This window comes from Amblyomma maculatum, chromosome 6, assembly GCF_055883805.1.
Source record: "Amblyomma maculatum isolate TAMU_Amacu chromosome 6, ASM5588380v1, whole genome shotgun sequence".
Taxonomy (NCBI): Eukaryota; Metazoa; Arthropoda; class Arachnida; order Ixodida; family Ixodidae; genus Amblyomma; species Amblyomma maculatum.
Genome location: NC_139349.1, coordinates 152,620,227 through 152,692,315, shown reverse-complemented (window position 1 = coordinate 152,692,315; position 72,089 = coordinate 152,620,227). Strand labels below are relative to the sequence as shown.

Sequence of the window (72,089 nt, the reverse complement as noted above, 5' to 3'; positions counted from 1 at the left end):
GCGTAGGTATTGATTCTATAATGCTGATGTTGATCCACTATGAAAGCTCTGAGGCATGGATATAATACCTGACTTTTTGACACTGAGGTCGCATTTAACTTAATCTGAATTCATTCCTTTTCTGCTTGGATTGAATTTGCTGTTTAGATTCACATATTCACTACACTGCTCTGCACCTATACAGAGTGTTACCTTACCTTTGCAGGATAAGGTTATAACAGAACGGTTGGAATCTAAGCGGGCAGCTTAATTCATTTTGTTCAATGTTTAGTTAATGAGCTGCCAAGCCTTGCGGTGCTAACTTACTGCTAACTATTTTAACATAAGAAAAAGTGATTTGGGAAGCAGAGCGTGTGAGCTGAAGGACTCAATGTGCCTCCCAATTAATGAATTCACAAAAATATTGTACACAGTGCAATGAACGGTTTTATGAGTTTCACAGAGTAACAGCTATGTAATGCAGTCTGTTTTACTTTCCTACACAAGTACAAAGAGCCTTAAAAGCCCTCACACACTATAATATAAACCTCGGTACCACAGTGGCAGTTTTGTTTGCAAGCATTGCTGTGCTAATTAAAAATACATAGGTCACAGGCCCTCAATAGGCTGTTTATTGCCCAAAAACCAAACTTCCATGTTAATGAAGTGTAAAGGGATTGCAAGTTTCATCTGCAGAGAATCTTTTCGTCATATGAGTTGTACATATCCATGTCAACAGGGTCTATTTTAACGAGGTGTAGCTGCATATGTAAACTTAATTCTTTTTAGTTAAGGTAATCAGACAAACAGCCAGGCTGTGTGTTTTCTAACTGTGGGGCCTCGAGGACATTTCTCTTTGAAAATGTGTGCAAGATAATTACAACACTGTGTTTCATGGAAGAAACATTTGTTGAGTGGAAAATATGTCGGCTTAATTGCTCCTAAAACTTTCGCACAACACATTAAAATGGGCCTTGTGGAGCTGGTAAAACACTGCTAAAGGACAAGGACAGTAGAAAGATTAAATGCAATTGTACTATGTAGCAATTCTTGTTCTCCTTGTTTCTTCACGCCGTGTTCTCTCTTCTTTTTCCACAAGTAATCCCTACAGTGCACTGGTATCAACCCCTTTAGAATTTACTCAAAGTCACGGCAGGAGAAAGTACAGGAAGCAGTGTGTATGTGTACTTGTAATGCATATTTTAGTTACCCAAGTCACGACAGGAGAAAGTACAGGAAGCAGTGTGTATGTATACTTGTAATGCATATTTTAGTTACCTATCTCATATACATTGGCCTTAAAGTCCCCGCTGGAGTGGCGCAGTGGTTACGGCGCTCGACTGCTGTTCCCAAGGATGCGGGATCGAATCCTGGCCTTGGCGCCCACTTTTGGATGGAGGCGAAAAGCAAGGCACCCGTGTGCTGTGCGTTGTCAGCGCACGTTAAAGAACCCCATGTGGTCTAAATTTCCGGCGTCCCCCTCTACGGTGTTTCTCATAGCCCGAGTTTCTTTGGAACGTAGATAGATAGATGGATTTATTGAAAGGAAAAGGCGGAGAGGTTGGCCCGAATAATTCAAATCTGGCCTGCTACTCTGCACTGGGGAAGGGGAAGGAGAGAAGAAAGAAGGTCATGATGGGTGACGATGCGGGAGAAGGCATATGAAATATACAGACACAGCAGCTTGCTCTACAAACGTGAATCCAGTCCGCTGGCGCTCAAATAACGGCAAAGAGCGCGCACTGCCTGGACGCCCTTCCCCTTGTACTGCCAAGCGCCCAGCAGCAGTTCCTCCGACAGAGGCCTCTTGTCTAAACGCTTCAAGGAAGTAGCTAGCACATTTCTTTCGTTCGCATACTCTGGGCACACCAATAATACATGGTCCACAGTCTCTGGGATTCCACAAATTGAACATTCCGGTGAGTCCACCTGTCCAATTAAATGTAAGTACTTGCGCGTGAAAGCCACGACAAAACGAAGTCGATGTATCAAGCATGTCTGATGACGCGGAATATCACGCGGAACATTAAATTTGATGATGATGATGGATTTTATTGGCGCAAGGGCGACTCAGGCCAAAGAGCGCCAAACTCAAGGTTAACGGTGTATTCAAGTTTATATAATGGAATAGTCGTGATTTTTCATGAAGGGATAAAAAACAGTGGTGTATAGGGCCAAAAAATGCATTCGCTCTGTAATATCGCTAAAAACAATGGTGTATAGGGCCTAAAATTCATTTGCGATATATAATGAATGCGCAAGGTATAAGTAGATGTATTAAAAGATCTCATCCGTCCTCTCAAGGAGGAGCGGGCTGAGACCCACGTCGATAAGAAATTTCATGTAAAAAGCCTACTTGTGATAAAAATTTAAGCACCTGTTTTAAAGGAAACATTGGGTTGTCGCCAATAAAAATGGATGGGTCTGCAGGTATTTGATGAGTGAACAAGGAGGGAAAATGACGTCTTCTTTCTGGTTCCAGTTGTGAACATATGATTAAAACATGAATGACAGTGAGTCGATCACCACATCTCGAGCAGTGTGGTGCAGGAGAGTTGGTTAAAAGATATGTATGGGTTATGTATAAGTGGCCAATTCTCAGTCTGCACAGGGCTACTTCTTTAAATCTGTCTTGTTTTTCTGTGGTGTACCTGCCTATTTTTGCTTTTATTGTGTGTAGTTTATTTTCTGATGCTGCGTCCCATTCCTCTTGCCATTGTTGTCGAATCATGTTTTTTATGTGTGGTTTGAGGTCATGATAAGTTATCTTATCAATGTCTGTGTCATTTCGAAGGGCAGCTGAAGCAGCTAGCCTATCAGCTGCCTCATTACCAGGTATACAGCGGTGGCCTGGCACCCAACACAGTGTAATTTTAATTTCTTGTTCATGGGCAAACATAAGGGTGTTATAGAGAGAATTCAGGACTGGGTTCTTATTATGCCACTTCCAAAAGGATGCCACTGCCAGAAGATCAAATCAGTCGATATTGTCGACCATAAACCCTGACTGCTCATTGGAGGGTCAAATTCTAAAGTTAAAGCTCAGCTACTTTGGTCATCTGATGAGAAGAGAGGAGTCGCTGGAGAAAGATTTGATGTTGGGAAAGGTTGAGGGTCGCCGGAGAAGGGGTAGGCAGCGAACGCGATGGTTAGATGGCATTCTCGAGGCATTGCAGATGAAGCTATGTGATGTTAAGAAGATAGTGAGAGACCGGAAAGCGTGGCGTGACATGGTCCATAGGGTCACGAAGAGTCGGACACGACTGAACGCCTGAACTGAACTGAACTGAAAAGGATAGGGACGTTAAAACACTGAGGGAGTCTGTGTAGATGATCGACGTCTGTATTTTATTTTCTATAATGTGTCTCACAGCTAAAAGGATACCATGGCATTCAGCGGTAAATATACTAGTATGTCTGTTCAGGGTTTTTGACTGTGAAAACTGTGGTCCATGTGCTGCACAGGAGACTTGAGCAGACTTCGAAGCATCAGTGTAATATTCATCACAAGTGTACTTCTCCTGGAGTGACATAAAGTGCTGCTGTATGGCAATAGGGGATGCATGTTTGCCCACTTCAAGAAACGACAGGTCGCAATTAACACCGTGCATTTCCCAAGGAGCAATTAGGTCTTTTGTAGAAGTTGTATGAAGACTGGTAAGCGAAACATTCAGATATTCAATGTGCGTGGCAACTCTGATTGGATATGGTGGTGTTAGAGATGGTTTTTTTGAGAAAAGTGCTGTGCCAGTTTTGTCAAGCAGGAGCCGACGACATGGATGGTCCAGTTGGCATAGTACCTTCATAGCATAAGTTAGAGAAGTAAATTGCCTCCTTCGTTGCAGTGACCATCGGTTCGCCTCGACATAGAGGCTAGCAATTGGGCTAGTTCGGAAAGCGCCCGTAGCGAGGCGAAGGCCGAGGTGGTGCACGGGATCGAGCAATTTTAGCGCAGAGGATGATGCTGACCCATAAACCATCGAGCAATAGTCAATGCGTGATAGAACTACACTATCCAGAAGGTTCAGAAGGCAGTCGCGGTCTGTGCCCCATGACCGGTGAGAGAGAATTTTTAGCAAATTCATCGCTTTGAGACACTTCAGTCGCAACTGTTTTATGTGAGGAATGAAGGAAAGTTTTTCGTCAACAACTACGCCAAGAAATTTAAGTTCTTTTTTAAAGGCAAGGCTCTGGCCATTCAGTGTAATGTTGGGGTCAGGCCTGATGCCACGCTGCTTAGAGAAAAGTACACAAACACTCTTTCCAGAGTTAAATTTAAACCCATTGTCATCAACCCACCTGGACAATTTGTTTACACCTAGCTGAATTTGTCGTTCACAGATGGCCAAGTTGCAAGATTTGAAGCTTATCTGGACGTCATCAACATATACAGAACAAGAAATAGTTTTTGGCAGCACGTTTTTTAAAGAGTTCATTTTGACTACAAAAAGTGTGCAACTGAGAACACCACCTTGAGGGGCACCATTTTCTTGAATGTACTGCTTTGAATATGCATTGCCAACACGAACTTTGAAGGTCCGTTCAGACAAGTAACTTCGAATTGTGCTCAACATGTTTCCTGTGATGCCAAGAGAGAAGAGGTCGCGGATGATACCATAGCGCCAAGTGGTATAATATGCTTTTTCAAGATCGAAAAAGACAGATAAACAATGTTGTTTATGTACAAAAGCATCCCTTGCATAAGACTCAAAGGCAATGAGCTGATCAAATGTTGATCGCCCAGCTCTAAAACCAGCTTGGTTTTGATAAAGAAGGCCGTTGTATTCAAGGAAATGGAGAAGGCGACGATTTACCATTTTCTCAAAAAGCTTGCATAGACAGCTGGTTAGTGCGATAGGCCGATAACTAGTAGCAAGTGTGGGTTCTTTTCTGGGTTTTAATATTGGGATGATGATCGCTTCCTTCCATGCTTAGGGAAAGCGTCCTGTGGCCCATACTTTATTATACAGGTAGAGTAGGGTTTCAACAGTGTTCACATGCAGATGCCTGAGCATTCCATATGTGATCCTGTCAGGACCTGGTGCTGTGTTACCACATGTGTCTAGTGCAATCTTCAGCTCCTGCATGGTGAATGGGCTATTGTATCCTCCTGAGGATGGCCTTTTATCATGTATGTGCTTCCTCTCCTCTCTTGCCTTGTGCCGCAAAAAGGAATCTGTATAGTGTGCTGAGCTGAATATGTATTCAAAGTGTTGCCCTAGTGTGTCTGCTTGATGTTCAAGAGAGTCACCACTGGTGCTGACAAGGGGCGTTGGGATTGTGCTATATCCTTTAAGTGCTCTTATCCTGTTGTGAACTTTGTGTGCGTCAGAATAGGAGTTCACTGAAGAAAGGAATGATGACCAGCTTTCTCGCTTGGAGATGCGTCGAATACGCCTGCCATTTACCTTTGCACGCTTAAAGGCTATTAGGTTTTCGGCTGTGGGGTATCGGCGTAGTTTCGACCATGCCCTGTTTTGAGTTTCACGAGCAGTCTTACATTCTGCATTCCACCAGGGTCTTCGTTTATTTCGTGGCTTACTTGACGTCTGTGGAATGTATTTTTCTGCTGCCTCTATGATGTGCAGCGTGATTAAGCGTTGAGTTTCATCAACGCCTAAGTCAGTAACTGATGAACTGGCCAATGATGAGTGTTCCCTGAACATCTTCCAGTTGGCTGCATTTTCTTTGAATTTTCTGGGATTCGACACATTTTCATTTCCGTTCCCCGTATATTTTATTAAGATCGAAAAATGGTCACTTCCGTATAGATTGTTAATGACAGTCCACTCTGTAGCTGCCAGGAACATCGAGGAGCCAATGGCTAGATCTATGGATGTGTAAGAGTTATAAGCTATATTGTAGTAAGTTGGCTGTTCCGTGTTTAGTAAGCATGATCCCGAGGACAATAAGAATTTTTCGATTAGAACACCTCGGGAGTCCGTTCTTGTACATCCCCATAATGGGTGGTGAGCATTAAAGTCTCCGACCAGCAACCAAGGTTCCGGAAGTTGATCAATCAATTTTTCAAAACTTTCGCTGCTTAGCTTATAAGTTGGAGCAATATACAGGGAACATACGGTTGTTATTTTGCCATAAACTAAGCTTCTGATTGCCACTGCCTCTAAGTCTGTGTTGAGTGAGATGTTTCGAGAGGGGATTGATTTTTGTGTTACAATGGCAACGCCACCAGAGAAGTGGGAGCTGCCTTGCCTGTCGTTCCTGAATACATTATATTGCTTAAGGAAATTTGAGTCTGCTGGTTTTAAATGGGTTTCTTGCAGACAAAGTATGTTTGGTTGATAGTCCGCAAGAATTTCATATATATCATCTAAATTTTTAAAGAGTCCTCGGCAGTTCCAATAAATGAGGAGCGCCATAATTAAAAGTTATTTAAGGGACAAGTTTAAATTTAGGTTTGTAGGTCCTTGGGACCTGTTATTGGGACTTTTCCCTTTCTTTTTCGCTCCAGTGAGCTTTGCCGCCTAGGCAGCTGGGGTGAAGAAGTTGTGTCCATCGCATCTTCAGATGCGGTGGACGACTGTGCAGAAAGCACAGGATTGTCAGTTTTAGGCCTCGACTCATGGGTCGAGGCCTTTGGGCCCGCTGACCTGGGGGTCCGCGCAGCCAGCTTTGCGGGTGGTGGTGGAGTAGCGCTAGCTGACTCCACCGAGGGCGCAGGTGGCGCTGCCCTGGAAGAACTGTGTGCTTCCTGGGCAGGTGCCGACGACCGCTGTGATGCCGCGCCCTGCTGCGTCACAACGGAGTAGTGTGGCTTTTGAGGAAGAGAAAGCCGCTTTCGTGCCTCTCCGTAAGATATGTTTTCGGTGACTTTCTGTGTAATTATTTCTTTTTCTTTTTTCCAGTATGGGCATGAGCGTGAATAAGCTGGGTGGTTACCTTCACAGTTTGAACAGAGAAGCAGCTGTTCTTCGCAGTTGTCTGTAGGGCGTTCGTGCGAGGCACACTTTGCACATGTGAGTTGGCCACGGCAACTCTGAGAGCCATGGCCATATTTCTGACATTTGAAGCAACGGCGTGGGTTAGGGATGTAGGGCCTCAGTTCTATCTTTTTGTAGCCTACTTCGACAGATTCTGGGAGAGTGCTTGCAGCAAAGGTGAGTACAATGTGCTTTGTTTCTATCTCTTTGTTATCTCGTCTGATCTTTATCCGGTAAACATCTGTGACATTTTGTTCCTTCAGGCCTTCAAGAAGTTCTTGTTCACTCACGTACCTAAGGTCATCATCAGAGATGACTCCTCGGGCAGTGTTTAGTCGTCGGTGCGGGCTAATCTGTACCGGTATTTCTCCAAATGATTCGACTGCACTTAGCTTCTGATACTGATGATTGTACATTAATTCTAGTAACAGGTCACCGTTTCAAGTTTCTTTATCTTATAGCCCTGGCCAATGGCCTCAGTCAACGTTCGGGAAACAACAAATGGGGACACAAGTCGTGCAGTGATTTCCTCGTGGTCACTGTGGACCACGTGGAAACGAGGAAAGTTGTTTATGTTCTTTGAGAAGAACATGGTGGTCTCGGTGCGCCCCCTTTTAGAAGGAGGACGAGCGGGGTTAAGGAGTTTAGATGCCATAAAAAAGTGTATTGTTCGGCTGCAGTGCCAGCCACCCACCATGGAGCCCAACGAGGGGACGGGACAGAAATTGTCAATTCCTGCCCACGCCAGCTGTACACCGTAGCTATAACCCAATATGGCGTAACTCAGGGTAGCTAGCCACACAAGGTTAACCCTCGCCGCCTGGAAGTAGGAAGAAATGAAGAAGGTAAGAGAGGACAGGATAGTTCTAAGAAAATAGGAAAGTGAAAGATGGAGGTGAGAACAGGAAAAGGCGACTGCCGATTTCCCCCGGGTGGGTCAGCCCGGAGGTGCCGTCTATGGGAAGCGTGGGCCAAAGTGGTGTGTTGCCTCCGCCGAGGGGCCTTAAAGGTCCAAACACTCGGCATCGGCTCAACCACCAGGATCCCCTTTTCCCCAGACACGACGATGCCACGCACGGCTAAGCGTGGGTGCTCGGGGTCCGTGGTGTCGCACAAAACACACGAACACTTGCTTTAACAGGTGCCCCCTGCGGGGGGAACATTAAATTTAAATGTTCGATCGAGCCTTCTTAGACGGATGTGTCGGGCGTCTGGTTGAGCCCAGTAAGCTGCTGTAGCAATATTCATATAACTCTTTAGAAGACACGTCGTATCCGCTCTTGAAAAAGGCACAGCTGTTTGGAAGCCATTGATGAGTGCGCTTTTCGCTTCAACATCGGCCTGCTCCTTCCCATGGAGGCCGCAGTGGGCAGGGATCCATTGAAACATTATCATGTGGCCTTGCAGCAGGGCAGATGTGATGAGCTCCATAATGTGTTGTGCCAGGGACTGATAGGCAGTGTGGCGTAAGAAGTTTTCCAAAATTTGTAATGCAGTCTTCGAGTCCGTGAATATACACTATTTTTGAGGTGGTTCCCCACATATGTAGCGAATAGATTACCGAATGGCTACAAGTTCGGCAGCGGTTGATGTAGAGGTATGTCCCAAAAGGAAATGCTGAGTCGTTTTCTGAGCTGGTATGACCACAGCTGCAGCGGATGCCTGTGCTGACACAGATCCATCGGTGTATACGTGAATATAACTGGGATATTCTGACCAGATGTGTGCCAGAGTAAGTTGTTTGAGTCCACTAATTGGTACCATTGATTTCTTTAGTATTCCGGGAACACGAAGGTGCACCAAAGGTTTATCCATCGTCCATGGTGGTTGGGTGGGACGATATGGGAGGGCATATCCTGTCGGTACTTGCGACTGATGGCAGCGGAGTGCACTTGTAAAACTGCAGTCCGGCCTCTCATCCAGAATCTTGCTGAGTGGGTGAAAATGGTGTTTTGTAAGTGCTCGTAAATATACACGAAGTGGTTCGTGTGACAAGTATATGGACATTGGGCGAGCGTGTGCCTCTTCAATTGTGCATTTGTTAGAGGTGCATCTGGGCAGTCCAAGGCATATTTTCAGTGCCTGCGATTGCACGCTCCCTAAAGTCCGCAAGCAGGAAATGCTCATACTAGAGAGTACTGGGAGACTGTACCGGATGTAGCCAACAAACAGCGCCTCGTAAAGCCGTATTAAGGAGCACTCAGTTGGACCCCATTTGATGCCAGCTATGTAAAAAGACAAAGATCATGGCGTCTTGCCCTATCAAGTCCTGGAGCATCAAGGGACAAGAAGCGGAAGCTGTGACAGATTTTCTCTTCTTGGGCTCCAAGATTACCTCGGAAGGAGACTGCAGCCATGAAATTAGGAGACGCCTGCTTCTGGGAAAGAGAGCAATGGTTAGCCTTGACCGCCTAGTAAAGAGCAGAGACATTAGTCTGCCAACCAAGATCCGTATAATTCGTGCTATGGTCTTTCCAGTTGTGATGTATGGATGCGAGAGTTGGACTGTGAAAAAGGCTGACCGCCGAAGAATTGACGCGTTTGAGTTGTGGTGCTGGCGAAGACTCTTGAGAGTTCCTTGGACTGCCAGAAGATCAAATCAGTCAATATTGTCGACCATAAACCCTGACTGCTCATTGGAGGGTCAAATTCTAAAGTTAAAGCTCAGGTTCTTTGGTCATCTGATGAGAAGAGAGGAGTCGCTGGAGAAAGATTTGATGTTGGGAAAGGTTGAGGGTTGCCGGAGAAGGGGTAGGCAGCGAACGCGATGGTTAGATGGCATCCTCGAGGCACTGCAGATGAAGTTATGTGATGTTAGGAAGATAGTGAGAGACCGGAAAGCGTGGCGTGACATGGTCAATAGGGTCACGAAGAGTCGGACACGACTGAACGACTGAACTGAACTGATGTAACGAAGTACATGGCAAAGATTAATTAGCCTCTTCTTCACCATAGCAATATGTTTCGACCAAGATAGTCGGTGGTCAATAATTACTCCCAAGAATCGGTGCCTGGAGACGTATGGTATTACGACTCCATGAAGGGTAATCGGGTAGCGGCTGACACATTTTCCCGTAAACGCGATCACTGCACGCTTTTCTGCCGCTAAAAATAAACCTTGACGCCGTAAGTACATCGATGTTGATGACACAGCTCGTTGCAGTCTCGCACGTAGTTGTGGGCGCGTCGAACCAGAGGCCCAGATGCAGATGTCGTCAGCATATGCACTTATGTGGATGTTAGTTGGCAGTTCACTCCCCAGGCCAATTAGCGCAACGTTAAATAAAGTTGGGCTGAGAACTCCTCCCTGTGAAACTCCACGACCGACCTGAAAGTGGGTAGTATCTCCTTCATGCGTAGTCATGTAAACAGAGCGGCCGCTGAGATAGCTTACAATCCACAAGTACAGCCGGCCACCAACTCCCACGTCGTCAAGTCCATCAAGAATAGCTTCATGGAGGACGTTGTCGTAAGCTCCCTTTATATCTAAAACTCTCTTTATATCTCCCTTTATATCTTTATATCTATATCTTTGGAACGTAAAACCCCACAAACCAAACCATTGGCCTCAAAGTGCTGCTTATTCTCGTCATGATCCCAGAAGCATGCACCTTCTTCCAATACAAATCATCTGATAAGAGACGACAGGACACTTCCACCATATCAGCTAAGACCACAGCTGCGTCACGACCGTTTCACTTGAAGCTAACCCCAAGAGATGCCAGAAAACCATGCATACCAAGTATCAGGGATAAATTTAATCAAGCCTTAAATTAAGTAGAGTGGTCTAGGCTAGTGAAACCAACCGAGAACTATTTAGAGTTGATTGCCCTAGTCTCCAGTGGCTTTCCATTTGCCATGGTTTTTCTGCAGGTAGTAAAAACTAATTAGTGATTTATTTATTGTTCCAAAGAGCAAAGCATCAGTTCTAAAGTTGTAGATAGTGCTAAAAAACAGCTACCCGCAATGTTTTCTTCATGGTATGATTTCCGCAGCTGGCTCTCAAATGTAGCTACCGTATGACTAGCCGCCCACACATATCTCTCACCCTCATTATGCAAAGCCAAACCATGGAGAGCCCTTCTGACAAAAGCCGATTTTGTTGTCTGAGCCACGTTTCGGGACATTGAAGGGAAATTGCTGTCATGCAGACACTTTATTTATCGAGTTTGTTGCCGATCAAGAAAAGGAAAAAAATTTATGCAATATAGAAAGCACCTTGGCGCAAACATTTCTGTCAGCTGTTTTGGAAGACAGTTTACTACTTCCTTATTGATACTAATTGTTCTTGAAGCAAATAATTTAAATGTTAACTATATAGGCTTAATTATTATAAAGTTAAATAATGAAACACCAGCCTAGGCCAGGCAACTCTCAACAGCCCGCAGCTAGATTAATTCATTGAGCTAGGGCACATCGATTTTCTGAAAGCTAGGACACCTGGTATATAACACACTGCATGGTCTTTTTTTCTTTTAGTTGTTTTAATGTCATAGCCACCTTCTGTTTTGAGTACATCACACAATATGCTAAGTATTGATTTCAGGAACTCTAAAATTAAAATAATGTGTTTTATTCCACAAACATTTCTCGAATAAAAGTAAATTGGATTCACCCGACATCAATGCTTTCATAAAGCAGCAGCACAAAGAGAGCCCTGTAGAACAAACATGCAGTAACAACATGGCAAACTGCAGCTAATGTAAATACTTTATTTGCCGTCCTGGGCACTAATTACCCTGGCTCTATTTCCACATACCAATTGCCAATAACTATACATATTTCATGCCGAAATCCTCATGCTTTAGCTTTCATGTTACAGCACTGAACTGCATCCAAGAAATCAATCAGTTGTGAGCTGTTTTTCTCTTCAGGTAATGCCTTGAGTCTCCATTTGCTTTTCACACATCTGTCCCACATTTCATTTTAATTTTCCTTTAGGAGAATGTGGTGGAAGGCAAAAGAGAGCTTGCATTTGGTCATACTTGAGGCTAATCATTGGTAGATCCTCTTCCATAATTGTTATCTTTCCCGGGTTGCGCTGGCTCAGGCTCCACCAGATTTTTTTGTAGCCCTTTTCTGTATTGTATACATGCCCGAACCATCATATCATTCCTTTTTGAATGCTTCGGCATTTATGATGTTAATGCCTAGTTAATGTTGCCATTGAAGATTCTCGTCTTTTATCCTCACTGCACACGTATACCTCGGCATCAATGGGACCGGTGCGTGCTACTTTTGCAACTAATAGTTCTTTATTGGGATGACTTGCGCACCCAAAACAATAAAGGAAAACGTCTTCGTCAATAGCAGCAATCATGCTCATCGGCTGTCAAACTATGAATGAACGTTGATTCGATGGTGCTCAATTTAAATTCGGCATAAAAACATTTAGATAAATCAGCGAAGGCTTACTGGAAAAGTCAGAAAAGTGGACAGACGATTGTGGTGGCAGCTCCAAACCGTGCGAGCAAAGGCCAATTCAAATTTAGGGCGGTGGCCATGTAAGCACTCTAGAACTTTACTGAAGCGCTACTCATTTTGTAGCTGACGAGACCCCATGAGCACAACAAGAACCACGCCATGGTGATCCCGAGGCAAGCCAACTGTGCCTAGGTGAGAAATGATTCGGGAGCCAGACAGTGTGATCGGAAGGTTTCAATGTGACTGGATATTGGGTTCACAAAAATATTGTCCACAGTGGAACGGTATCATTACAGTTTCACAGAATAACAGCCGATGTAATTCGTTCTGTTTTACTTTCCTGCTGCTCAAACGAAAGAACCTTGAGACCTTAGACTCTACAATATAAGCTTCGCTACCACAGTGGCGATTTTGTTTGCAAGCATTGCCGTGCTTATTAATGGAGTACATGGGTCACATGGCTCCAATAGGCTCTTGTTTATTGTCCAAGTACCAAACTTCCATGTCAATGAAGCGTAAATGCAATGAATGTTTCATCTGCAGTAAAACTGCTCGTGTTAAGAGTCATTCATGTCCATAATAACAGGGTCTATGTTAACCAGGCATAGCTGTATATGCAAACATTTCCTTGGGTTATGGAAATGAGGCAAACAGTCAAGCTGTGTGTTCTTAAACTGTGGGACTCAAGGAGGGCAATTCTCTCTGGAAAGTCTGCAAGACGATTACAACACTGTTGCATGGAACAGAAATTGTTGATTGAAAAATAAGTCGACTTAACCTGTCGTGAATACTTTTACACAACACATTAAAATATGTAATGTGGTGCTGGCAAAAATTACTGCTAAATGACAAGGTCAGTAGGAAAGAATCAATGCCACTGTACAGGGAAGCCGTTCTTGTTATTTTGCTTTCTCCTCACACAGTTTCCTCTTTTGTTTAGCCACCAGATATCCGTAAAGTGCACTTGCATCAAGATCTTTGAAATTTACCCTAGGTGACGACAGGACAATGTGCAGGAAACAGTTTGTATGTGTACTTGTAATGCACACTGTTTAATCACCCACATCATCATACATTGGCCTCAAAGTGTGTTTTGCTAATAGTGCCCCAGTTACCTGGAAAATTGAACGCAGACAACAATGCATAAAGAGTTAAATGAAATGAAAAGAGGCCGACCAACACACAGCAAAGGATAGTGAAATATGCAAGTCACAGCTGCCCTTTCTTTTTCCTTGGCGTTCTTTCCCCTAACTTCAACATGGCCTTTTGCAAGTTTGTGATCCTTGTTGATACATTGCATTTTGTTCTTCGAAAAGCAAACTAACAACAAAACAAGCTATATTAGGCTGAAAATGTTACTAGTCGGCCACCAAAATCCCTTCTGAAAGTTTTAGTTATAAAAGGTAATGACATCAGTTAGTAATCAGCAATGTTATCTATCGCCTCGCGGTTTTGAAAAGAGAATCACCATTAAATTCACCCTTACTATTTTTACTTGTCAGGAAAAGGCCAGAAATATCACTATAAAGCTATGTGCGAACATACGCAAGCATGCTGCGCACACACTTAAACGGCTTAACATTTCATCTTATTCTGTGGCATCGTAGGTTTCATCCTGGAAATATGCTTTTGGAAATTCTCCCTAAAGTTACAGGTTTGCTTGCAGTAACCACAAAGCATGGCTACTGTATATTCTAAAGGCTTGTCACCTAACCTACTAGCTAACGTGAGAAGCATTGTTAACAAGCGTGACACGTTTCATTCTGTAGTTGGCACTTGTAACCCAGATGTTATTGCGCTCACCGAAACCTGGCTTCCTTCTAATGTACGTAACACAGAAATTTTTAACGACTCATTCCGCTACACATTCCATCGCTGCGACCCCACATCAGGTCGGGTGGTGGCGTATTACTAGCTGTTTCTAAAATAATCCGGTCATGCGCACTGAACATCATTGCAAGCCTCGAGATTGTCTGGACATGCATCGAACTTGTACACTTAAAGCTCATTTTCTGTGTATGCTATATCACCCTCCCGGTCATTCTGTTAACTTCATAGATGACTTACACGATGCAATAAATGCAGTTTCTACTCGTCAACCAAAGGCGCCCATTTTCTTACTGGTTGACTTCAACTTTCCCAACATATCTTGATCTTCCCAAGCCCCTGTTCAGAGTCCAATTTCTAGTCTAAGCACCAACTTTATAAACCTTTGTTCCACTTTTTAATTTTCCCAACTAGCATCTCAACCGACAAGAATTACGAACACTACCGCTAACACCATTGATTTAATAACTGACCACATATCCCGATATTGCCTCAAAACTCACGTACCTGCCTGGACTTAGTGACCACTTATCGCTCTCATTTCACATTTGCGTACATATTTCATCAGCTTGCAAGATAACCAAACAGATCCGTCGCTATAAAAAAGCTAACTTTCCGGCTATTAACGCGAAACTCGCTGAATTTCTTGACTTTTTTTTCCGTGGGCTTTGATAACCGCACTGTTGAAACTAACTGGAATCTATTTCTTACTAAAATCAATCACTTAACAAATACTTATATTTCGCTACGGTCTATATCTTCCCACTCAAAAGCTCCGTAATATAACTCATACTTAAAACGGCGGTCAAATAGGAAAAAGCGCTTCTACCGAATTGCCAAAAGGACCGGCAGTCAACAAAAATGGGAGGCGTATTACGGGGCTAACAATGCTTACGTATCTGCACTTAAAAATGTACAGCATAATTTTCTTCATAATACGCTTCCAAACATTCTTTCCATGGACTCAAAAAGGTTTTTGTGGGTGGTTAATCTAACCGATAATAACATGATTTCCTTATTAAACGCTAACGGCATTCCAGTCACTGATAAAGAATGCGCAACTCTTTTGAACTCCGCCTTCTGCAGTAATTTTGTTCAGTGTAACTAGACTTAAAATTAAAAACTATAATTACCTAACTATGGATTCAATAATAATCGAGCCCCGAGGTATTGAGAAGATCATCGACTCTCTTAAAACATGTTCTAGCCCAGGCAGTGATTTAATTCGAAATTTCAAATGGGTGCTAAAACGTACGTACGTAAGATATTTCAGCAGTCCCTCCACACTGCTGCCCTACCTGCTGACAGGACGGTCGGGAAGGTGATCCCCATATATATTACAGACAACAAGAATTCACCCCTGAATTACCGCCCCATCTTATTAACAAGCATTCCATGTAAAGTTTTAGAACACATAATATATTCAGGTATTGCAAACTTCCTGGATTCCAATTTAATTTTTACTAATACACAGCACGGTTTCCGTAAGCGGTTATCTTGCGAAACTCCGTATCATTCACACACAAAATTTATGCCATCCTCGATCTCCACTCATTAGTCGACTGCATCTTTCTCGACTTCGCAAATGCGTTTGAAAACGTACCCCATAAACTACTACTCCTCAAGCTAAGTAAACCTAACCTCGGTCCAAATCTTTTTTCCTGGCTTGGATATTTTCTTTGTAACTACTCTCAGTTCGTAGCTACTAACAATGCATCTTCCCCATTAAGTCCCGCCGAACGTGGTGTACCCCAGGGTTCGGTTTTAGGTCCTCTCCTCTTGCTGATTTATATTAACGACTTACCTAAATATGTATCTTCTAACATGCACCTTTTTGTTGATGACTGCTTTATTTTTCGCGAACTTAACGACATTACCGACTTCTGTGCTCTAGAAGATCAACGTTAATAGAACTAAGATCAGTTGCCAAACTATCCGAGTTCTGCATGCTGCTGAATCTGCGTCTCAGTTTCAACGCGAAGTGGCGCAGCCGTCGAATTCGGCTACAGGTCGCCGTCGAAACGCAAGCAGACGCCTCGGGACCAGCAGCCCGGCGGAGCATGTAGCCTTCGGGAACGTTAAATTAACAAAACTCTGCTGAAGCACCTTGAGCTGCACAGGTGATCACTGCTGAGCCAACGCTGACGGACATGGGCAACGGTTATCTTTTGAATGGAACGTGGTTGTACGAGCTTCGTCCCCGAAGTGGCATGTATGAGACATCTACACTAAAGGCGCAGGTCAGATTATCGCAAGGCTCATCGTAAGGTCACTAATAAGCTTAGGTCAGTGCAAAGGTCTGACAAGTGTTACTGCTGTTTCTGCGCCACCGCATATGTGCTTAACGACCAATTAACAATACCCTTGCAGCACAAAGGGCTGCATTTTGCGGCAATCTAAAGTAGACCACGAGTAACTACGATATCTATGGTGTGGTTTTCTGGAATAAGCGGATTATGCACACAGCACTAATTTCGTTATTGAGCATGTAGTTACTTTTATTCGCGCGCCACGCGCAACCTAAGCCGCGAAGGCGGAGAACTCCTTCAGCTTCGTTAGTTGTCTGTTCTCTTCCTGCAAGACAAGAGGGAGCGTAGAGAGGAGCTCCGGCGCAAACAACTCGAAACAATGAAGTTTAGTCTGTTTTGGGATTCACTACTATCGATTTATCATCCCTGGCCAGCGTCAGCGTGGCAAGTATTTATTTGGGATCATTTGCGCAGTGTGCTGCTGCAGACACAAATACAGAAATACTTGATTCATAGCTGCCTATATACAGTATGGTACAAATTATTCCCAATACTTTTTGCACTTTATAATGAATGCATGCATTATATAGCAGCCGAGACTTAATTATTACTTTTCACTCACATTACTCCTCTCGGACAGGAATCTCGTGCAAAAATGCATTCCCATTACCAAATAAAACATCCTTACTTGCACTGTAAGCTGTACAAAGTGCAGATAGCATATGCTATTCATGGTAGCTTCCTGCTCTAAAGTTAATCCACAATTGAACGAATTACATCTCTGGGCACGTTTTCGGTCGTTTGTTGCTCGACCACAATTACTAAACGAGAGTAGAAAACTGGGCAAGTTTGAGAGAGGAGAAAACTGACCACTTGGTCTGTGTTTCTCCGTATCTGTCCTCGTCCCTGTGGTGCCACAACAAGATGAACACAATTACTAAGTGTCAATCAGTAGTTAAGCAGCTTGTAGGGTCCGTGAGTACTCCAGGAACACATTAGCGCTCTTCAGTTAGAAAATAATTACACACTTATTTATATATTTAGTACTTTCAGTTCCTGAGCATCAAAATGCCACAAAGCTGCCTCCGTCATCACCTCCCGCTATCTTTCGCCAGAGTGGGGTCGATGGCTTAAGGATGCTTCTTCAGAGTGACAGTCCAGATTCACTTTGTTTTTCTTCCATGACTGTACCTTCCTGTCTGGCAGTTTTCGCTTGTTTGTAGGCGGCTTCGATAGGTATATGAAGGCAAGTTAGGGAAAACTTCGCGCATCCTTCAACAAAGCTTCATTTACCCCTCTAAATTCTTTACCATTGATAACATGAGTGTACGTCTACAGTATATTTTCGTGAAAATGAAAGGTCGAAAACTTGTGATTTGACAGAAAGCTTTCTGTCAACACGCGGAATCGCGCGATCACATACCGCACGGAGGCCCGCGTAATTTAAGGAGCCGAGAACAAATGCCTCACAGTTGTTTTGCTCCTGTAACCGCTCGCGCAGCACAGCACGCAGCTCGCTGGCTTCACCATTATATACTGTATGCAAGCATAGGCAGCACAAACAACGATCACTACAGCAACCGCGTCGTGAGAAAACTGCACTCCATGCTGCGCGCACTGTGCGAGTCCAGCCACCGATCGGACCGGCTGGATCCTGGTTCGACTGCAGCGCCACTCAAATCAACCAGTGAGGACGGCGCCGCGAAGCAGCTCCCAGTTTGGCATCTGACCCTAATTCTATTAACGTTGTACACGACGATCTCACTTCCATATCCGCGTTGTGTAAATTATGGCTAATGCAACTTAATTCTTCAAAACTAAAAGTTTTACGTGTTTCCCGCACATCACCTAGTACTAATATATATCATCTCAATAGCACTGTACTCGAGGCTGTCACTTCATATTGATATCTTGGCGTCCATATAACTTCTTTCACTTGGTCACTCCACATTAACACCGTAATTAACAACGCTAACAGCATGTTAGGCTACCTGCGCCGCAACTTCTCCACCGCTCCTACTTCAATAAAACTAACGCTATATAAAACGCTTGTCCGCACTAAACTCGAATACGCATCAGCAATTTGGGATCCAAGCTCTACTAACTTAAGTAATTCACTCAAGCTAGTGCAAAACAACTCTGCCCGGTTCATTCTTCTTAACTACAATCGTACAGTAAGTGTCACCTCCATGAAAAACACGCTAAATCTTCCTACTTTAACCTCCCGTCGAAAATTTTCACGGTTATGCCGATTTGATGAAAATTTCTACAATTGCCCCATTCTACATGGTGAACTCATTTCTGTACCGTATTTCATCTCATCACGGCTTGATCATGCACATAAAGTCGACATCATCATCATCATCATCATCATCATCATCATCAGCAGCCTGATTATACCCACTGCAGGGCGAAGGCCTCTCCCATATCTCTCCACTTAACCCGGTTCTGTGCTAGCTGCATCCACTTGACCCCTGCGAACTTCTTAATCTCATCCGCCCACCTAACTTTCTGCCGCCTCCTGCTACGCTTTCCTTCCCTTGGAATCCAGTTTGTTACCCTCAGCGACCATCGGTTATCCTCTCTTCGCACTACATGCCCTGCCCATGCCCATTTCTTCTTCTTAATTTCCACTAGAATGTCGGTAACTTGAGTTATTTCTCTGACCCACTCTGCACGCTTTCTATCTCTTAATGTTACCCCTACCATTTTTCGTTCCATAGCCCTCTGGGTTGTCCTCAACTTAAGTAGAACTCTCTTGGTTAGCCTCCACGTTTCAGCCCCATAGGTGAGTCGACATCACATCATACAAAACCAAAGCTTGTTCGCGGTGGTTTATTCCCCGCACATCGGCAGATTGGAATGACCTTCGCGGATCGACAGCCAGCCTTCAAGACAGCCTGCTATTCCGTGACTACTTAGCTAAAATTGTATACTCAGGCTCCTAACAGTCGCAGTCATTGCTGGTACAATTACCAATGTTATTTTGCCTTGCACTTACAACTATATGCTTACTATGGCAGCTAAATATTTATAACCAGGAACATGACGCTTGTAGTTTTCAATTTTGTTCTTTAAGCGCTGTTCTATTATTTTTGTAACCACTCCCTTCTGCAATGCCACTGGCTTTGAGATAATCATAAATAAATAAATAATGACTATGCCGTTTTTCTTAGTGCTAAAATGAACTTGTGCTGGTTGTGTTTCGTTCCTATGGCTGCAGTAATTGTTGCCAATGTTAGCACAGAACACTATGTGTAGGCAAAGGTTGCTGACCTCCCAAACTTTCTTTTAATTATACATTACTCACTTCCTCCTGTGCAGTGGAAAAAATTAGATAACAAATATTGCCACATAATCTATGCTTTTATACCTATCATGGGCCATTTATAATGCCAGCGGGGCTTTTAGTTACAATCGCAGCTATGAAGTGTACAGTTTTGTTTTATACTATACTGTCTACATGCAGTTCCTTAAGGATACTTCTGTATTTTGCCTCTTTTCTTGGCAGTTTGCATACATTGCTTACTATTCTGTAGAGTTAGTCTTTCTTTAGGCCAGCTTTTTATTTTGTGGTTTATTAGAAGGACTTAAAAAATTAACTGTAAATTCGGTGCACAGTCCTATTCAAGTAGTAGTTTTCACCCGCGTTGCCATTTCAAGATTTTGCGCACACCTAGAAGAAATAAACTGAATTCAATTGACCGCAATAAAATAACTTGTACCTATAGTACCTGGAAAATAAATATTATTGGCCGCCTTTTTTGTGCTTAAAGGCACCAATGGAAAGAACTTATTTAGGCCATTGAGCACAGAGTGAAAGGGAGGTTTTTTGCATTTGTTAAAGGGGCACCGCGACGTTATACAAACGGCTAATTTTTGCCTCCAGGAGGTTCCTTGTGCAGTCCCAATATCAACCAAAGAAAGGTAATCGAAATCGGTTCATGAAAACGAGAGTGATTGATTTTAGAAAATTAAAAATACAAGCAAACGGAAACACCACCCTTGAAAGGGATACCCTCGCTCATTTCACTCTCCCAATGGCTGACTAGGGCGCTTCCAATTGAAACACGGCCTGATGCTGAGGTAGCGCAAGCTTGCGCGCAATAGTGGTTTGTTCAAGTGGACAAGTATCCGCGCTTTTTGACGGCGTCACTTCCATGGCAACAACTGCCACGTGGGTTTAGAGCAGATGCTTTTGCTCTCTTCACTCTCTGTCGCATCCGCGGATATCCCGAGAAAATGAGCTTTCCCGAGATGACAGATACGGCGCGCGAGCTCCTGCGACGCAGCCAGGAGTTGAGCAAATTGTGCCATACGCGGACACCCCAACGAAAGCGAGGTCGCCCCGTCCAGCGAGCTGCGCTGGTGAAGTCGATGAGGTGGCAGGCCCAACACCGCCGCCTGAAGACCCGCGTACGGCGATGACACCCCCCCAGATTGGTAAATATATTAAATAGCAGCTCATAAATATTATAACGACTTTATATCGAAGGGCGTGAGTTTGTATATAACAGGCAGCCAACAATTATTGCTATAATCTACACGAATGCAGTATTCCTTTACGAAAAAGAAAATTGAAAACACGTGTTGCATCTTGGTCCCCTCGTATTTATCTCATAACGAGCCCCTCATTTTCCCTATATTTGATTGCTCTTCAATGACTGTAAACACCCATGCGATTTTCCTGCAGGTGTCGATGTGGCCGGTGCCGCGCGATGCCGACGGCGACAGAACGAGTGTGCTGCCGGCACTTGTCGCAGTGCACAGCGCGCAGCGCACAGTGCATATGGGAGGACGATTATTTTTTACGCTGTGCCTGGACAAAGAAGAATTGCGCGCCGCATATTGCGAACTCATCGAGAGGGGTGAAGAGCCAGAAGTGGACATTCACAAGTAAGTGAACCTTTTCGTTGTGGTGCGCAAACACGTACATGACATGCCATTCGCGAACAGTTAAAATGCATTGAGCGCAAGTCGATGTTCTGTTCAACGATGACCTACTGCATGTATGTGTCGCTCCCTAGCTGCAACGTACGCTTACTCACGGTCGCCCAGCGCCGAGGAATGCGGGAACAGCCAATTCTTCATCAGCGAGTCGAAACAACTTTAATCAAACTGACTTGCGCCCGCCGGAGCTCCAGCCAGGCCGGCAATTTCACACGTGCATATTACAGGCTAAAAATGAACTATCGTGCCTACGCGCAGCTGTATATCTTTTAAACCATTTACAAACAATTATTTTAGAAGTACCAGTGATACGCGTCTCTGCAGTTTCGGCAGGCGAGCTGTACAGCAAGGCCTGCAGATGTGATATAACATGATTACTGGGAGGCTTAGCGCGGAACAGACAAGGACAAGAGAGGCACAAAAAGGCACACATAAGTCCTGTGTGCCTCTCTTGTCCTTTTCTGTTCCGCGCTAAGCCTCCCAATAATCATGTCCCAGAACCATCTAGCGCAGAACTCTACTTTGCTCGATGTGATATAAGTTGTACAGCTTTGTTAGTAATTAAAATGAACTATATGAACTTTTAATTGAAAAAGCAATATTGTATTAAATGCACGGATATACAAAAGGTTGTACAGTTGGCTTTCACCACTTCAGATCCACAATATATTACAATCGCTACTTAACGAATACATGTACTTCTAGCATCACAAATGATGCAGGGAAGCTAACTCAGTGGGCCATCAAATGCATACCTTCTACACTTGTGATTTCTAACCACACCGCAGATGTAAACTAAAAAATGGGGCTTACCATTGTTGCTGTCGACGTTTATTTTGCAATATTGCCCCTCAAAATTAAAAATAAGTTGCTTAGTTCACTTCAGTTAATTGTCTAATCCCAAGGTCTGGAACGAATAAATGTTGTTTGCTTTGCTAAAAAACTCACCTGCACAAGCCGCACAGATTTGTATCTTGGTTTGAAAATGGTTCAAAAAACCACCCGGTACAGTGTGTCATTCAGCCTATCCTGTGGATCTAATTCAAGGCTCTCACTTGGCAAGGCAATTTTAAGAAAACAATGGACATCATCCCAGAAAGAACATTTCTTTCTTTAATGTACACAAGTAATAGTTCATTTACAGAGCAGGGATATTTGTACTTTTGTTCACGATAGAAGTGTGTGTGCTGACAATGCTGAAAAATCACATATGCCACATAAGCTCTCGAGCTGTACCTATAAAATAGTGCAGTTGCATGACGGTCATTTTCGAACTGTAAAATTAAGTGATAGTGCTGCACAATGAGGACTGTTGCGTTCCTAATGTCTATAGGCTTCCATGTTGCAGAAAAGCAGAAAAAAAGCATACATATGTAACTTTATTCATTACAGGAAATATCGATATTCAGCATATCGACAGTTCACAAGGTGGATGTGGGGACGGCTTGGCCAAGGCAACCGGAAGGTTATACCGGCATGTGCCGTATGGATGATCAGAAAGACATTTCCGTCTCCGACCTGCCATGGATTTAAGTGTCCCGAACTCTAAAGAAATCAATAAAAAGTGCTCTTCTCAATTTGTGTTAGGTGCAGAATTTCTTCCAGGTGCAGAATTTCTTCCACATAACATCTTTTCCAACAGCATCAACATCTCAAGAAATGCTGTAGTAAATACCTATAGCAGCAATTAAACCATTATGCCCTTAACGAAGGGTTATTTGTACTAATAAGTATGCCCACCTTATAATGCAACAGACAGCAAATTGCTTCATGATCCTAGGGCACAAAATACAGTCTGAACATCGAAATTTTGCCACTGATGTAGGTGTTGACACGTATGCATACCTGCCAGGTTCACAGAAAAGGCATTAGGGAGATCTAATAGGATAGGGGAGGGGGAGGGGAGCATTTCAGTTCAGTTCGGTCGTTCAGTCATGTCCGACTCTTCGTGACCCTATGGACCATGTCACGCCATGCTTTCCTGTCTCTCACTATCTTCATAACATCACATAACTTCATCTGCAGTGCCTCGAGGATGCCATCTAACCATCGCGTTCGCTGCCTACCCCTTCATTTGCCAGTCATTTATAATGACCGAGTTGCTTTTCATTTTAGCTCAAATGAGCGGGAATCATGTTGCTTTTGTGTGCAAACCACACCCGACGTGCCACATCCCTGTGGGGGATCTTCGCAGTAGCAGATGCTGGCCTTTTTGCGAAATTCGTTCGAATGTTCGCCCCTGCGACATTTTGCCAAAGAATGTGACCGACGGTTGTGTCGGACACATATGATCGAAACTGGGTTATTTTTTTTTACAATGCTGAAGTGCCTCTCAAATTCAGCATTGCTGTGTGGTATAGAGCCGATTCCGAGCATTAATGCTGAGATACGGCTAAATTTATTTTGCCCATCTACGCTTTTCAGCTGGGACATGGCGCTCCACTGCTTGTCAGCACGTTCCTCTTGTATCACATTTTGAGGAATGTGAAATGCCTGAAGTTTGACAAATTCCGTCCCTAGAGAATTCAAAGCTCTGTCTTTCGAATCGTGCTGCTTTAGTGGCAGAAAAGCCGGAAATCGTTCCACAAAAAAAGAACACTCTGAATGACATAGTGTCAATGAAATTCAGATCTGCAACTCTAAAACTAATTACTGCATTGTCAGCCAAAGGGAACTTGAGGCGAATATAACCTCAGGCAGTGACCATGTATTTCCGAACCGCCTCATAAGATTGTTCTTGCTCACTTGGCTCGAGTTTCTGAACAATTCATTTGGCTTCCAGTCTAACCACATGTCTTCATCGTTATTCTGTGGTGGTAATCAACTGTAAGGGGGCTCTTTTGCACCTTTAGAAGGCGTGGCCTCCCAAAGCTTGAAAAGAGATCTTCAAAAAGCCCAAAAAGTAAAGACAAATGTAAAGAAAAATAAAAGGCAGACGACCACGGTGGTAAAAATACCTAAAAAAAAGTAAGTCGGGATGGCTAGAAATCGTGTGCAAATTCTGCAGAGGGTACCATAAGCCTAAAGAATGCCACCTTATGGCAAGCAGTATCATGAATGTCTAAACAAGGGGAACTTTGCCACAGTGCACCATGAACAGATATAATGCTCAGTATCAAGTGCACTTTGTCGAGGGTCAAGAAGATGCAGAACTGTACGTGTCAGAATTGAAGATGGAAACAATGGGGCAATGTTACAAAAAGAAATTCTCTTCAGCGACGGTAACTCAGTGTGACACCCCCCTTATGGTGAAGTCAGGTGCAGGATCCCCGTTACGGTTAGATAGGTAGATGGATTTATTGAAAGGAAAAGGCAGAGAGGTTGGCCCGAATAATTCAAATCTGGCCTGCTACTCTGCACTGGGGAAGGGCAAGGAGAGAAGAAAAAAGGTCATGATGGGTGACGATGTGGGAGAAGGCATATGAAATACATATACAGACACAGCAGCTTGCTTTACAAGCGCGAATCAAGTCCACTGGCGCTCAAATAACGGCAAAGAGCACGCACTGCCTGGACGCCCTTCCCCTTGTCCTGCCAAGCGCCCAGCAGCAGTTCCTCCGACAGAGGCCTCTTGTCTAAACGCTTCAAGGAAGCAGCTAGCACATTTCTTTTGTTCGCATATTCTGGGCACACCAATATTACATGGTCCACAGTCTCTGGGATGCCACAAGTTGAATATTCCGGTGAGTCCATCTGTCCAATTAAATGTAAGTACTTGCGCGTGGAAGCCACGTTTAGACGAAGTCTATGTATCAAGCATGCCTGATGAAGCGGAATATCGCGCGGAACATTAAATTTAAATTTTCGATCGAGCCTTCTTAGACGGATGTGTCGGGCGTCTGGTTGAGCCCAGTAAGCTGCTGTAGCAATATTCATACAACTCTTTAGAAGACACGTCGTATCCGCTCTTGAAAAAGGCACAGCTGTTTGGAAGCCATTGATAAGTGCGCTTTTCGCTTCAACATCGACCTGCTCATTCCCATGGAGGCCGCAGTGGGCAGGGATCCATTGAAACAATATCATGTGGCCTTGCAGCTGGGCAGATGTGATGAGCTCCATAATGTTTTGTGCCAGGGACTGATAGGCAGTGTGGCGTAAGAAGTTTTCCAAAATTTGTAATGCAGTCTTCGAGTCCGTGAATATACACCATTTTTGAGGTGGTTCCCCACATATATAGCGAATAGATTCCCGAATATGGCTACAAGTTCGGCAGCGGTTGATGCAGAGGTATGTCCCAAAAGGAAATGCAGAGTCGTTTTCTGAGCTGGTATGACCACAGCTGCAGCGGATGCCTGTGCTGACACAGATCCATCGGTGTATACATGAATATAATTGGGATATTCTGACCAGATGTGTGCCAGAGTAAGTTGTTTGAGTCCACTAATTGGTACCATTGATTTCTTTAGTATTCCGGGAACACGAAGGTGCACCAAAGGTTTATCCATCGTCCATGGTGGTTGGATGGGACGATATAGGAGGGCATATCCTGTCGGTACTTCCGACTGATAGCAGCGGAGTGCACTTTTAAAACTGCAGTCCGGCCTCTCATCCAGAATCTTGCTGAGTGGGTGAAAACGGTGTCTTGTAAGTGCTCGTAAATATACACGAAGTGGTTCGTGTAACAAGTATATGGACATTGGGCGAGCGAGCGCCTCTTCAATTGTGCCTTTGTTAGATGTGCATCTCAGCAGTCCAAGGCATATTTGCAGTGCCTGCGCTTGCACGCTCTCTAAAGTCCGCAAGCAGGAAATGCTCATACTAGAGAGTACTGGGAGACTGTACCGGATGTAGCCAACAAACAGAGCCTCGTAAAGCCGTATTAAGGAGCGCTCAGTTGGACCCCATTTGATGCCAGCTATGTAACGAAGGACATGGCAAAAATTAATTAGCATTTTCTTCACCATAGCAATATGTTTCGACCAAGATAGTCGGTGGTCAATAATTACTCCTAAGAATCTCTGCCTGGAGACGTATGGTATTACGACTCCATGAAGGGTAATCGGGTAGCGGCTGACACATTTTCCCCTAAACGCGATCACTGCACACTTTTCTGCCGCTAAAAATAAACCTTGACGCCGTAAGTACATCGATGTTGATGACACAGCTCGTTGCAGTCTCGCACGTAGTTGTGGGCGCGTCGAACCAGAGGCCCAGATGCAGATGTCGTCAGCATATGCACTTATGTGGATGTTAGTTGGCAGTTCACTCACCAGGCCAATTAGCGCAACGTTAAATAAAGTTGGGCTGAGAACTCCTCCCTGCTGAACTCCACGACCGACCTGAAAGCGGGTAGTATCTCCTTCAGGCGTAGTCATGTAAACAGAGCGGAAGCTGAGATAGCTTATAATCCTCAAGTACAGCTGGCCACCAACTCCCACGTCGTCAAGTCCATCAAGAATAGCTTCATGGAGGACGTTGTCGTAAGCTCCCTTTATATCCGAAAATGCAGCAGCTACTAGTCGACGGTGACGCTTTTCGTGTTCTACTGTCGCCACAAGGTCGATGACGCTGTCAATGGAAGAGCGTCCGCGGCGAAATCCAGTCATCATATTCGGATAATGATCATTACTCTCTAGATACCACTCAAGTCTTTCCAGCACCATGCGCTTTATAACTTTTCCAACACAGCTTGCTAGGGCAACTGGCCGGTATGAGGTAAGTTCGAGAGGAGGCTTTCCAGGCTTCAAAAGAGCAACCAGGCGGCTAATTTTCCAGTGTTCAGGAACAGTACTAGAAGCCGATATATCATTGAAATAATTAAGTAGTGCAGTTCGACCATCCTTGCCTAGGTTTGATAAGGTTGAATAAGTAATCCCGTCAGGACCAGGTGCAGATGAATGCCGACAAGAAGCAAGAGCAGCGTCTAATTCAGCTATTGTAAAGGGCACGTCGTATTGATCGTACGGCGAAGGTGGTGCGTAAACCTCTGAAATTGGTAACTGTGCCTGGTTTGTGCCCACAACCATTTTACAAAAATCTTCAGCTACGTCAACTTCATTGCGGCGTTGGTAAAGGGCAGGGCACGAAAAGGGTGCCTTTCTCGCGGAGGTGTGCGCAAACTTCTAGCAACATGCCAGATACGCGACAGGGGCTTACGGGGATCCAGTGATGACCAGAACTGTCTCCAACGTTGTCGTCCTAACCTCTCCAGGTGGCGCAAAACTTCTCGTTTAGCTCGGCGAGAAAGTGCGAGGTCTTGCGCGGATTTCGTTTTTCTGTACTTTCTTTCAGCCCGCCGACGGATCGCGCGAAGCCGCTCGAATTCCACGTCGATGTTGGACACTGACGCCGGCACACTAACATAGCGAGTGTTCTCACTGAGAGAGGAAGTAATGAGTCCCTCTATTTGAGATGGTTACAGGAGGTCCACGCTGGAAGTCTCCACCGCTGACCTAAAGGCGGGCCAGTCTGTGTATTGCACACGAGGTGAAGTGGCAGGTGCAAACCACTTGGTGCATATGTACGTTGGTATGTGATCACTCCCATGTGTTTCCACATCACTACACCAAGAAACGGAGGGATGGAGGCTTCTGGAAACAAACGCCCCATCCAAGCAGCTGCTGTATGTTGTTCCGCGTAGAAACGTCGGTGAGCTGTCGTTTATATTGACGAGATCGTGCGAATGCATAAAGTCTGCCAGGACTCTTCCTCTATTGCTCATTATGGCACTACCCCACTGAGGGTGGTGAGCATTAAAGTCCCCCACAATAATACGAGGAGCTGCACAACACTGGATTGTTGAAAATAGATATGATTTGTCCAAACCATCCCTCGGTGGAATATAAGCGCCAATTACAGAACATACTCGTCCTTTCAGGGTTAACGTCAAACAAATGTAGTGGTTCGTGTTGTGGGGCTGCAGAGCATGGCGGACCAGCACTTTGCTTGTTTCGTCTGCTTCTCTTGACCATAGCAGAACATATCCAGAAAGGCGGAAAGCAGCCGGCATGTTGGGCTCACAGATCACAATCACAGGAAAGCGGTACTTCTGTACCAGCTGTCGGAAGTCACTCAGCCGACCACGCAGGTCTCGGGCATTCCATTGCATCACTACACTCCGGCGCAAGTACATCGTCACAGAGGTGGGGTTAGTTTGTTGCGCCATTGTGAATTATTGCAATGCCGCCAAGAGCGGCTCAAATGCGTCAAAAAAGTGAACAGCAAACTTTGCTGTTTGCGTGTTGATGCTGGAGAGCAGCACCCGCATTGAACGAACCAGCTGTTTCAGCATTTCTTTTACCTGCTGGCTGTCGGGGTTGTCGGAATTTTCATTACGTGTGGCAACCAAACTGGGATGAGGCCTGGCGTTGGCCTTTGATGGTAGAGCAGGCCACTCAACATCAGAGGCGGTAGGTAATACAACAGCTTCTGTCTTATCCTTGGCCTGTGACACTGTCTGCGTCATTACAGCAAGAGTACTCTTAACGGGATTAGACTCGATCTGTTGTGGCACCTGAGCTGACGTTAACTCTGAAGTTGACTTATCCAGGCTAGGCTTGCCTTCCGATTCCTTGTGTCGGCGTCGGGAACGGTGCTTGCGACGACGAATAGACGCGGCCGCTTCTTGATGAGTCGAGTTATCTCTCACTATCTTTTTAAGTATACGTTTTTCGTTCCGAATTTTAGGACAGTCCTTAGCCGTCGCTTCATGGGCACCCGAGCAGTTCGAACACTTGACAGTCTCCGTCTGGCATGTGTCATGAGGATGCGTACCACCGCATCGACGGCAGGATACCTCGTTTCGACAAACGGCGCTCACATGTCCGATCTTGTGGCATTTGTGGCACTGAACAGGTCTTGGAACATACATCCGAACTAGGTGTCTCACATAGCCCACTTTAACGTGGGTTAGGAGGGATTCAGTTTCAAAGCGTAATTTAAGGCACTTTGAGCGGCCGAAACGATGAACATCCACAATGCGCGCCGCAGATTTGATTACCGTGCAGAGATCGCTTTCACTTATCTCGGGGTCAACGTCGGTGATTACACCTGCAGTAGTTTTTTTCCCATGTGCAAGAAAGGAACGGACCAGCATGTTGCCTAGCGCACCAATTTCTTTCAGCTTGTCCACTGTAGCCTGGGATTTGACATCCACGGTCAGGACATTCTTCCAGGGATTAATTCTGACTTCGTCAAATTCACCGGGAACCAGCTGGTCGAAAAACTGGGTCAGGTGCTGTCTGTTTATCACATTCAGATTCGCCGTTGCCGTTGTTGGTACAAAGGCCATGGAAAAGATCCCTTGCTTTTCAGCATTCTTCTTTGGTGTCTCACTCATTACTGATATTCGGTGCAGCTTCCTTTTCAGGCGGCGCGACTGTACAGGCGTGTAGCGGTTGCCAGAATTCATCTCAGTCACTGTGGAGTCATCTGCCGAGTCTGGAAGCTCCACGTCCGCGACGTCGAGGTGACCTGTCGAGAACGCCGTAGCCTGTTCGATGGTGGCGGGTGGGTGCAGGGGTCGTGCGCCCGCCATCCCGAAGGATGACGAGATCACAAATAGCTCGCAGCGATATAAAATCCAGAAAAGTGGAAGAGCGCTAGCTTCAGGTGTTCGGAAACCTCCACTTCTTCTTCCATTGTGTGTCTATGAGGTTTGAGAACACAGTTAAATGTTATGCCGTCAACCCGTGAAGTATGTGTGTCGGAGTGTGATTAATGAATGCGTGCAAGAAATTCACTGTTTTTTTTTCAAACACTTAGATAATTATACCGAATAGTCCAAACTATAGGCAAGTGTCATGTTTGTAAACAAATGTGGCGCTGCGATCAGCAGTGACAAGGGGTGTAGGCAAAAACGCAGCGTGCCTACACTGCGCCAAGCGACGCCGCCTTCGAAACCAGTTCGCGCTTGCAAATATTCTGAAGCGTAAGCTTTGATTGTGCGTAGAAATAGTTTGGTCTATGTCTGGAGAGTAGTTCAACACTTTACTAGCCAATTACTGCTGGAATTACCTGACGAACAGCGCTGCATTGGCTTCCTTCTCCGTGGCCTCAATAGCGCGCGGCTACGGCAAAGTTGGACTGTAGTGGCTGATTAAATTAAATGAAAACATGAAATCACTATGTATAAGAAAAGCTAATATATTGTGAACATTGTCCAACTTCCGGGCCCATTGTTAGCGCATGCAAGGACGATGATATAAATGATTGGAAGTGCGTTTTTTATATGACGATTATTTTGATGGGTAGTTTTCTGCTGCACCAAGCACCTTCACTCTAAAAAACACCAGTCACCAGAACTGCAGTCACCAGCCGACGCTGTTGAACGTCGTCTTCTCTCAAACTCACGAGAGTCTTCTTCTTCTTTCCTTATGCGTATGCACCGCCTAATGTGGCAATATTACCGGCAACTATACTGAACTAGAAATCATATTTTTAGCTCACTGTATACCAGCAAATTAGGTCATAGAATTTCACTGAACAAGAACAACTCAATCTTCTAGTTCTTTGTAACATTCGCCTAGTGGGCACGCTGTGAACTTGTTTTATCCTGCTCGATAAAGAGACGTTCGACGTCTGTTTAATATCGTTTAATATCTCACAGACATAGTCAGGGTCATTCACAGGTTAATACTATATACACGAAGGCGGCTCGCAAGAACGCTGTATCTTTTTTTCTTGCTATGAGCATAAATGCAATGTTCTGCTCAATGTCCACGATCATTTGCAGCGCAATTTGCATGATCCGCTGAGCATTTTTAAATATATTAGTGAAATTTTATTCAAATGCGCGTCATCTTATTATGCTTATTTTTCATCCCAAATAGTCAATTCTACTTTAGGACATTGAACTTAATGTACCGTATATACCACAATTAAATATCTTGCTCAATCAGAGCTGGTTGTACGCGGTTAATTTGTTCATTATGATCTTAATGACCTTCAAATATAAAATTTAATACTTTGAGAAATACCGCTGCTTGACTTTGTCCGGATCCTAACGATGTTCACTCGATTTCTAGGACCGTTGATGAAGTGCGCGTCACTCGTTGAAATTCGGGAAAGTGAAAACAGGGAAAAGCTACTTCGCAACTATTGGCCTGTTTCGGCAATATCACGCTGGAGTGACTGCTCAAGGTGACTGCAGTTGCCTTTGCAGCAGCTTTTGTGTCCTTTTCTGTACGAAAATATGTACGCGGGTAGTACCGCAGATGAATGGAACTCACAGCGCAGTTTCCTAGCTGCGTTGGATTAAGATCATACGCGCACGAAATATCACACCTAAACTTCTTATGGTCTGGTAGTATATACACCAAAACGTGAGCGAGCTGCAGGCGTTTGTTGTTGCGCTATTCGCCATGTGGCCGAAAAGCAGTCACGACAATTAAGAGTTGCAAAAGAACTGATCAAGTTTCAGTGCAGAAGTGCAACGCACGTTAACTGCCAAGGCAATCTGTCGCCGAAGGGTCTACAATTGTTGCGCTCAACGCCTCTGTCATTCGCTCTCATCTTTATCCGACCGCAAGAAACAAGTGAGAACAGATACCATTTTCTTTTTTGTGCCCTGTGGCGCATCAAAACGCACCACACATTGCAGGAATATCGGGAATTATGCTCGAAAATGCAGCAAGCGCTGTGCATGCAATGCAGACAGCCCATGTGTTTTCCTACCCCACGAAAGTCACTGCTGTCGCCAGCGCCGCCGCATCTCCACTGACGTCACGGGCTGACGCTTGTGTATATTGCATAGTAGGAAAAAAAAAAGCACGATTGGGATATATAGACGACTCGGTAAATGTAAAGAGGAAATACTGACAGTGAACAAGTGCTGCGATAAAAAACTATAAAGACAACACAAGTATTCTAAATATAGTAAGACCTTTATAGTCTTCTTTTATCGCAGTATTCGTGTTGTGGTGTCATGGATTGTGTCATATTCTTTTTTTATTCCTATTATGCAGTGCAATTTGGAGTACTCGCTATAAATATTTAAGATCCTAGCTCTTGTCCTGAAAATTGCTGATTTTCACCAATACATTCTGGCAAGATTCAATGCTAGGCGTCCATATCCGGTACTTGCATGGTCAATTCTATGCCAGGGTTATCATTGGTAATTTGGCTTTGTCATTCTAATGAATTCTTCTCATGCTACTTGGTGTCATACACCACGATAAGCGGACGTCGTGAAATTCTCTTGGCTGGCCATTTCTCCCGAAACGTATACACAGCTTTCCGAGTATTTGTGCTTAGAAATGTTTTTCTCGGTTAAAACCCATAAAGTCGATCATCCATTCCGTGTCATTGTTTCTGAAGTTGGGACTTGGCAGAAATCTGTTGCATCATTCTTACAAAGGCAACTTAAGCTACTAACTATTGGCGACCCTTTTTTGGTAAAGAATGCAGAACCTGTGGTCACGTTTTTAAAAGGAAACTACGAAAGAGCGTTATTAGGTTTTTCCATTGACATAAAAGACCTATACTATGCCATACCTCATGACGACTTGATCAATTGCATCAAGTACTGCATTGACCAGCATGGAGCTGTAAAATTCCAGAACGCGACTAGCATTTCTACTGACGGCTTTCTCGAGCTACTGTCCACTTATTTGAGATCGACCTACGCGGAATGGAACGGTTCGGTTTTCATTAAAAAAAATGGTATCTGTATAGGCTCGTCCATTGCACCGGTCCTCAGTGATCTATACTTAGCCATGCAAGACCGGGCGTTACGCAGGTTCTTTGATTGCAGCACTGTGAAGCAGATATTTCGATTTGTCGACGATTATCTTGTGTTCCTAGTGCGAACAGGACGCCCTCCCGTCCGAAGCTCCCAATGTTGTTCGTAGTTTTTCAAGCATTCTGAGCCCTTTAATTGTCACGCACGAACTGCCTACTAATGGATTCATACGGTTTTTAGAACTAGGACTATATTTCAACCCCAATCATATGTGCTGGGCCTTTGAGCCTCGCGCCAACAAACCCCTTCTGCCATTTACTTCAGCGCACTCGAAGTTGGTTAAGCGCAGCATCATCAATTCTTGCTTCTACAATTCAGTCATGAAATCGTGCAACCACAAGCTGGAAGATAGCTTTTTAAACCAGACGCGCCGACTAGTTCAGGCTGGTTATCCACCGGCGCTATTATCCTCAGTAGCGGAGGCTATGTTAAAAACTAAAGAAACAGTCAGTAGAGACAGGGATAAGAAGATCGCAGTCATTCCCTACGCGCACGGGATTTCACAAAACTTGAGAAAGATAGGAAGAAGGGTTGGAGTAGATGTTTTTTCGGCTCCGGACCGCTTGCCAAGTCTTTGCAAGCGAGTGATTGGGATGGGTCCAAAACACATCGGCTGCACCACAAACCATCGCGACCGATTCGTCTCGTGTGCGGAAGGCGTCGTTTATTCGATCCCTTTGTATTGTGGCCATGCGTACATAGGCCAAACCGGCAGATGTCTTAATAAAAGATTATTGGAGCACAACTACAATGTGACAGAGCGGATCTCAGGCCATCTGGGTGTGCACTGCCGAGATTGTAAACGCACTCCTTATTTGCGTAACACGAGCGTGCTGCGCAGGTGCGGTGACAAGACCACGCGAGAAATAATCGAGGCCGAAAAAATTGCAAACCTAAAAGACAGCTGTGTAAGCATTCCCTCCATAGCCCTTCTAGATCAGGAGTTGCTTTTCCTATCGGGTGTTGGAGGATCATGGTGCTCCTGCTGGATGTCTGGCTGAGATGAGTGTCTATCAGGTTTTGTTGTTGTTCTTGTTTTTGATGCTTGCTGTATATATACCGAGGTGTCAGAACAATAAACCTTCAGTTGTTAGTCAGCGCCTGTGTATCGTCTGCCCTTCTCTGTCCATTGTGAAGTTTGCGCTGTTTTGCTCTGTGATGAACCAACTAGCTCGATATGTTTTCTTCAAGTATACACCTTGATTGACCTTCGCACTTGCGAGCGCGTTATTGTTGAAACTACAAGCCAGTGACCATAAAAGCAGGTACATCTGACAATGAGAAACCAGGACGCAGCATTCACTTTAGCACGTTCTTACCCCGTCCGCGGTTAGAGCAATTATACGCACACAACCAGTTGTCAATGTTGGATAATAGCCACTTAGTAGGTCCGCTTCTCCCAACATTTCAATGCCTTCCTGGTTCGGGCTGAATTAGTAGAATACAGCCGCTTCTTGCAGGCTTCCGGTCGTCGGGGCAGTAAATGTCCCCGCGTGCCTCTGACGATCTCTTATATTAACAATGATAGGTTTTGGCCCATTTGTCACGCTCCTTCCCTGCCGCACTTTTGCGAACCACCAGTGTAAATGCGCCATAAAGAGGCAAGTCTGCCTATTTTCGCTTCAACAAAGACTGCGAGAGTGTCCTCTTGAAAGAAACACACACTTTCTGGTTGGAAAATAAGCCTTGTAAAGAAGCTGACTAGAGATTTCCGTAAGTGCTCCATTACTCAAGCATTATTCAAACCAACCAGCCCGCATGGCCACCCTGTTGCTCCATTACAGCATGCGTGGCGGAGCTTGGGTCTGCAGGCCGGCACTACCCGCGTCCAGTATCCCCTCACCCAAGAATACCCCAAAGTACTTAGTAGTAGTAGTATTAGTAGTAGTAGTTGTAGTAGTAGTTGGTAGTAGTAGTAGCAGTAGTAGTAGTAGTAGTAGTATGTGATGGCAATTTGTTGTGTTTTCTTCAATGTCGTCAAGCTTAAAGGTGTGCACGGGCCAAAAGGCTGAACCACATGGCAGCCTTTCTTCGGCGCCGTGTCAGCGTCTCGGCTATCGGCGTCAACGGAGGCGCAATTCTGGCCCTTTAAGCGAGGCGACGCTGAAAGACGCAGGTATCTGGCGGTGCCACATCTCAGCGCCGACGCCGGAAATGATTCGCAGGTGGGGACCAATGACAAACTACACATGGGAAGCTGCATGGTGGGGAGGCAAGGACAACAAAAGGCGCAGGTATGTGCGCGAACAAAAGAGGAGCTCTGGGTTCCGCGGAAACGGGTAGCGCCTGTGTTGCAGCTGTCCGTGCCTGGCCTGTCATTGGTCCCCATCTGCGAATCATTTCCGGCGTTGACGTTGAGATCTGGTACCGCCAGATACCTGCATCTTTCAGCGTCGCCTCGCTTCAAGGGCTGAATTGAGCCTCCGGCGACGCCGATAGATGCGACGCTGACGTGGCGCTGAAGAAACGCGACCATGTGATTCGGCCTTTAAGGCCAACCCACATGGAGCGAACTTTCTCTGCGAACTTCACACTGCACGACAGAACGCCGGCGGACGTCGCCATGCTGCAACCACATGAGGCGAAAGGCGTGATTCCAGGGTTGTTAGCAACGACGCGATCCTATCCCCAATAAAGGGAAACAAGAATCACTTTTGCAATTGCAATAAAGGCATTACTTATACAATGGCAGGAAAGAAGACGAAATATTATTTAGGTTTTCTATATTTTATTTTTAAATAAAATAGCTAGAAGACGCGGAGAGGTTGTTCAAACAGCCAACACTGCGCAATAGCGGAGATCGTGGTATAGAGATTGTAATTCTAGACATCTCGAAAATCTCGAAAATCTCGAAAATCTCGTATTTCTCGAATCTCAGGAGTAGCGTTGCTCTCCTGGTTCGCCTCAGCGTGTTTTCACAGGTTCGATCTGAAGTGCGGCAGCATTTCTTTTCCTAAAGCATCGCCATGGGACGGGTGCGGCGCCTCCTTCTGCTGAGGCTGCTATTGCTGAGAAAAAAGCAAGAAAAAGAAAAAAGGAGAGCTAGACGGTTCTGGGTACATCCAGTATGGAGGAAAAAAGGAGAGTATTACACTGCGATAAGTTCGTCCTTGATAGTTTGAAGTGTTTATGACCTAGAGCCAGCAAGATGGAATTCACACGACATTCGCCTCCATCTGCCTGCTGAGGTGTTAACTATCTTTTTTTTTGTGGCCCCTATTGCCGCGGCACAGTTCCGTGTGGGGTAGTGATGAACCTTATAGCGAGCAAGTGATGAGTATGAACTCTCCAGATAGTCCGTCGTTTTACCCCAGTAAATAGGCACTTGCTAAATATCTGTTACATGGTTCTGTGAGGTAGGAATCTGCCCTTTTTGTGACCTTTCGGGGGTGAGCAGAAATTAAAATCTGGCATGCAGCTCGACACCGTCGAAGGTTCCGATGTAGCCCGCAGTCCACGCGCGGAACTGATATCCACGACAAGGAGCCCATATATTTGTCAAATCAAAATGACCGAGTTTGCTACTACAACCACCCCTACTGCAACATGTTCAACGGTGCCTAAAGATGCTGGGGCCATGAGAGTAAAAAATTAACAGGCGTTTAGTTTGCTCGGGCAGACAATTGCAGATGGGTGCTAAAAATGCAGTTGTGATCTTGACTTTTCTTTCCTAAAGAAGACTTTAGGCCTGCAGCAATTCCAAATGAGAACGAGGTGACAATATATCTACCGTCTCCCAAGGTTCATTACTGTAATTTTGCTTAATGTCAGAAAAGATAGAATGTTGCTTTAACTGAATCCGCTGTTTTTACTTACAAAATGTGCACAGTATTTGCATGCAAGCAATTATTGTATCGACGACTATATGTAGGGATCCTATTTTTTCAGTTCGATGTGATGAAGGAGGATGCTCATTTATTCTTCAATTATTATCGAATGAGCCCTGAGAAATTTGATCATTTGCGCCGCATCGTGCAGAAACCCTTAACAAAGGTGTTTCTTTGCCACGAGCCCCTGAGCTCCGAAGAGAGGCTAGCCATTACTCTCAGGTGCAGTAAGAAATATTATGGTATTACTTATCTTTGAGGATTTGGTATGGTCGATGCTTTTTCGGTCTGCAGGTACCTCTCATTTGGAAGTCCTATAAAAGATACAACACTAGGCTTCAGGATTGGGATTGAGACATATAGAACAGTTGTCCACCATACCTGCCGAGTGGTATAGAATAACTTGACCGACATTAACATGCCAGTGAGTATATGCTGCTGGAACACTAAATGTACTAAGATTTGAAATTATGTCAGTGCAGTTGTTTTCTCTGATGACTCAAAAATAGTGTTCCACCAGATGCTGTCGTAAGCAAGCTGCATGGCACAGAAGGTTCAGCTCTAATTCTTGTATCAATTGTGTGCTAAAATGTGGAATTATTTGCTTTTTGTTATTGGCAGAAGGAAGTGGCAACCTTATGTGTAAGATGACTGTGATATCAGGTGTGTGTCATTGAACACTCGTAGCTGTGACAATGTCATAGTGCTGTGCCAGAGGGCCGACAGCACTGCTTAGTCCTTTTGAATACCTATTGTTTAGAATAACTCCCTATACTTGTCTGAATTTTACATGAAAACATTCATCCCTTCATGTTGGATGTTAATTGATATTGGTATGAGATTGCTAGCAAAGCTACTGTAAGTATATCCATCCTGTCTTTAAAAAAATAGTTGTCAATGACCCCTACTTCTTCTGACCATGTGTCAGTTTGTACTAGTATATTTTATTAAAAGGAGGAAACGATGTAGCATCTGACAGAAATGTATTTCAGTGATTGTGCAACGATTTTGTACATAGCTAGCAACATTAATTTCATGGCAACCAGCTTTTCTGACGAGCTCCAGTTAACCCTGTCCTGTACCAGCGATCTCAGCAAACTTGCTAACACCGACTGTCTACCAACATATAAACTGTCAGCCACCCATTGCAGCATTTATCACTCCTCATGACTTCCTGTATGACCCTGGACGAATACATGTTCTGTTCTCTGCGCTATCTTCCCCGCATTGCTTGACGTGTTTGCATGTAATGGTATGCATATGCATGCACTAACAATCGAATAACTCCTGAACTATTTTGATGGCACACTACATGGTTGTGAGTGGGCTCTGTTTCCCTCCAGGTGTCAGGAAATCCTGAGTGGCAGGAGATTGCCTGCAGCTTTTCGAAACGGTGCAACTTTCAAACTGCTTGGGTGCCGTTGACGGCAAACATGTGCAGATCATGGCACCACCAAATTCAGGCAGCAAATACTTCAACTACAAGGTATGATGTATTATTTTATTTTGGTGTACTATTATAGGGGTTACTTGCTTATGCTAAGCCAAGGTACTCTGAGTATTTCTAAAGCAAGTGTCCCATGGGCTTCAGGCACTTCATGCTTTTAGAGAAAGTAGAGCATTTGGTATGGCACGAAACAAACTGTTCATATTAACAACGCAGTCATTTTTCAGTTACAGGGCTGCTGAGGTTGTGGAGTTTTTAGTACATAATATACTTATTTGTGATAATTATACCTGGTGCATAAGTGCAAGTTACATTTCAGTTTACTTATCACAGATATAGATTTAGCCCTTTCTCCTTTAGACAAATCATAGTGCCATGTGAGCATAATGGCTTTCCCCTTCTTTCAGAAAACATTTTTCATTGTGTCGATGGCTGTAGTTGATGCTAACTACAAGTTTGTGATGGTGGACAACGGAGCCCCAGGATGCTCAGCGATGGAGGAGTGTTCAAGGTCACCACACTTGGAAAGCGCCTTGCATGTGAATTCTTGGACACCCCAAGCATGGCAAGACATATTCATCGCCTTTCAGCTAAGGCCGGATTTCATGCGGCAATTTCCGGGCGAGCACATGGACGACAAGCGCAGAATATTCAACTACAGATTGAGCAGGGCCAGGTAATTGAGGCTGAAGATTTTTTTATATTCTCTGAAATTGTTTCAGCAAGATGCAAAGAAAATATGACGATATGTTCTGCTGATCTATGAATTTTGTGCAACTTCTGCATTTCACCCTTTCTCTACTACAAAAACGAAGACAATTGAACCCTATAAACCTGAATATCTCTTTTACTCAGTTGAGAGAGCACTTTTTCTTCATTGAATGGCACTGCTATATCAATTCAGTAGGGTTTGCGTACTTTAGAAATTACGCAAAAATTATTTGAAATAGGCCTCTCTGACTGGTAGCACTGTCTTGCAAAAGATAATTTTTCATAATTTGGTGCGCTGAAAATATACTAAGAAATCTAAACAGTACAGAAATCATGCACATTAATATTTGCAACTTCTTTGGGGTTCGTAAGCTGAGCACATTCAGTAGGACATTTTTGTATGGCAGAATTCTAATGAACGTGTGGCACAGAGGCTAACTGTATAGCATATTCGCACCAGTATTGTGTTTCCATCATTTTCTTCTGTGAAGCATCTTTTTGTTAGATTTCATGGCAAACTACATATCTCCATATGGTTATTGCTTTCATTTGGGGGGAGGGGGTAGGAAGTCTTGTTGCGGAAATGTCTTGCTCTGAATCATACATGCAGATGTCAATGGTGAGAATTTAGGGAAATGCAAGGCAAAAATAGCAAACATTGCCAGCTGTAGCCACATCGGGCTAGAAATCGCAACTAACTGCAATAGGATGAGTATATTTTTAATCTGTTCAAGGTGAGAAAATTTTTCTTCGTGACGAATATGCCCATCATAGTTATATTGGTGCAGAATTCAATGATGACTATACTTCGCGATTATGGCTGCTACAGCAGTGTACTAATTTTGCACTTCAAAAATAAACATGGCCATTGCTGTGCTTGCTCAAAGAATTTTTCAAGCATCAGTCCAATTCATCCTTTGTTTCCAGCCTTCTGCTTCACTCATTTGTAGCTGCGGTAATCTTCCCATTATAAAAAGGGAAACCTTTATTTTGCAGGCGCATTTTGGAAAACGCTTTCGGAATTCTGGCTGCTCGCTCGAGCGTCCTACACAACCGTATACACCTCCTGCCCCGCAACGCCGAGTTTGTTGTCCTCGTTTGCTGTGCGCTTCATAACTTCATGTGCACGACAGCAGAACAGTATGTACCAGCTGGCTATGTGGATTTGGATAATTGATTCGGTAACACTGTCCCTGGGCAGTGGAGGGCGGAAACGAAGAAAAGCAAGCACTTTGATCTGGAGCGAACACACTGCAAGAATCATGTAATGCCATTAAGGCTATGCCCAAAAAAGACAACACAAAAAACAGAGGCAACGACAGGAGGAGCGCATAGCCTTAATGGCATTACATGATTCAAGCCAACTAGCCCGACAACAACTCTTGTTTAGGTACACTGCAAGAACTTTTCGCAAAGTGCATCGGACGCACGAAAAATATTTGTTGAATACTTTCTCCACAAAGGCTCTGTGCCATGGCAGTGGGCCCATGCGGGTGTTCAGTATGCACTTGAGGGGACAAGTTCTGAACAACAGCTACCAAGTTGTTCTTGGTCTAAATTATTTATAGTGTTGATGTAACGATGAACAAGTACAAATGAGGCCTTTCGCTCGCTGATGATGTGATTGTGTGTTGTCCAGTGAAATCAGATTCAGCAAGGAACATCATCACAACACATCCCAACATCATATGCACATCATCATTTAGAAAACTTGACTTCCTAAAACAAAAATTAAAAGCTACCCCTGCTGATTCAGAACTGTTTGCCTACACATATATCATGAGACTTAGGTTACAGTACACTTGCATTGCCTTAGACCCTTTCACAAAGCCTAATATTGAGGCAGTAAATCCAGCGAAAATGTTTTAATTGACAGTTAACAAATACGGTTATACTTATTATCCTGCCAGTTTCATGGCACACACAGCCCAAAATACCATAGCTATAAGTGCGAAGACAGATTTAAAGATGGAAACCTATTCATTTATTCCCAAACAACAAACTGTACATGCGCCTGAATCCATTCATTTCTTGAGGCCGACATAGCACGCAGTCACTAAGACAGGGGTGGAAGCACTATCTATTTACTCCATTCTGCTCCGTCCTGCTCCAAAATTGCTCCAAACAATAATGTTTTACCATCAGACCTAGCAGAACCTGGTTTTACCGCTCAGTGCACCTATAGGAATCTTTTCTGTGTGCAGTGAACTACATGAGTTTTTCTAGAGATTCTGCTGTGAAAACAAGTGCATACTTCACCGTCGAGCCTCTTTGTTACGAACAAATTTACCAAACCAACTTGAGGCAAAAGTACACTTGAAGCGTCACAGGGCGATGCTACGAAGGTGCAAATCACTATATATTGTCTCAAGAGTGTTGGAATGCCATACAGGGCATATCGTTAATGCTTTGAACTTAAGGTAGCCTCAGCACCGCTGAAGCAAAAAAAAGCACATGAGGAGAGGAGCCACTGGCAGAAGCTTACGAAGTAAATAATCAGAAGAGCAGAAGAAACTACCCATGAGTGAGGTCAATCCTCCTTGCTGGGAGCACTGAACAGTGCTCAGGAATTTATCGACACAAGCACACTAGCGAAAAGGATGTGTACAAGATAGCATAAATGTGGTGCTCATTGATGTGAATTCCAAACTAGTGGTGCTTAAGTGCATCAAATTACTTGGTATACTCCACATTTGAATATATCAAGTGGTCAAAAGCTTTTAGTCAGACTTAATTTTCGGATCTAAAACGTAGAAAAAAGCATTCCATTTGCTAGTGTTGTCCCAAATTATTGATCAGGTCAGCTGTGCTATTTTAAGCGTCTGTACATCTTTTGGTTGTTTGTCTTGCCTTGTCAGAGATGCATGCACAGTCATGCTGAGGATTGAACTTTAAAAAAAAAGGAATCACAATGAATTTTTTGTATGTTCGGAATAGATATTGGCAATTATTAAAAGCGGTCTATCCTAAAAACATGCTCCAAAACATAATTAGCATGCTCCAAAACTCTTTCTTTACTGCTCCAAAACGACATTAATACTGCTCCCTCAGCTGCTTTAAAATGCTCAAGCCTGCTTGCACCCCTGCTAACACAGTATAGCCCTAGAATCAGTTACTTTAATACTAATTTTGTGACTGTAACAAACTTTCTCTTGATGTAATAAACAACCGAGTGCCATTGAGAGCATTGCTTATTGATAGGTGTAGAAATATTTTTTGTTGTTGCTTGTGATATGTCTGTAGTCATGCCCATTTTCTGAGGTATCATTGCTTGTATACCCTTCTGTGTTTTCTGCCCTTTCTGTTGGGACCCATTTCATGGTCTGCAGCATATATAAGTAAATATACACGAATGGCTTGTGTTCTGCCATTGTCATTTATTCTGCAATGTATTTTATCAGCGTAGGCAGTACATATCCATTTCGATATCTGGCCACAAGCTCCTTTGGAAAGTCCGCATTCTGTTTGCAACAAGCTGGCCGAAATCAGCCTTTTTCACAAGGCCGCTCTGCGCATGCGCGCCTATCCCCTGGTTGAGAACAGCCAACCCCAGCTGCGCATGCGCAGTTCTTAACCTCCGCGATTGGCGCAGCCGTAGCTGATCTCGGAGGTCATGTGTAAGTAATATTCACGACAGGTGTATGCGATAGATGGCGGTAGCCGTTGCGTAGGAGTAGGATCAGTAGCAGACGAATTTTCAACCACTCCCCGAGGTTGAAAATCCACATTTAGCGAAATTAGTGATCCCATATTTAGTGAAATAGGCGGATTATAGGCTCGTCCTCATCGGTCTCTAGAAGATCTTACAATTTGTGTTTTTCCATTTCGTTGTGCCTTTGTCTGCCCTTTTCCGTGAGCTCAGTGTGCTTTGCTGCGAGCTGCTTTTTCTGGTACTGGTAGTATTGCAGTTGCTGCTTAAAGGATTGCTGACTCCTTCCTCGAGCAGACTGTCCTCAGCTGAAGTAAGGTCTTTATCTGTAATGTGAAGAGAAAAAGAGCAATCTGTAGGTGCTTTCAGAATCTTCACGAGGCACTGCGCAGACATTTTTTGCTGTACAATTATAGATGCATGCAGCTTGTTCAGTCTTATAGGCAACTCAGATCTATTTTAGAAGCTTTTGAGTGCAAGGGGCATGCTACATTATTCTTACCTCCTAAAAAGTAAAGCTATTCGCCAGTGCTCCCATTGTAGACTCCAAGTTACAAACTTTATGCGGTTGCTACGTCTTTCTCGGCACTTTCTTTGAAGTTGCTTCTTGTGCTGGTTTTGGGTAATGAAAGACAAGACAATCATTCATTGAGTACAGAAAAAAGACATACTAAGTGGTTGCTTTACCAAACCCTGGCATAACAAATTATAATGCACAATGCCTTGTTTCATTTCTAGCATCAATATAACTACAGTTGTTTAATGATACAAGACAAAAGCTGATAACAAGAGAAAGTTCCAGTACATTACCAGTGTTTTGTTACGCACACGTACAGATGTGTTGATGAAAAAAGCACAAACCTGCCAACTTCCACTTGATCTTTCAAGAACATCAGCGACTTAAATATGGCCATCTGATGCCCTCGCAGCCACTGGCGCCAAAACCACTCGGTGCTCTCTTCTTCCATTTTTTGTACTTTTTTGCAATTGTGTGCCTGAAGCCCTTAAACCTGGCTTGTGTATTTGAGCCTGGAATGAATGCCATACAGCAATAAATAAACAGCTGTGTCATGCTTGTTATAACATTGGCATTCCCCGGGTCTTTGCACGTAACCTTTTGTTTGCCGCCGGCCGCTATGTACCATAAAGGACTGAGTTTACAATTTGAGTGCTCCGAATAAACTGGCGAATTATTATGATTTACACACAGCCAGTACATTGGCAACGCGCATGTAACGGGAAACAAATTTGTATGCAATAGAAAACTTATTTGCAGTTCTCATATATGTACAAGCTCATACACCGGCACAGGGGCGCCCTCAGATTGGCTCTTTCATCAGCTGGTTGCTTAGTCGACATGGACACTTTATTCGGCTAACATACAAACATTTGGACCTGCAGACAAGCAGCGATAGTTTTTCCAATGTTGTTTGGGCAACTGTTGCGTTCGCTTCGGCTCCAACCTTGAAATCGCCCGCCCAGCTTCGAGGCCGAATGAGCACTTCGCCTAGGCGCTGTCTACGACTTTCAAACAATAGGGGGAGGCAGCAATATGATAACGAGAACGAATGACAAAGCGATCGTTTGCGCCTCTCTTTTTTCATGGCAACAGTTAGCTACGTAGTATAGCGCTACGCAGTGCCTTTTGCTACTCTGCAATTGCTTTAGCGGCTGGAAATTTTCACATCTACCTAATTCGAAAGGCAACACTACAGCGAAAGAGGTCGATTCAACATTGCTTTCTGCAATTTACTTGCAACTGTGCCGCGCTATCTGTACAGTATAGTTTTTCGAACATTTTCACAGTTTGCATCGATGTAAACGCGCCGCACATATCGCCCAAGGTACCGCTAAAATTGAAGATGGTATCAAGCGCCGACGCATCGATTACTTGTAGCACCAATCATTAATTACAGCCCTTTAGTTCATTCGAAGCCATAATTAAAGAAATCGCTGCTGTTTGGCATAGAGGTCACGGCACCATCTGAGTAATGTGCGGTTTCTGCTGCTGCTTAAAATGAGAAGTTAAATAAAATTACAGGTTGGCAATTCGATCTTTACTGCAGCCTGAGAACAAGTTGTTTCTGCCGAAAGAGAAAAACAGGGTCGACGCTGCTTTAGTTATGAGCATTTGCACCGCACACACTGATGAAAACAAAAAACACATGTCAAAGAAGGCATCGTGGTGATCGTTTGCTTACCATCAGTGTCAGCTCCAATTCTCGCGTCAACCTCTGGCCACACGATGATGTTTTTCCTGGCGTCCTTGCATGCGGCATCCGAACAATCCAATATTGGCCGCGTCTGCACTTGATATGAGCTTATCGTTGTACTCGATGCGTGCAGCTTTCGACGCTAAGTTTATCACACCAGCAGTCAAGGCGACTCAAATTCTGCGGGCGGAAGTCAGCCCCGGTCGCGCCCTGATTGGTCCGCGCTGATGCTGTCATCGGCAGCTTCCAGCGGGCGGCCAGTCGCTCGGCGAGCATATCTGGCCCATCTTGATCAGCGGCGAACGGCCGCCGGAGTTCGCAAGGTTTGTCGAAGGAAGTTCGCCTAATGTGGGTCGGCCTTAAACGTGGCGGCACTCTTGGCGTCCAGGGGAAGGGGAGATGGGGTGTGGGGAGGGGGGTGGGGAATCATCACATAGGACCGCATCCTCCGCACCGCGCCATCAGCAAAAGAATGTTTTACCCCCGCCAAACCTCGTGCCGGTCCCAGCCCTCTCCCCTCCTTCGATACGTCATTTGGGACGTCCTGCTTACTCCGTGCAAAGGGTATAAAGAGGGTAAGCCTTCGGGTCACATCACTTGACCGCCGTGGCAGTCGCCGACTAGTGACAGGTAGTGAAGAGATTGACCACTATGGCATTTACTCGTACGGTTCTCCAATTGGCTGCCATCACCCAGATTTTGAGCGACAAGAACACCCGAGAGGAGTGCTTAAGAGCGCTCAGACTCGCACCGCGGTCAGCAGTGCGGCCTCAGCTGTCAACAAGCATCAGAGGTCGCCCGTCAACACCCGCGTTTTGGAGCATCTGCGGTCCGCTTGGGTTTAATGACGCACTATCAGGCTGCACGGGACAAGTCGTTACCATCGTTAAGAAGTCAGCCAAGAGCAAGCGGCCCCAATTCCTGTGCAACCGTGATCCCAAGCAACTGTGACAGTTGCACGGGAAAACTGGATTGCACGGCCCGGCTGCATTGAGTGGGCAGTCCACCGTTGAAGTGCTTTTCATAACCTGGTGCATGACGAAGCGCATCACGCCGACCATCATGGAATTTTGAAGGGATTGTTCAATCTGTAGAAGCAGACAAGGACCGACTGGGCGAATTTCGACCGGGTGTGACCGCCGCCGAACTCCTATTGCAGCCTCCGAAGGGTTGACCAGGTGAAGAAATCTAGGGAAGTCCAAAAAAAGTCACCTGTTGGCCGGTGAAAACGTGCCGCCGCAGCGGCCAAATAGCTACGGCGGTGTGGTGTACAGTTGTCCCTGAATTTTCGGGATGGTGTGTCTCCACGCACGAGCTACGCCTTTTCCTGATAAACCGCCGGGACACGGCGACGACGTTGAGCTCCATCATCACTGCCAACGTCAAGCCAGGGATCACGGTCGTCAGCGATGAGTGGGCCGCCTACAACTGTGCGCCGCATCTGACGGACGCCAACGGAATTGGTATGAATTTGGTTCATATAACTGAACCATTCTGCCAATTTTGTTGATCCGGTCACCGGGGTCCACATCCAAAATATTGAAAGTGCCTGGCAGAAGGCCCAGCATCGGCTAATCAGAAGCTAACAAAACCTCTCGCCAGAGCTTACTGAGTTCTATAGAAGAACGGCTGATTGGGCGAGTTGGTGAACCATGATGGACAGTAATGTATATTGCGCAAAAAGACGAGACAAAGAGGAGAAGTGGACAAGCCTCTGCGCCGTCGTTGTCCACTTCTCCTCTTTGTCTCGTCTTTTTGCGCAATATACATTACTTACTGAGTTCTACCTGGCATGAATTTGGTGGGAATATATCAACGGTGCACGATGCTGCGAGGACCCTTTCCTACGACTCATGGAAGCCATCGCTCGCCACTATCCACTATGAGCGACGCCGTCGGGCAGGCTCTGCTGCTATGTGTCAATACTATCTCTTGCCCCAAAAGGCAAAGCTGCTTTGTCAGCTACTTTTTTTTCTGGTCCCTTTCGGGGCCACCAAATGTTTGCTTTGGCAGAACTCGAAGGGCGCTTGCAAACGAGCGTTCGTACCCCATCTCTCTCTCAAGATATGATGATTCACAAAAGTGAAAACAATCCGCTGCACGCTGCAGTCACCTAAATTCCGCTGTATGGTCAGCATCAGCAATCACTCTTTTTTTATTTCATGGTCTTGCGGTTTTAATTTCGAACTGATAGCTTCACTATGCCGTGTACAGCCAAAATCACCATGCAGGGCGCAGGCCGTTGTTGTTTATTAAATAACATATGGCACATACTAACACTGGGGGATTGGCTACAAAGTGTGCAGCAGAGAAGTTTTTTTACGTATACTAACATGTTTAAAAAGAAAACGATTGGAAAACAAGAAACGAAAACATGAAGAAATTCAATTAAGGATGAGAAGTCATAACGCACACGGGAGATGTATACTGGGATTTGTAGAACAATTTATATTAGAAAAAATAGCAAGGCAAACGATTTGATCGTAGTAAAAAAGGCTTTCGAAAAATCGTAGTCGAAAAATGGCTTTTTTGACGGAGTTTTCTATTCCGGTGCAGTTTTCCGAAGCTATTATTCTTTCCTGCCTTAGACTGCCTGCTCTTTCAAATTCATCTTCTATAACCTGAAACCCCTTCTAATGACACCCGCATCACCTCGCACTCTCTTCTCCTTACTCCCCTACTGAAAAAGTGTGTGCAAAATGTATGAGAATGCTACGATGTGTGCGAGAAATGTAAAAGATTTCTAGGAGCTATGTGATTTCAACAAGAATTCTAGGAGGCCTCTTAGAGCGTCTACCATGTCTCGTAGAGTTGTACGATGTCTCGTAGGGCGTCTACGACGTCTTGTAGAGTTGTACGAGGATTGTACGTTGTCTCGTGCGGCGTCTACGATGCCTCGTACAGATGTACGAGGGCTCAAGCAGCTTGTAGACGATCTCGTACAGTTCACGTAAAACCCCGCAGACCTCATGCGCGGTCTCGTACAGCTTGTACAGTCTCGTAGATCTTATACACTGAGCTGTAGGAGACATTGTACAGCTCTCTCGTAAGATCACGATGCTCGTACAGCGCCAGCAGTCGACTTCACAGTGCTCATTCAGAGTCCATGCCAGTTGGCTCACTAATCCTCCCCGTAAAAAAATTAAACCAGTTGTCATAACAGGTTCCATTCGGCTCCATACTGACCCAATTGAACATAACCATATATGAGCTCAATTGGACACAAAGTTAGAACCAATTGGGCAGCTAATGGAATTGCCCAAATGGTTTTGCAAACAATGGGCACTCCCAAAGATTCCCATGTTCATATTTCAACTGGATTTTCCATATTATGACTCCAAAACTATATTAAAATTCATATATATCCTATACTATTGGATATTGAAATTGGCTTTCAAAGTTTGAATTGGTCCCCGGAATTCCAAATGACATGTACTTCACGATATATATCTCTAGCTTAAATGGGTATATTTCTCGACTGGATGTTCTATTTGGTTTGGAAAATTCAATAGGTGTATGCTCCTCAAATTTAACACTTAAATTTTTCTACAAAAATGAAGCGGGCAGTGGCGCAGAGCGGAGCGCTCGCGCCAGGCCCGCTCACAGTTAAAGCATATATTTCACCATCATCTCTTCACGTCGTTCTGTTCTGATTGTGTCACCATGCTCCATCGCTTTTTATGCCACCACGTAACATTTGGTCGGAGGTGCGGTTCATCCCCGTCCTCGCCTTGCACCGTCGAAGCCATCCATGCCCCGGGTTCATCATCCGAGAGCCCATAAAGATCGCCGCCCAGCTCTGCCCCAGCCCTTTGTGCTCAGATCTGACCAGCCACTCTCTCCAGCCCCGTCCCCAGCCCTGACCACAACAAACGACGATCAAGAAGAGCCCAAAGCCGAATTGACCGACCCCACAACGAAGCGACCTCACGACCACTCGAGCGAAGACAGCACCCCCGCCCAAGCCGTTCGGCGTGTCCAGGGACCTGGGCCTTCTGCAAATGGTGAACATTGGACCTGATGCTGCGGGGCAAGCATTCATCCCATCTTCGAATTCAGTGTGGTATCGAACGTTTCATGTCCTAATCATGTGTCTGTGTTCATCGTCCCTTCATGCATTGGATTTCTAGCAATCGATTGGGACAATCGCTCGGTTGCCCCGGGTAGTGCTACGAAGATGAAGCGGGCAGTGGCGCGGGGCGGAGCGCTCGCGCCAGGCCCGCTCACAGTTAAAGCACATATTTCATCGTCATCTCATCACGTCGTTCTGTTTCTGTTGTGTCACCGTGCCCCATCGCTTGTTATGCAACCACGTAATAATATCAAACATCATTAGGAGAATTAAAGCTTGTGTCATAGTTTTACAGTTTATCACCGAGATAGATAGTTCATACCAATTTCCTTCATCTGGTTGGCAAACCATATTGTATTTGCATGTTAATTCCTGCAATGATTATTGATACATATATGTCATATATATTTCATGTTTAATGCTTTCCTTTATCTACATGGGTGTGCCACATCATTGAATGTAAAATATAGGAAACAAGAACACAGATTCTTTATTAATATACAAAGTTCAGCATGAACATGTCACAAAACAAAAATGTATCCACAATATCATGGCATGAAAGAAATGCAGAAGAAATAAGATGAACATTAAGAAAAGATTTGAGCATTGCAACTTAATTTCTTGAACACACATCAAGAGGCATAATATGCAGAAGATCAAGGGATAATTATAAATATCAGTGCAAAATATATAAGTAGTTACACAAAGTTAAAAATAATCTGGGTGCTTCAGCTCGTTTACCTCAATAATAGACACGACAGCAGCTTTAACATGAACTGCATTTTAATTCTGCAAATGTTTATAGATTTTTTTTTTATTTAGGGTTATCTACTTTTCAAAATTATTAACCATGTAACAGCGTTCACTAAATGCCCCACTAACACACTAGAGACCCTTCATGGCTATAGATATTGCATGCAGAGGGCACACATGGGTATGAGCCCAAATATCAACTAATTTATTTTATTAAACTTGTGTGTGAAGCACGAGAACGCTTTTGCTCTGGGATCCTGTTTTTGGTGAACTACAAACTGGGTTTGAAATATAATGGCTGGTCATGCCTGTGGTCATAGGCCTGCACAAGCTTGTGTTACTCAGTTGTGATCCCATGTGTGAGGATGGTAATGAGACCATTTGCTGCCCTAAGTTGATGTGCACGCCTCAGAACAGGAAACCAGGATACAGTGAATACACCACTGGAGGTACACCGAAAATGAAAATGAAAAGAAGAGTAGAGATTTCACATTTGCATTAACAGCACCTACAGTGGGCCATTGACCACCCTGACTCTATGACAGGCCTGAGGAGCTACTGAAAATGAGAGACGTATGCGCGGAAGCAAGCAAATGGGTTTAAAGGTGGAAAACAAAATGCCACCGCTACATGTTTCAAAATGGTATTTGCAGAGAAGACTTCTAATTTCAAAACAAACACAAAAACAAATCATTGCACAACACATCTACACAAACCGCTTCTAGCAACGCTTCCAGCTGAGATGTAAAATTAAGAATTGAAGCAAAGTGAAGTGCTTCGCCATTTCTGCCCTGATGCTTTCAAAGCTTAAAATGGCCACTAGAATAAGAAAAGGGCTTTACAACTACTTGGAAAGAAGGAGAGAATGATCTAATCCACTGATTGCTGTTGTGATGCCAATTTTGAAATTAAGGCAGCAGAAGAGAACGGAATTTACAAATGAGATACACAAAACTCAAAAAGACTTGATGCACAGGTCTATACAGTTTTCTGCAAGGGTCCTCAATTAGCTACCTAGGCCATGCATCGAACAAAATGTCAAACGATCATTTTTTGGTTATCATTCCTTGAATGAAGGTCACAAAACAGCATGATTCACTACTGTAAGGACGCTGTTCAACATCAGTTTGTCCTGAAAGTGGATCGGTGGTATTCAGAGAGTGCCGCACGTCGACATTTTCAGCTGCAGGCAGGGTACCCTCTGCTTCATGATAAGAAGATTTTTGTGGAAGGTTTTATGGCACACAGTTGAAACATTTTCTGCTTCGTCGTGAAGGGTGCAGGAGAGGAGTAGGTGATGTACACCTTCACTTTTTTACACGACCTTCTATTGTGTGTCAGCTAGCTTATTCTGTGTATTGTCCAGATTGCACATTTGCACCTGTATGATCTCTTTAAACCATTATTCACGTTCAATAATGCTCCGTAATGTACAAATATAGCATGCCTTCAGTCCTAAATTCAACAAACAAACATGGCATTTCAATCTCAGAGGGCCTGAGCACAACACACATGGTAACAGGTGAGCGAACGCACTGTCTGATATGTGCAGAAAATTCTATGTTGCCCTCATCAACAGCCAACTTCTGACAAATGAAGAGAACTGTCCCAGGAGTTTCAGCATCTGCTTCGAGCACATGCAGAATGCGGCGAACAAGCAAAAATCTACAGTTTGAAGCAAGTTCAGTCGATGAGTCACTTTTTTTTGCCAGTCGATATTGCTCACTGTTAATTATTGTCCCTTTGAAGCTGACTCTCTTAAATTCATTTATAATGTTGATCGGCATATTGAAAATGTTGACAATGCATTCAATTCTTCTGGCGTCAAGGATGCTCTTACTGGTACCCCAAATAGGCATACATCCCCAACTCGATGTGCTTTTTTCGTTACCTCATTGCCCAACAAGTTGGAACAGAATGACATCACATTATCTGGCATATATAGCATCTGCAGTGCTAGCTGTAACTCCTGCTCTATGATGACTAGCTCTATGATTTGAGCTGGGGCCCCCTTGGCTGCATTCACCATTTTTGTCACTTTACAATTCCCACTTTCAAATGGAAAGGCTGAGTTGCCCATAATGGCGCGAGGCTTCTGATACTAGAAGTAAGGTGCAAAACCTGCTGGAGATTAAACATCATGAAGCGGGCTCCATAGAGTTCTGCTTTCGTGACAAATGCTTTCAGTAGGCTTTCTGAAAAAGAAGATGCTCTTACTAAAAAAACATGAGCGAACCAAGCATGCATGTTTTTGGGACATGCCTCTAGTGTGCAGTAAACAAACAGGTCTTCTGATAAACATTTTTATCCACACCACGCAACCTATCTTCTCACATCTATATTAAAATGGTGCACAAAAGACACAGACTGAACAAGCACAATATGAGCGCGGACTCATATCAACTCATTGCTGATTTTGGTGCATCTTGAAAAGCTTTCAACTGCCTTGTTACTTTAGTATTTATGAGGCCAAACTATAATTCGTTAATGAGCCACATAGTTTACCACAACGACAAGAATCCAACACTTTCTGCTGCCGACGTAGGAAACAAGATTTAAACACTTTCTTTCTCATTGACTTCATGCACAACTAAAAAATTAAAGAAACAATAATCATGCTTGCCGTATGAAGTCAGTCTAAATTACCTGCATGCTGAAGACGTGCAGATGAAATTTCTGCCAAGAGTAATGTGTAGATGCCTTCAATCAACAAAACCGAATTTTTCCACTCGCTTGCCTTCCAGAAGCACCGGTCAGCCAAAGATCTGGGAAGTCGTGTGAAGGAGTGAGGCGGTCGAATGCTCAATAATCGCTTATCTAAGCTGGCTATAGTTGATGGAGCACCTACAAAAAGAGCAATTATTACAAGCATTGATATGTACAGAAGGCAAAATTCACCTTGAAACATGTCATAACACAAAGCATATGTTTATTTCAAGAAACAAAAGGGGCTTGTAAACTATGGTTTGGGTCCAGACAAGACGTTTCGGCTTCCCCTATAGAAGCCTGTTCACAAACTATGTTTTTACAGTGGCATAATTAAATGGTATATAAACCAATCCATCCTTACCTTCCCTTTTTACTATATCTTCATTATGGCGTCTGAAGGATTTACTTGACATGTATCGCAGAGTCCTAAAGCAGTTTGTAGCACTACTTTAGCTGTCAGGGGAGAAGCTACCAAAGTTGTGTTTGCATTCTGAGAATGCAGCTACTGACCCAACATATTTTGTTTCATTATAAGTTGTCTTCAGTCTTCTGTTGACCTCTCAGTGAGAGACGTGAGAGATGTAAGTAGATGTGCCCATAGCATTTCTTCAAAAGACCAAGCATTTCAGTGAACATTCCAAAATTTCTAAAAATGTAGAGAGACAGAAAGAGAAAAAGAACTTCTTGTCAAATTCTGGGTGCCGTCATTTAGTGCAAACATGTCATAGCGAACTCTCAGAAATTAACATTTTAATCAACCAAGGTAGTGGTTTGGTGCTAAGCTGTATGAAGTATGAAGGTGTGGACAAGAAAATGCCACATCAGACAGAAATTAGGAAATACTTATCAGATAATGCGGCACTTTTTTAGGCGAAAATAATGACTGCATGAGACACACAGGAAGCCTGAAAGAAAAGGCTTGTCTGCTGCTTACGTGTTGCGGGGAATACTGCACTAAAACCAGCTTTCTATGATGTGGCGTGCTCTCTTGTTTGTTCCATCAGACTAAAATTTAATGACCACGCAGTTGGCATTAACTTTTGTTGGCATTAACTTAATCTTTCCTTGCACAAAGTGGCAATGCTAAACATTATTCTTATCGCTTCACACAGGTAACTTATCACTTACTAACTGAACTTATTTAGTAATCACTTGCCACAGGTGAAATACCTCATGACTGGATGAAAGCATGTGCGATTCCTGTTTACAAAAATGATGACTGCTTGTCTACCAAATTGTCATCCATTTTCAATTAAGGATATGTGCTGTAAGCTCTTAGAGCATGTCAGCTTCAAGTTAGTGAGTAGAAATTAATACTCACCAATGTAGAAAAGCTCAAGTGAGTTTGCTGAATCCAGCCAATACTCTGTCATTTGCCTGGTGACTCCAAGTAAAATACAATGCATGCATTCTACCGCCAGGCCACTGACGATGTCAAAGTGACTGAGATTAACTAAGGGTGATGGTCCTTTCAATCCATTCACTGGTACGCCGTGCCTCATAGCCCTGTTCATATCGCTGAGCACACTGACTGCTGTCCTTAAATCCTTCACGCTTGTGTCACGGTAACACCGAGCCCCTGAAATCATAAACATGGCATTAGTTCTGGTGTCAAAATTGAAAATAAAAACTGGTGAAGATAAAAAAATGCACATCATGAATGTTGGCACTTCCAGCAACTGTTGTACTATATGGTGAGCACTCACTAGAAACAATGCATTTTTAATAATTTGTTACTTGTGTGTTACAGCATTGACAAAGCACATGTAAATATGTTATTGTGCGCATGCATTCCAGAGTTATTTTTACCTCCCAAGATAACTTCTTCCAAACAATTAACTTTATTTTTAGAGCATTTAAGTGAAACCTTGATGTTTAACCTCAAGTTAGGTTTCACAGTGACATATGCATCTTTGCATATGCCTCCATCCATTCATAAACAGCTGGACTGTCATGAGCAGCTGCACGCTAGGTCTCTGACAATAATGTGAGGTATCATACAAGAAAGATTTCATCAAAAAGAGGAGGCTAGTACCTTGAACCATTTCTCCACATGTTTCACACCATGGGCACCCAAACCTTCCATTGAACTGAGTTTGGTTGGTCACTGATGCACGAGCAGGGGCATCAAGGGAGCAGCAAATGACGTGAATAGTTGACCTTATCGATTCCTGCCAACATGTCCACACAAGTGTCCCGATGGCCTCTGTCACTTCCACAAATTTCTCAATAAAGACATCCATGTTCGGGTGCATTGGGCCAAACCAAAGTCCAGCAAGTATTGGAGCTTTCTGGCGAAGTTTTGGAGGCAGTTTATTGATTACAATTTGTATTGGCCATACAGACGTTTTTGAAGACTTGTACACAGGGCTTCCATCAGTATTTAAGGTTACGGTTAAGTCTCCCGAAGTGATGTGTCCCTGACGCCGGAGATTTCGGTAGATGGCTCCACTAGTGATGTCCCGAATTTCGTCGCCAGAGGTTTTTTCAAACATCTTTATTTGCCGGAATAGCAGATCTTTGCATGTTTCGATCTTTACAAGGAGCTGCTGTTTTAGGTTCATTATTGTAAAAAAACAACCTCGCACCTTTAACTGGGATGTCCTCTGGCTTCTCTGACACGTATCATACTGCATTTCGTCTTTTGTGCTATTTCCACTATGCAAAACGCTGCCGCAAACATCGCAATAGTAGTGATGTTGCACACAGCCGGCAACTTGGGGCGCCCACAGTTTTCTAAGCAAATATTTGCTTCGAAGTAGCACGTCATTTTTAAATCCAAACAACCCATTGATAAGGCGCACAAGGCCGAAAACAGTTTCCCAGGGCAGTCCGTGCGCAACCACGAACGCTAAAACCATCACGATCGCGGCCGCTTTTGTGGTTGAGGAGCCTGGTAGGGTGTCGTCGCCGTACTGATTGAAAGCAGCAGTGAGCGTTTCCTCGTCGTGCATGCGTGTTCCCTGCTCGCTCAGAGGTATTTCACCCACGCCAGTGCCACCTGTGCTCTCGTCGTCTTCGAGCAATGATTGCCCATCGTCTTCCGGACTGCCTGAACCTGACAAACGAGCATGTGGCGATCGCGGCAGCGGCTACACAAGCTCCGTTGCGTTCATTGCAGCAGCAGTACCGTTGTCGTCTGCTAGCCGCTGCCTGTAGTGACGAGTCGATGGCGGCACAGCAAAATCTTGACTTTCGTGGAGGTATTGCTTCAGCCTCTTCCTGGCAGAGCGGTCGCTCATTGTGCTTCAGAAATACTTTCACTTCAAAAGTGACAGTTCAAGTATTAAATAATGGTACCGTCGACAACGCCCGGTCCTTCTATCGACGACCACTCAAAGGAAATGGCGAATTCCAGTTTCCCCCCAAAAGTTGCTGATTGGGTCAGCGAAGAGAGATAGCGCGCGAAACGTGTCAAAATGAAAAGCAAGGTACCTAAGCGATCACGGCTTCGTAGAAAAAGACTCGCGAGAGGCGTTGCGCGCAGCAGGAAGATATTTTGCAGGTCCTGGGTGTGTAATCACGAGACACAAATGTGACGTCATATACGCGTACTATGTGAATTTTTGTTTGTTTTCTTGAGAGACGCGTACATGATTTGGGCGTGCCAAGTTACTCCTTCTTTAAGCCTTCTCCTTCACCCCTGCATGGAAGATTGGGAGGCCGCCCTGCAGGACATTGCTGGCTCGCCGCGCTGTTAATGCATGCTGCCACGGTCAACGGGACCCTGGACTAAGCCGCCCCCCCCCTTCCCGCTGACTAAATAAATATAAATAAATAAAGATGTTTTGTCGTACTCCTCAGTCCGCGGTAGTGCAGTGTGAGCACCGATTCTGTGCGTTCGCAATTCTGTGTTTTACATATCGGATAGCAAATACCTGGGCTGGCAAACATTTTTTCCTTCCATTTTCATATCCGACAATAACCACATGCTACTACTTTTTCTGCTGGAGGTTTAATCAGCTTGGTATAAGTAGCGACGCGGGGATCGTGCGCAAAGGATAGAAAAGAGGAGGTGGGGGGAGGGGCGTAAGTTGGCAAGTACATTTACTCTGTCGCACCTCTCCAAGCATTTTTTATTAGTGCAGGGTGTTATGGCTATGCATTTTTTTTAGGATACTGGCAGCCAAGGACCGGTGATGTTGCTTTGCCCGAACTGCATGCTTACTCCGTTGTGAGAACCGAGAACCGTTGTGAGAAGCGCGTCGTACGTCGCGATCGTCATTTCAACTTTGCATCCATGGCGAAGCTTGTTTTGTTTTTAACCGCACAATCGTTTGCATTGGAAGGAGAAAAAACAAGCGATTGAAAAACACGCACGGAAGGAAGAAAACGACACAACAAGATCTAACTCTTATGAGAGCGCATATTTTCTGTAATTTTCTTCCTCTCCTGTGCGTTTAAACACCTTTGCAACGAGCGCTTCCTAGGCGTCCGCATATTGATCGCTGGGCTGTTGTGCGCGCCTGACGTCAACACGGTAGAGGTTGCAGCAGAACCAGTTCGCAACAGTCCAGAGAGGAGGTGTTTAGACAACCTCCTCGCCCGATGCAAAGGTCTTTAACAGTGAGCTTGTTATTACCTTTCCAAAGCTCTATGTATACCATCCAGCCCAAATACAAGTTTTCTCAATATTTTTATATGCTGCAATTTCATTGCATCAGAATAAATCTCTTACCGCCATTCCTCGCCATTGCTTGGCGTTTTGAAAGTGAGAATCGGGGGGGCTGCACTACGGTGAAAGTTGGCTTTGCCTAATGCAGAACCATGCGCACATCGCCTATGATCGTGATTTGCTTCTTCGCAGCGCGCTGCAGGGATTGTATGTTTGCAAACACACAATGAAAACATTCAAGAGTATACTGACCGTATGCGGCGTTGCAAAAATATACTGACTAAGTGCGCGTGAGTTCTTTTCACAGACGCGCGCCCCCACACGTGCAGTTTTGTAGTGTCCGAAAAGAAAACTGTAGACTGAGCTCATGTATCTTTTAAAGAGCGCATAAACGTTAACGTTTGGAAATAAGCTGTGAAATTACACGAGATATGTTGTTTGACATAAAGGCTGAACTTAACGTACAAACTAAGCAGCCGATTGACCGCAGAGCGCTGGCCCACAAGCAGTCAAATTCTTAACGGTCTCTCCGCTGCCGCTCAGACAATTGCATCCCAGACATCACTGCGTTTAAATGCACTGACACGTGAGAAATAAGAAAAAAAGTCAAGTTCAACTTTCTCCGAAAAAAAAAAGTTTCTTAGTGTATATACATGTGCTACAGTGCCCCCCAAATAAAACGGAGCACAGGCCTGTGGGAAAAGTGCTCTCCTTCGTCCGGGCTGCTGATGAGGCAAACACCATGCGTGTCAAGCTGAATATCCGGGTATCCCAAAAGTACTAAGCATCCGCTTGTATGGCGCGTCGCGAAAAGAGATATTTTGTTCTCCGTCTGCTCCGTTTTATTCCGGGGCACTATGTATACATCAGCAGCTGCGTTCTTGTCCGTTGATTGTATAAAAGCTATACTTGGTTTACTACCTTGCAGGTTCAGTACTCTGCTACTGTTACCGTTTTATGTAGCATTCTAAACGAGACGTTCGAGCCTTGTTTTTTCTTATACGCGCGTCAGCACTTGAACTGATTTCCATGCATATTCTACCCTTTTTATTGTGCCACCTTTTTCGGTCACTTGGAATCGCTGATGATTTTCGCTTGTTTCTGCGTCGGCTGCCTTACGTGAATCTTTGAATCGTAAGTCAATGCATGCCAAAGCTGTACGGCGTCTCGCGCTCGCGCCCTAATGGTGATCCAGAATTAGAGTTGGACATCGCCCACTCATGAATTTCCGCGTTTTATCGGTCTCACAAGCTGCCGTTGTCGTGAGTCTGCTTTGATGGTGCCGGACTTTGGTACGAAGACGACTAGCCGCTAACTGATGTTGGCTACCCTTCTTCGACAACGCAGGCGCGAGCCTTTCCGAAATTTCCGTAATTCATTGAAATGCGAGCTGCACTGTGCAGAATACTTTGCTTTTGCGCTTGGATGCTATTTCTTTCTAACAATTACATTGAGCCATCTTTCCCGGAGCTAAAAGCCGGCAGGAAATTCATGGGAAACTAAGGGCTTCTTGTTTCAATTACTATGACGTGCAAGATGAAATGTATCAATGCTGTTGCTCGCTTTTCGCTCCAGCAACTACAGTATTGCACGGGGAACTGGTTAAGCAGTTCAATCGAACTCACAACACAAGCTAAATTAAAGAATCATCGCACTTAAAGAATCAGCGACTGCAACAGCAGTCGCAAAAAAAAAAGCTGTGTTGTTTGCTGGAGGAATGTCTAGAGGATCACCCTGTTACGGTGCTTCCACACGACGTATGCGCGCTCAATGCTGGACCGAAGCGCCTGACGGTTAAAGAGAGCGGAGGGAAAAAAAGAAATTTTAACGATTAGAAATAAGCACGGGATTTATCTGATTAATAGCTAGAATAATCAAGGCTATAATAAGTCGAAAATATATTACCAGTTTGTTGCTTAAGTGACGTGTGTCACCGCCACCCAAGTAAACTTATTAACAAAGTACACTTAAAGATAAAAAAACGGGGGAGGGCTGTACTAAAGACTGGCAGAATTAGCAACGTAGACCAGTAGACTTGTTGACGCAGAGAGTTGTCAGTAATTATTTGTCTACATCTCTATACATTCAAGGCGCTTATTCATCCACCCATCGCATGCACATTCGCAAATCAAGTGCTATACTGTTCTAGAATTCTAGAACACTATGCAGGTGCTCAGGACGTCGTTCCCTCCCCCGTTTTTTCGCTTTCTGTGTTAGGTTTGATGCCGGTATGTTCTAACGCGCGCGGCTACCCTGGTAGCCCTGGCGCGGGCGGGCGGCTGTCTGCTGTGGCGAGCATGGGTTGCCCTAAAGTCCCTTGATAATTTGAAAGTAGCGACTTTCTGTGAACTACGCCGCCGCGCGGCGCACCCTCGCCGATCCCCCTCTCTAACCTCTCCCATCGGACGGCGATTGGCTCCCCAGGCGGTCTTCGGGAAAAGCGCGCGATAAGTTCGCTCTTTTTGGGTTTTCATTTTTCGTCGCCGACATTTTTTGGGCAGCCGCCACAAAAGGGCGAAATGTGTCGGTCGGGTCCCGGGAGACGCGGGGGAGGCGATAGTCTCTGGTAGGCACGTTGTTAACGTTACAGGTGCCGTTGCACAAAGACGAGCACGCCACTCGGTGGTGATGGTGGTGGTGAAAACTTTTATTGTCCGGAAGAGGCGACACCGGAGCTCCGGCACCGCTCGCAGGCGTCCAGGGAGCCCGATGTCACCCCAAGAGGCAGGGGCTAGTAGACAAAGCGGTTCGCCGCTTCGGTTGCCAGTCGGACAATGTTGGCCTGTGTCGCCGGGTCTTCGCTATGAAGCGCGGTCTCCCATGCTTCTGCATCCTTGAATAAATTGTAGCCCGGGGAGTGGCTGCACTCCCAGAGAATATGTTTTAACGTTCCTATATCACTACAGAATCTGCAGAACTGGTCCTCCAGATTTCCAGTTTGCGTGAGGTATCTCCATCTGGGAGACATGTGATTCTTGGCTTGCAGGCGGCGCCAGGTGACTGCCTCTGTGAATGTGAGGGACCTATCTGGGGGTGGATATTTCCGCCGTCCTAACTTGTAGTGCTCAATGACTTCGTTGTAGGTCGCGAGCATCTCGACTTTAAAGTTAGGTTGAGGCCGGCGTCCCCCCCGGATAATGAGCGCTCGGGCAAGGGCGTTGGCCGCTTCGTTTCCTAGTTTGTTGGTGTGAGCGGGGGCCCAGGTTAGGGTGATCCCTCTGTCTATGTTGTTTTTCGATAATATGTCCAACGCGTAGTGTGATATTTTGCCTTTGCAGAAATTCCTTATTGCTGATTTGCTGTCACTGATGATCACCTTCGCGTTCGTACTAACGCACGCTAGGGCGATCGCCGCTGCCGTGGCGTCTACTCCGCTTGTATATATCTTGCCTTGCGCTATTCCGGACCCGTCGACTACCACCGAGACAGAGTTCCCGTCATCGTCAAAAGCGGCGTCTGTGTAGGCAACCGTCTCGGGTGGCATTCTGCTTAGTTTTGTTACCAAGTGTTTGGCTCTGTGCTGGCGTCTTTCCTGATCGTGTTGTGGGTGCATGTTCTTGGGTATCGGTGAGATCGTGAGGGCTTTCCTAATTTTGGACTCAATGTGGAACGTCTGGTGTTTAGTGCCTCTGTTCCCTTGTAGTCCTACCCAGCTTAGAATTTGTTGCCCTGTCTCAGTTAGACTTAGGCGTTCGAGTTGCGCCTTCTCGTTGCTTCCGCTAACTCTTCCCATGTGTTATGCACCCCCATTCCCTCTAGTGCCAGGGTTGAGGTCGAGATTGGGAGTCCCAGTGCTCGTTTCGTGCATTTCGTTATTATGGCGTCTAACTTGTTTTTGTCTGCTTTTTTGATGTTAAGGAATGGGGTTGAGTAGAAGATCCGACTCAAGATAAAGGCCTGGACCAGCCTCAACTTGTTCTTCTCCTTTAGCCCTCTACCTCTGGCCGAGATTCTTCTAATGATGCCTACTACTTGGTTTGCATGCGCGTCTAGCTTAGCTATAGTCGTGGAATTGTTTCCTGTTTTGCTTATGAGCATGCCCAGAATTCGGATCTCATCTACTTGCACAATTTCTTTCCCGTTCAATTCTATGGAGATTCTGGGAGGAGATGCATTGGCTGTCCTCGTCCGAGGCCTGATGATTAGTAGTTCCGACTTCGTCGGGGAGCAGCTCAGACCCTTATTTTTGGCATGGAGGTCTATGATGTCGGCTGCCCGCTGGAGCCTTTCCTCGATAGACGCATCACTGCCCTCATTTAGCCAAACATTGACGCCGTCTGCGTAGACGCTCGTTTTTAGCCCTTCGATGCTTCCTAATTTGCGCGGGAGGTCTTTCATAACTAGATTAAATAGGAAGGGGGATAAGATGGACCCTTGTGGGGTGCCCTTGTTTCCTAATTTAATCTCTTCCGAGCTGAGGCTCTGCATATGCAGAGTTGCTGTTCTGTCTTTGAGAAATGATTTGACGTAATCAAAGGTCCTCTTCCCTACGCTAATATCTGACAGGCCGTCAAGGATTGCCGAGTGACTGACATTATCAAACGCTTTGGTTAAGTCTATGCCCAATATTGCTCTTGTATCTTTGGTCTTTTGTTTGTCTATTATATCGTGTTTGAGCCTTAGCATGGTATCTTGAGCGCTAAGGTGTGGTCTGAAACCTACCATCTCGTGGGGCCAGATGCTGTTTTCTTCCGCGAATCGAGTTAGTCGCGTCTGAATTACCTTCTCCATTAATTTGCCTAGACACGAGGTCAGTGAAATTGGCCTGAGATTTTATATACCCGGGATTTTGCCCTTCTTATGGATTAAAATTATGTTGGCATGTTTCCAGTGTTTAGGGACGTCCCCGGATTCCCAAACTTTGTTAAAATATGCTGTAAGGTGAACTATAGACTTGTCGTCTAAGTTCCTAAGCATGCCGTAGGTTATCTTGTCTGGTCCAGGTGCTGTGTTTCTTTTGAGGTCAAAGAGCGCAGCTCTGACCTCTGCTACTAGAATGGGTTCGTCCAGTAGCGGATTCTCCGCCCCCTGATATTCTTTATCCACTGCCGGGAATGCGGGGCCTATATATATGTCTTTAAGTCGGTCGATGAGCTGTTCATCGGTTCCGTCAAATTTGTATCTGGCCTTGATTTGCTCAATGTTAGCGTGGGTTTTGGTGTTGGTGGGGTCTATGAGGTGACGCAGCATCCGCCACGTGTTGGGATGGCTCATATTCTTCTCTAGCTCGTCGCATTTTTGATCCCACCTTTTCTCTTCTAGTTTGAATGCGTAGCTCTCTATTTCTCTATTGTGCTCGGCTATTTTCTTCCTGAGCTTCCTGTTCCATTTCTGGCGCTTTAGCTTATTCTCGAGAATTGTTTTTCGGTTTCACATATTTCTAAGTTTGTTGTCTAATCGGAATGGGAGGTCATCTCCCTCTATTGTTTCGGTGGCCTGTTTTACGTGTGAGACAACGGTTGACGTCCACTCTATTATGTTTCCGATTTCGCCTAAGTCTGCTGTTGATCTGATACCCTGAATTTGCCCCAGTCAGTTGCGGTGGCCTGTTTTGAATTATGTATGGGCACCCCTAGTTTCCTATCAATTTGGATTTCGATTATAAAGTGATCGCTGCCAAGATTTTCGCCCGTGTTCTTCCACGACGTTTAGCCCGTCCTGTGTCCTAGTGTTAGGTCCGGTGATGTGTCACAGCAGATGCTGTTGCCCGTTCTGATTGGCTTGTTCGGATCCGTGAATAGCGAGAGTCCTGTCTTCTGAATCGCTTCCCACAGCATTCTACCTTTCCTATCGATTTTGGAGTAACCCCATTCGTGATGATTTGCGTTAAAATCCCCCACTATGAGCAGAGGGCATGATTTTGCTGTCCTCAACGCTTTCTTAAATGTCGCCTCAAACTGTGCCTTTTTGTGACGAGGGGGGCTATAGGCGTTCAGGACGAATATGCTTCCCCTATTCTTTTTGCCGGTGAGAATTTCTACGAGTACGGCCTCCACTTCATCCGTACTTGCGTCATGTTCAATGGCCGCAATGTTATTCTTGACTAGGGTGGCTACTCTAGATTTGTCACCTCTTCCGCTGTCGAATGTGCGATACCCTGAAATTTTGACTGGGGGCTTTCCTGTTTCTTGCAACGCCACAGCAAGCGGAGGCTCTCCTTGATTTAGAATGTGCTGTTGCAGCAATGCTTTTTTCTTTTTGAAGCCCCTGCAGTTCCACTGCCAAATTATGGTCCCTGTCTTGTCCATGATGAGTGAGAGAACGGGGCTTCCGGCCTCGAGGGAGGCTTCGGATCGGGATGAGCTCTTTCTTCGCCTCCTAGCATGGTCAGAAGTGAGTTCATTTGATTTGTTATAGCCTGGACTTTCTTATCTCTGGTATCGCTTAGTTTGCTTAGTATGCTTTCCTCGTGTTCCTTGAGGCGTGCTTCTAGTTCGCTCTCGTTAATGTTTTTGTGTATCTTTTTGTTTCTCTCGGGTTGAGCCGTCTCATGATCCTCCGCCTTCCTCTTTGCGGTGCCTACCGTATCTACATCCATGCTGCCCTCATGCTGCGCCTGTGGGGCGGCTATTCTCTGGACAGAGGTAAGCGGTCTTTTTTGCGCCGCCTGCGCAGCTTGCACTGTAGTGTTCGTTAGCTGCCCAACTTGCTCTTTGAGTTGGCTTACTGTTACCATTAGAGTTTTAATTATTTCTTTTAGATGGCGATTTTCCTCATCTCTCTTTTCTATCTCTTTTTTAAACATATTGGCCTGTGCCTCTAATTCTGGTGTCATATCATGGGAGACCGCGCTTGCGAAGCTTACAGGCATACCAGAGTGGGTCCTCTTTTCTCCTGGTTCACGCAGGTCCGGCCAGTGGGTCTGGTCTCTGGGTGGCGGCTTGGGTGCACTTGTGTCCCTGGACTCGGATCGTTGTTTTTTGGCCGCAGGTGGAAGCATGACCTTCTTTGGAGGCCTGCCTCTGCCCGTGGTCGCTCCTCTCTTGTCTTGTTCGGCCCTAGCCTCGGCCTGGGTCGCGTCGCGTTGTTTAACCCAGTGAGGCTTCCTGTAGAGTTCCCTGCATGTCGGGTCCCCTAACTGATGCTTTTTCCCGCAGAGAAGACACTTCGGTTCGCAGGCATGCTCCTCTGGCTGATTTCTTAGCCCGCAGCCTCGGCAGCGGGTGCTGGTTGGATCTGGGCAGACGTCTTGCCTGTGCCCAATCTTGCCGCATGCGTAGCACACGTCGTACTTTTTCTTATATAGGTTGCATGGAATCCATTGACTGGAGAATTTTACGGCCCTCGGTACATCCAGTTCTTTGAAGTTAATGATGACTGTTTCGGACGTCCTTCCTAGTCTTCTTACTGCCGTATACGTTGGGTTCCGTGGGTTGTCCAACGCCTTGTGTATTTGTTCTTCCGTCAACTGCAGATTAATCCCGTAGATGACGCCTTTGCCCCCCTCGGGCATCGCTGGGTGGCCAGTCACTTCGACATCTTCTTCTCCGACTCGGATGTTCTTGATTTTGGCGAAAGCCTCGGCCCTTTCCTTGTCCGGGGTTGATATTAGGATCGTCTGGTTATTTTTGTTGAAGACAATGTCCTCTTCTGCCATAGGGGACAGACCGGCCGCCTCCAGTATAGCGTCTCCAGCAAAAACCCCCAGCTTCTTCTTTATGTTGTCGATTCATCCCGCTGGTCGTAGGACAATCTTCTCTGTTCCCGATGGTAGGCGAACTTGCAGCTTGTCGACCATCCTCTCTGCCATGGCTTTGTTTTTCTTCAGGTTTAGTGTTTTTCGTTCCCTTCTTCTTGCTAATACTTCTCCCACTTTTTCCTCTGGGACGTATCTGCCGCCTATGGAGCGGCACCAGCCCCCTTGGTCTTTCCCTTCATCGTCGAAAGCGCCGAGGTCCATCTTTTCATCATACTCTTCGCCAGCGTTGGGAGCACTTTTTTCTTCTTGATTTGCAGCCGACAACGTTGACTGTGCGTCACTTCCGGTAGTTGCCGCGGCTGATACGGCTCCGTTTCTTCTTTCTGCTGGAGTCTCCGCCGATGCTGCAGCCGCCGCCCGTGGTTGTGTCACGTTTGGGCCGGCGCAGAAGCTATGCGAGCTGCTATGCCGTTGCGTTCCCTCGGTACTTCTTTCTTCTGCCGGCGTCTCCGCAGACGCTACCACCGTTGCCCGTGGGGCCTCCATGCTTAAATTCTTCGACAGCGAGCGGCCTCGGGTAGGGCCCGCGAGGACGCGGTCGGCTCCTTAGGCTTAGCTCGTCGAAGCGTCCGTTAGGCTTAGCTACTCCACGCGGGTCTTGAAAAGCCAAAAAATGGCGACTAGGAGGTCCACTTGCCCAAAATTGGTGTCGCCGTGGTCCTTGCGTATTCCGCCACTTGATTCAGAGAACAAATCCGGGTGAAAACTTCGAAAAACTTCGAAAAACTCAAATGGCTCTGAACGATCGGCGCCTATGCATACGTTTCTCTTATTCGCGCGTGAATGCGTGATTTCCACCGAGTAGAGCGATGATTATTTTATCACCCCACCGCAAGTTCACGCTGCGCGCGCTGCGATCGCGAGCGATGATTTTCGCGTTTCCGGCCCGCCTCAACGGTGGTACATACAGAAACAGCATATAGAGAATCAAAAAGAATAATTTGTGCCTGAAGGAATAGGTGAGCTTTCGCGAGGGGCAACGTTGGGATAGAGGTCACGTGACTGCTTTTGTGGGAGCCAGCCTGCTAGCAATCGCGTGATGCAGACCATCTCCGTAGTGTGCGGAGGGGTAAAGGCCGAGTGTAAAATCAGGGCAACGAAGAATGAAAAGAGAAGTAAGCTGGCTCAGAAAAGCGTTGCCTGCTGGTCTGTTCGAACAGCACTGCGTTTATTTGTTCTTTTGTCTCTTATGATGCCCTTCTGCCAAATCAGTTTAAATGGCGCCATGCATGGGCCATCCACTTGAACGCATGACCGTACGAGACAGCTTTTTTCCCCCGAAGAGGTTCTCCCTCTTCCGCTGTTTAGGACTGACGAGTGTTTATGACTTTTTTTCTGTTTTTAATCCGTAATTTAAACATCATTAGAGCCAAAGTCTGCTGTTAGTATTTAGGTTTTAATGGTTATTTTACGCGTTTGTATTCATATATTTACCGGCGCGCCTATGAATGCGTGCTTCGTGTTATAATATTGCAATCCCGTTTCCTTGGTTTAATCACCCGCTGCCTTCTGGTGAATCATAACTCGCTCTTTATATAAATGGCACGTCATAAAGATGCTGTTTCTGGCATGGCTGTCTTCTCTTGATACATTTAATGCTATAATGTGCAGATAAAATATCGGGGCTTGTATCGCAGCTTCAAACAACAACAGAACATCAGTACTGTACTGGAAAATAAAAGGTTAAATAAAAGCAACAAACTGAATATCCAGTCAATCTGTAAACAAAGCATAAAAAAGAAGGGAGAGTCCGTTGAATTGAGATCTCTCAAGCAGCTACAATACAACAGCAAAGATGTGTGTTTATAATACGCTATGCTTTTTTTCCCATCCTTTCATACTTATTTTGACATCCTCGCTTTTCTTTGCGTTTCTCAGCCATAATTTATGTACTGGTTCGTCTTAACCGCTGACGAAGCCTAAGAAGCAGCTGCAGTAATAATAAATGCTCAGCGTCATCGCATATCACACGGGAAAGCACAAAAATATTTAAACCTCGGCACATCTAAGCTGAAGAAGTGAAAAATAAAGGGGGGGTTCACCTGAGAGCTGGAAATTATAACATCTGCACGGCGAATAAACGGTGGCCCGTAGGATAAGGAAATAACCGGTTTAATGAGGAATAAAAAAATGAAAAAAATTAACTGTGTTGGAAACGCCGCGCTCGGCAAAGCTCGCGCGAGGCACGCAGTAAACAGGGCACAGGTCAACAAACGGTCACGGAACGCGTGCGCGCGCGCTGGGCTTGCGCAGAACTGCGGCGCGCCGGCAGAATATTAGTCACGCTCGCCAGAGATAGCGTATACATGCTACGTCTCTGAGAGCCCGCGTTGCCGACGCTATTCCTGCAGCGCTGCCTCTTTGGCGGGGAAGTGCGCACGCGATTTTGCCGGGTGAAAGAAATTGTTCTTTCTTTGTTTTCTTCTTTATTTCTTCTTTGCAGCGTTTCAGCTCACAATGTGCGAGAATTCCACACGTTAACTAGCACGTTCATGGAAACGTAAAACCTGAACCTTGAGAGGTATAGTAATGCGGTAACCGATGCTTTCGCCAGCAAAGAAGTGGAAAAAAAAATAATGAAAGAAAGAAAGGAAAGGTGGTACTGCCAGCGCTTTCTCTGCCAATTTTTTATTTCCGCGTTTAATCAACATAGCTTGCTCACTCTTCTGGGATATTAGTATCATATTTAGCAGCTTTGCGAGGTCTTGTCTTAGGGCATTCTTTAGCCAGAATACGTATTTGTTCGAAGAAGACAAAGAAAGAGCGCACAAGACATTCAGTACGCACTGCGCAGGTGGCATCAAAACTAAACGCAAGGCAACTTATAGGAAAAATAAATTAATTTTTATGGATCAAGAACGCGACTATCGTGATTTATTCGTGCTTTGGGTACTGTGTAACTCACACAATAGTAAATAGACTGTATGTTGGTCTATACGTTCTTAATTTGGTTATACTTAAGTTTCAGTTGTAAACAGAACTTACTGGAACCGTTAAAGTGGAACTGGAACTCACCTGAAACCAGATGAAAAGTGTATGTAGGATGCCTCAAATAAGAACGCTGAAGTTTAAATTGTTTTCTAACACTGCCTTCCGTTTACTTTCGACAGCATCTATACAGTCTTTGCTCCCTTCCTTTGACTTTCCCGAACAGTTATGTACCTTTGCTCAATTTTGTACCGACCGGCCCATACTAAATATTAACTGGTTGTCAAAATATTCAGTGTCGTGTCCTTGTTTAGGGCGGTACATGCGGGCAACCTCGTGCGTTTAGAACGTCACAAATTTTCGAGCTTGTTCTCGTGTAATCGTGATCCACGTTTACAGAACGAAAAAAAAAAATATTGGCTTGTCTTTGACCCTTAAGCTGCTACGACCGAGCTCGCTGAGATTGCGCGCTTGCACTTGGCGTTATTCGCGCTCCTTTAGTGCAGTACTATGCCCAGTTGCTGCGCAATTCAGTGCACAAGCCGGCGCGAAAAAGGCTTTGGTCTTTTCGCGATTCCGAGCGGCAAGAAAGACAGAAGGAAAAAGTGGCTGCACAACATCGGCCGCAAGAACTTTACGCCGACGAAGACTGCCCATCTCTGCGAGGAGCTGTGCATTTCTTCCAAGCGACTGTGCATACTGAAACTACATGCAAGCGCCTCACTAATCTGGCAATCTCACTTAATTCATTGATCATTTTGCGTCGTTATGCGTGTTATTGTTTTAACTTCATGGTTCCGCTCAACGTGCTATAATAGCGACGGCTGATGCATACAATGCGCATACATTCGCATACAATACCCGCTTTAATTTCTGAACCTAGGTCTCGCTTCTCAACGGTAGCGCGTGAAATTAGGAAGATTATTAAGCATTAATAGTGTTATGTCGCAGGAAAGCGTGTAGATAACTCGTCCACAGAACGTGTCCGCTCATCAAAAATTTCTCTTTAAACCCTTAAAATTTGACCTTGTCCGAATCTGGCGAAAATTGGTGTCTAACCTAACTTGAATATGGCGAATTCAGTGGTTACGTCCAAATTTTGGAACCTCTCGCAAAATGCAGCCCCAGGAACCCTCTGAATTTGACCTTATCCGAATCTGGCCAAAATCGGTTTCTAACCTATAATTTGGATATGGCGAATTCAGTGAAGTCGAATCCAAATTTCGGTGGTCGAGAGGGCCAACTTTTGGGGTGCGGACACTTTCCTTGGATGACGGGAAATTGGTGCGTGTATCTTTGGCTCTCGGTTTCGGCTCGACATCACCTCAAGGTCGCCGACATGGGGAGCTAAAGGCGTTTTATGCTTAATAGAAAAAAGTTCATATTCGTTTTCAAGTCGCCGCGAAAATTCTCAACTACAAAAACGATTAAGCCGTTGCATGTGCACTGCGCGGTGCCAAACTCAGACTGAACCTTAATGAAAACGTTTTAGGACTGCCATCAAAGCAAATTTCCCAGCTTTTTCCCAGCAAACATTCCACTACTAAAACTCCATTCGTGAGCAATTTCATAAACTGTGCTTCCGCAAAAATTAGTTCGAGGTGAATCTAAATATAACTGACAATTGGTATGCTGAAAATATTCTGCAATGTTCAAATATATTGTAAATATTAAGCTTAATATACTATGAGTGTTGAGACAGACGGTATTGAAAAGTCAAAAGGAATGTGGAGATGTATGCAGCAAGTGGTTTTGTTCGTGCCGCAAGCGCTCTTGATTGGCACTTTCATTGCGCGTACGAGACGCTAATTTATGTGGCTCGTGGTAGTCAAGCGCGTCGCATGTCTTACTCGTGATTTTATTCTATAACAGAGCATGGGAAAAAGCGCGAAATTAAGAGCGCGCGCATGTGCCAGCCAACTGCCCAGACGTCGAGCTAGCGATGCCCAAAAAAGCGTGCCGTGTGCCGCGCGCGCAGCCGGCGGGCGAGGAGGAAAACGCCGGAGTGGAGGAGAGTGCCGCTACTTTCAAATTATTGAGAGACTAGGTTACCCCAGTGCTGCGCGCGCGGCCGACTCCATGCGGCGCCGATTCGCATGCGGGCGCGCGCAGCTGTAACGTGGTCTAATCACGTGAAGGCATCAACGGTATTGCCTCGCGCTCCCTCCTCGCCTTTTTCTCCTAAGTGCTCGGGTCTGTTCGTCAAAATTCTTGCTGCGGTCGAGTCGGAGTCGAATTTTCTCGTGTTCCAGGAGGTTTACGATGGCATCGACAAAGTACGCCTACGTAGAATATAAGGACGGTGAAAGAGCCATTATCCTCGTCTCGATGGTTAAAGATTTCGCTCCAAAAGATGTTAGCGAAGTTCTCAAGAACATCAAGGCATACTGGCGGTCGGGCGATGGAGGCCACGAAGGAGATGAAGGGTTCTACGACGGTGATGTCGTGGTGCTTGGATGTAAGTACGGATTTGAATTGTCATTTCTTCTAGTGTCCGCAAAATTACTCTTGCAGCACTGCGAAATTCAGGGCGGCCTGTTTGCCAGCCCACTTAGACAGTGAAAGCACGGCTACGCAAAAATGCAAGGACTGAGACGAGACGACCAAACGCTTTTCACCTCATTCTCATCCTGTTATATCTGTTTCAGCTGGTTTTTCATAGAATGCGGTATCTTTTGACTTCATGATAAAGTGTGTTTGTGGGATAATAGAGGCACACATTAAATTATTAGTAGCCAGGTGAGCAGAAAAGTGCATTTATGTGAGCAGTGATCCAGAAGGGAAGCCAGCAAATGGGAGCCATTAGTATTGTCACATCATATTCATGAAGGCAGAGATTAGTTGTCCCCCCAGTTTTTTTTTCGGGGCATTTGTTTGAGCTCACATGAGAAAAGATTAAGGCAGAAAGTGCACCAAACTAACTTTTTTTAATGTTTGCATTTAAAGGTCATGTTCTTGGTTTTTTTGATACTGTGAATCCCATCAGGGATTCACAGGATAATAGAGGTACAAATTATTAGTTGTCAGGCGAGCAGAAAAGTATATTTATATGAGCAGTGATTCAGAAGGGGAGCCAGCAAATGGGAGCCATTAGTATTGCCACATCATGTCCATGAAGGCAGATATTACGTGTCCCCCAGATTTTTTTTTCGGGGCATTTGTTTGAGCTCACATGAGAAAAGCTTTTTGCAGAAAGTGCACCCAACTAATCAAGGCTTTTTTTAATGTTTGCATTTAAAGGTCATGTTCTTTTTTTTTTGATACTGTGAATCCCATCAGCGATTCACAGGATAATAGAGGCACAAATTAAATTATTAGTAGTCAAGTGAGCAGAAAAGTGCATTTATGTTATGTGAGCAGTGATCCAGAAGGGGAGCCAGGAAATGGGAGCCATTTGTATTGTCGCATTATATCCATGAAGGCAGATATTACGTGTCCCCCCAGTTTTTTTTTTTCGGGGCATTTGTTTGAGCTCACAAGAGAAAAGCTTATTGCAGAAAGTGCACCCAACTAATCAAGGCTTTTTTTAATGTTTGCATTTAAAGGTCATGTTCTTTTTTATACTGTGAATCCTATCAGGGATTGTAACAGCATATGTACACTAAAGCCAAACAGCATACATAATAATACATGGTGTAGAGTGTTTCATGCAGCTTACAACAATCGAAGAAAATAGGGTATATCACATATAGTAATTACATGAATATGGATGATAACTAGTACAAAAGGCTTATGACAAGAAAAAATTCAGTCGCAGTGTCAGTGAGGGGATCAGTATTAGTTCTAATTAACAGTCAAGGCAAAATCAAGGTTTAAAACACTAAAAAAAGAGAACGTCGAGCATAATGAATTCACAACTTGAATCAGGCACAAACAGGCGAGTGAAAATGACAAGTAAACAAGGAAGGATAAAAATAAGGAATGCAATAATTACTGCAATGGGTGTAGTTCATCTGCAATAAAGGAACTAAACTCAGCTAAGGACGTGCTGTTAGTAATGCGCATGTGTAGATTGTTCCATTCTCGTGTTGCCCTTGGAAACAATGAGCATTTGAAAATATCAGTATGAAGTGAAAATTCGCCTAATGTATGCTTCACATAGCGGAGGCTGTCTTGACTGTATCTAATGAACAGCATAGAAAGCCTAGTCTGCTCCTTCCCACTCAACCCCACCTCACTTACAGTCATGGAAAAAAATTTTGAGATGCCAGAGCACTGCTCTAAAGCTGCTTTTGAGACACTAGGCAGCACAGCATGCACATCAAAGCTGCACTGCATGATGACTAGGCGCATGCACATCCCAGAAGCGTCTGTTTGTCTTCCTGATTGCTCGTTTTGCTTGGAGCACTGCTTATTTTACACTTGACACGGGTGATTAATTCCTCGGCTTGTGCTGCTTGAGCCATGCGGCCATCA

The 72,089-nt window shown here is 44.9% G+C and overlaps 1 pseudogene; it reads right to left on the bottom strand.

The window, feature by feature from the left end:
- Positions 1-51,124: 51,124 nt before the first annotated feature.
- Positions 51,125-64,643, bottom strand: LOC146187079 (uncharacterized; annotated as a pseudogene).
- Positions 64,644-72,089: the final 7,446 nt, after the last annotated feature.